At 43.8% G+C, this 72,089-nt stretch overlaps 1 protein-coding gene across 1 annotated transcript; it reads right to left on the reverse strand.

Annotated features, from left to right (window-relative positions):
• Positions 1–5,613: 5,613 nt before the first annotated feature.
• On the reverse strand, positions 5,614–31,930 carry Rrp15 (ribosomal RNA processing 15 homolog). The gene is made up of 5 exons (XM_021166057.2): positions 31,773–31,930; positions 22,200–22,459; positions 20,193–20,290; positions 18,736–18,934; positions 5,614–6,068 (listed from the first exon to the last, which is right to left on the reverse strand). The coding sequence occupies exons 1-5, from the start codon at positions 31,915–31,917 to the stop codon at positions 5,928–5,930; spliced, it is 843 nt and encodes a 280-aa protein (XP_021021716.1). The 5' UTR covers positions 31,918–31,930; the 3' UTR covers positions 5,614–5,927.
• Between the last annotated feature and the right edge of the window lie 40,159 nt (positions 31,931–72,089).

Consider the following 72,089-nt stretch of genomic DNA (forward strand, 5'->3'; position numbering starts at 1 on the left):
GTCCATTCCATGGTGGGGTGTGCATTTCTGCCTGAGACTGGTCTGGGCCCACAAAGGCAGAGAGGCAACTGTCTAGTAGCCTGATCAACAGCTGCAAGGCCACCCACGCACACAGGGGACTCAGCTCTCAGCTGTCTCTCTACTATGAGCCTCAGTTAGTCCTGACCCCATACAAATTTGGTGTTCCCACTTTGATGTTTATGAACTGATTGCATTAAAAATGCAGCATGATGATTCCAGGGTTAGAGAAACTGTTATTTATACAAAATGTGGTTAACACCTCATCATTGAAACCGGCTGGGCTAATAACACCCACGGTGTTGTTTTCTGTCTCCCTCAACTCTGTAGCATTTTCTCTGGCTCTGTGTTTGCTAGGGTGCACTGGGACAGGATGGAACCCTGGGAAGCTGGAAGCACTTCCTGGGGCGCTCCTAAGGAGTGACCCTGCCTGAGATGGGACTCTGCAACAGGGGAGCTCGTGACTTAAATGGTACCCAATGTCAGTCAGAGCTCAGGAGATGCCCTGTGTTGCACCGGGAACCTAGTCCTGCAGTGCATGGTGACGAAACTTAGGTACAATGTGTTCATCTGAAAAACTTACGCTAAAACCCAAAAACTATTTGTTATTAACAGTGACCTAATACTTAAGAACAAGAGCTATCATTTATCCTTTAATTATAAGTGTCTCACACACACACACACACACTCTCACACACACAATTCCAAAATATATCCCCCAAACTGGACAGCTCAATCACTATTAAAATAGTCCTTGCATATACGGGATACGCTACATGGGATAAAGTATGGGACAGACTTGCAAGTTACTGAGTGTTCTGTTGCTGAGATAAACCACCAAGGCCAAGGCCAAGGCCAAGGCCAAGGAAACGCTCAGAGTTTATTTGGGCTCTTTGTTCCAGAGGGAAAGGATTCCACAGCAGCAGAGCATGTCATGGTAGCAAGCAGCAGGCATGGCACAGGCAAGGGGGAAAGAGAAGCGCAGAATGACAGGAAGCTGGGAGCCCCTTCTTGGGTTGCAAGCACTAAGCAGAATGAAGCCCGAGTGCCACACTCCCCCAGCAAGGCTGCACCTCCTAAGCCTCGCCAAACAGCACGGCCGGCTGAGGACCAAGGGGCATGTGAGGAAATTTTTCAGTAAAACTAGCACCGAATAGAATTCCAAAATCCACCACTGTTTTAATCACACTAAATAGATGTGCGGGGAAACTTTATCATCTTCAGAGTCAAGACATGCTGGGTAGCTCCACGTAGCTTTGAAAAACTTTTAATGAAAAGTAAAATTCAAAATGTATTTCTCTTATTTCTACCCGTGCTAAAATGGCCAACAGCCATCTCCCTGTGTCAGTGTCCACCAGAGTGCAGGGTGCAGATGGGAGGGCACTGGCATAGGAGAGGCAGAAGGTATCATGCTCGCTCAGTCTGCCTGTCTGCTTGCCCTCAGTGGAAACCAAAGAACTTTCGATGTGTGCTCCTGCTGTGGAGACTAGGTGAGAGACGGTACCTCGTGTAACAACACACAAGAGGTTCACCCCGCACCTACATCAAGAGCCATATCAGTGCTGACTACCCAAACAATGCTCAGTAGACTACAGGAAAATTCCGAGGCCCCCCCTGAGCTAGAATACACTACTGGCTTACAGGTTAGTTAAGAACACCTAGAACCTATTCTCTATGTATGGAATTCTGACTGGCCTCATCAGAACCTGCCCTGTTCAGATACCAGTGTCCATTCAAGGGGCCTCGTGGCTCACTGCCAGCATCCTCCCCTTCCTAAATCAGCTCACAGGTCCCCTCGATGGGTATGTCTAACAGAGCTCTAGAAAGACCCTCCCCCAAATGATCGCTCAGCCCAGCTCTGCTACAGCCCTCAAACTGCAGACTCCTGTTTGCTTTGGGGAAGCCATTTGTAGGTGTGGAATAGCTCTGTCCTGTTTCCAGAATCAGTCCTTTCTCCCAGCTCACCTCATACAGTCCTGTGCTCATCACATGTGTAGGGCGCAGAGCCTCTGCATCCCCCACACCCAAGGGGAGGTGTAGGTGAGGACCGTCACCTCCATCGCAACGGATGGGCAGGGAAAGCCTCTCTCCACTGGAAGAAAACAAAGCTGATGCACAGCACGGAGAAATCATACCGCAGCTTTGCGCGGGCTTCTTACTCTGAAGCCCTGTAACGTAAAACCCAAATTCCACTACAGAAGCTTTGCTTATAAGTTGTTGGGGATGATGCACATACGGATGCGTCCACTTCAAGCCTTCTTCCCTCAGGAACGATGTTTTCAGACAGGGCCTCTGGCTAGGTCTTAACGATCACTGGTTAAGCTGTGTTACCTGGCCAGCCTTTCTCCTGTCTCCACCTCCCAAAACAGGGATTACCAAGGTCTGCCACCACACCCGGCCTTCACGTGACATCTGGCAAACCGAACTCCGATCCTCCATGTGAGCACGTTAGGATTTACTGTGGACATCTGACCTTAGTAAGGAAAAGGAGATTCAACTTCACCATCAGTTTTAAACGACCCCTTATTATGCTGTCAACAAAAGTAACGCTGGCGCAGCACCTACACTGGGTGTCCAGTCAATGCTGGCAGAGTGTGTGAAGTAACCTTCAAATTCTACTAGATGCATGCAGCGATCCATCTCAGGAGCTAAAGCTTCCGCCCAAGTGAAAACCTGGGGGCCGGAGCAACAGCTCAGCCATTCAGGGTGCCTGCAGCTCTTGTAGAGGACCTGGGTTTGGCTGCCACTAACCACACGATGGATCACAACCAACAGGGGCCCAACACCTTCTAGCCTCTGAGGGCATGTGGTATACAGACATACATGCAGGCAAGATGCCCACAGACATAAAGTAAGTATAAATTGTTTTTTTTTTTTTTAAAGATCTATTACCAGTTACCTGACAGCATGTTTCCTAAGAAACAGCAATGTGGCCTTGTGGGGTGTGGTGGGGTGTGGTGCACCTGGAATCCCAGCTACTGAATCCATCCTTCTCCTTGTCTGCTGCATCTTCTCAGTCCTCTCCATTTCTCCATGTCTGCTGTTCCCATTCGCACCACAGCCTCAAGCTACACAGCTATAACATTTTACTTTGCCTTTGCTAAGCATCTATAAATGGTTTTATATTCACGTGGCCTGCAGAGCCCTGCAGGAAGCAGGCTTAGTTTGGTTGGTGGCCACTAGGTATTCTTCTGTACACAAGACATTTATCAAAAAGCCTTTACAGCCCTGAAAATCTAACACCCCTTTCTTCACTCATGTTTTTTTTTTTATTTTTAAACAAATCTATTTTTTAAAGGAGTAAATTTTTAATGCTTTACTTTGATTTTAAGTGCACTGGTGTTTTGCCTGCATGTGTAAGAGCGTCAGAACCCCTGTGATTGGAATCAGACAGATGTGAGCTGCCACGTGGGTGCTGGGAACTGAACCAAGCCCTCTGGAAGAGCAACCGGTGCACTCTTAACCACTGAGCTAACATTCCAGCCCCACTCGTCGGTCTGCTTTTCAGTAACTCTGAATGACTAAGCCTTGGCTTCCTTGTATCCAAGGGGTTTTGAAAGTATATTTGAAATCTGTTAAATAGCTTTCATGCAAGAAAGAATCAATACTAATATCCTAAAGATGAGGCAGGACTCCAGTCCATGCTATAAAGACATGACCTATTCTTTCGCTCTGAATGACATTGCTTCAGGCTGTCAAACAGTGACCAACAAGAGACTGTACTTCAAACTGTCACCCAGAAAAGGGGAAAGACGCACCATCACACTGGTGGCTATTAGTCTCCATAATTGTTTCTAGATAAATAAAATTAACTTCTTTACCCTGGAAGGTAGTTCAGTTGGTAAAGTGTTTAGCATGCCAGGAAGAGCACTTGAATTCAATGCCCACAACCATGTAAAAGTAAGGCATACCGATGTTCAACTGCAATCCAGCTAGGCAGGCCAGCCACATCTGCAATCTCTGGGTTTAGTGTGAAGCTCTGTCCAGACAGACAGACAGACAGGCTGAAAAGCAACTGAGGAAGATATCTCTATTTACCTCTGGCACACACACACACACACGTCTCACAGCTACCTGTAACTCTGGCCCTGAGATCTGACTCCTTTAGCCTTCAAGAACAATACATTCATGCCCACATATTTAAGAGAGAAATACACATACAAACAAAAATAAACAAATGTTTAAAAACAACAGCCGTGGGGCTGGAAGGGTGGCTCAACAGCTAAGAGCACTGGCTGTTCTTCCAGAGCTCAGATTCCATTCCTAGCACCCACATGGAGGCTCACCGATTCTCTATCGGGCAACTGACGCCCTCTTCTGTCCTCCACAGGTAGTGAATGGCCACGGTGCATACACAGAGGTAGGCAAAACCCTAGGCTATTTACTACACCCGTCTCCAGCACACTCAGTGGCTGGCTATGGCGGTGCACACCTGTTTGCAAAGCTGAAGCTAGATGATGGAGATTTCCAAGACTACCCTGGCATCTCACAAGTCTGACTCAAGAATTAGACAGACGTGCTCCTCAGAGTCCCCTTCGCACATACCGGTCTGTTTCAGTATTTTACAACCAAGGCACAGAGACTCTAAAACCTATATGACATGTTCACATGACAAAATTATGTCATGATCTCTCTTACAAGTGGCACTGTGGTCCAGGGGCAACTCGATTCTATGATGGAATAAAATCCCTCCTGAAAGAAGAAATCTGTGAACATTCTCTTCCTTGTGTAGGCTTTGAAAACTGGGCTCAACTTCTTGAAGTTAACTGAAGGGCTAGAAAAGTCAGTTCTCCAGGACAACCTGTTCATCACAGGCAGCTGTGTACACCCTTTCCTTATCCACACAGGCTTCAGAAACTGCAAAGGCGGGGTCTGACCCAAACACTAGCAGAAGACAATGAAGAGGCAAGCTTTGCAGGCAGTACAATTCCCCCTAGCTAGCTGTGTGCTGCATTAGCCTCTGTTAAGCAATGTCCCATTACTTAGCATTCCTGGATCACTACCGAGAAAGCTTGTTCAGTTATTTAGATTAAAATGACAAAACCACTAGCCACACAATTTAATATGACATTTACGTTCCCGAGTGAGATGAAGACACACAGACACACATGCACCTTACAGCTTTCCTATAATAAGCGTTCAGCACTATGCTACATCCTTCACTCTGACAGCAAACTCCAGCCAGGGGCCCTGTAGCCATGGAACACTTGTAGCCCTTGATTTGGCCTGAAAACACAAACTTCCTGCTCCAACCCAGGGGGCAGGGTTGGGCCTCAATGTAGAGCAGATCCCAGTGTGTGCCATGGGTGGTCACAGGGCTCCCTTCATGGAAAGATGGAGAGAGACGGGTCCTTCTCAAGAGAAGGTGTCACGCTCAATACCTACTTCCCTTACAAACTTGGTAACTGGAGCCAAGTTTCACAGAAATAGTGGAGGATATCACACAGCTTCATTTCTAGAACTAAAATAAAAAAGATAACAATTTGAAATTTTATGTACCTTTTTCTTAAAGGCTTAGTCACACAAACCAACGGCACCAATCACCCACCCTCCGTGACAGACAGATAGATATATGGATCTGTAGGGAAGCAGAGATCTCATATCAAATTCACTTTAATTATAAATGGGACCACACTTTAGAAACCCTGATGTATGATGGGCATGGGTCCACAGCAAAGGATCCTAGAAAAATGCACAGTTTACTGCTCAAGAAAAAAAAAATTTCTCTGTACAAATATTTTAGAAAAACAGATTTCTGTAAGAATTAAAAATACAGCTTTAATACAGTCTGCACCTGAGGAACCCTAGAGCACAGGTTCTCAGGAAGTCCTAGCATTTGGCAGATGGCCGTCCGCAGGCTCCCAACCGTCGGGCCACTTGCAGCGGAGCTGGATGCTCCCGTCTGCCACTCAATGGCTGGCCGCCTCTGCCCTGCCACCAGCAGGCTCCTCGCCCTCGCTCTCCTTGTCCCAGTCCTTCATGCTGGCTCCCATCATGAAATCATCTCGAAGAATCTTCCACCCTGGGCTCTCTTCTGATTTCACTTCAGTCTAAGAAAAATCACAGAACCAAAACATTCACAAATCAATTTAACCAAAAAGAAAATTTAAAAATTATATACTTCAAAACAAACTTTTCAATATGTACTTTGAAATGAGATAAAAACCAAAATAATATAAAATTGATTTTATATTCTGTGCTCATGTATATACAAATACAGAGTAAAGAAAAAATTTCAATTCTACCAATGAAACATGAAAGCAAAATAATTTTGAGTTGGGGAAAATACAGATTTGGCATCAGTTTTAAAAATATTTGGACAGCATTAATTAACCTTTGGTGGTACCTTATTAGAAAATCCTTGGCAGTGACTTTAATGGAGCCTAAAGTTTAACCCCAAGCACACTAAAGCAAGAAGCTAACTGGTACTGTGCAGCTGCTTGAGATAGTAACTCATCCTGTAGCAACGCGAACATACAAGGTCTCACTGCCTGACTCACTGCCTGACACAGTCACGGAATCGGGAACTAATAAAACCCAGAAGTTAGAAGTAACTGAAGCAAGCAACAAACTCAGTAGACAATTCATTCCACCACGCAGCCACCGGGTAAGACCTGGAGCTAAGGACACATGCCTTCCTTTGTGGAACAATAGCACCACCGTGTGGCAGTTGTGTGTACTGCAACACTGGCGTGACCAAAACCAAGTCCTGTTCTCACAACTGCAGGCAGTCTGCGAATCTATCCCATCTGGGGGCTGTGTCTATGTAGCAAGCATTTTTTTTAAAAGACACCAAAATGTCCGCAAGGTTTCACAAGCTAATTACAGAACTGTGCTACAGCTTGTCTATTTTTTTTAGGAAACTATTTATGTATTAAGAGGAAAAATGGATCGCTTCTGTCTTTGTGGGATAAAAAACTAAATCACAACTTGTACCCAGAACAGCTGGGAGCCAGGGAAGCAGATAACTGCATAGACTGGGAACTGACTTAGTAGTTAACTGACTTAGTATGTTGCCCAAGCTGGACTTCAATGCACAGCAATTCTGCCTTAGCCTCCTGAGTACTGGGATTATAAAAATGAGCCATCATGACCTGGTTTCAATTCAGTTCTTTTTGGTTTGGGTTTTAAATTTATCAACAATACAATTTAGAATTATAAAATGCAGTGAAACAAGACTGCTCAGTCTTTGAGAATCAGGAACAATAAATAGATTGGTACTCCAGATAGTCTGAGGGCTTTTGAAATTATGACAGTTTAAGCATACTTCATAGTCTGTAATTTGAATAGCTAAAATTCTTGTTTAAATAAAATACAGCACGTTTGGCCTATTGGACTAGGCAAGGAACTCTCAGACTGGAATTCAGGTTCACTTTGGTTTTAAAGCACCCATTAGACATCAAGGATGGCCAAGCTGGTGTGAAGCTGAGGAGAAGGGAGGCAGGTGAGAAGGTAAAACTGAGACACACAGGAAAAGAGTCAGACAACAGAAGACCGTGTGAGGCAGAACCCGTCCAGGGGGCTCCTTAACTGCAGTGCAGAAGAGACAGCCAAGGGAGAAGAAAGTCTACAGGCTCGGAGAGAAGGAAAGTTCCAGAACAACGTCATGCCAGGCCTATGGAATGCCATACAGCAGTGACTTCACAGGGCACAAGCAGGCAGACGATCCCATCACCAAGCCACACCTTCCTGCCAGCACTGACAAAACCAGGAAGAGTGAATGGGGACACGGTACAAGAACCAGGACACTCAGGTGCTAGCTAATATGGGAGCAACTTCGGATGGCACAGAAATGCATTTAAATAGCAGAATGGTCACAGGGACACCCTGAGGGCGATGGATCCCCTCAGAGAACGGAGGCTTCTATAAAGAATACCTCAGTAGGAATATAGGAAAGTGTAGAGACCCTGGCTTATACGCTGCTCAGTGGCAAAGAGCACCAAACCCTAGCTTTGTACTAAAATAAGTGAGTCTGGGGTGAAATGTGACTTCCAAGACTACATGAGTGCAAAGAGACCTTACAAGGCAGGACAGCAAAACAAGAGACAAACAAAACCAGAAAAGCACAGCTACACTGTCATTTACAGTCCCAGATTCCCTCTAAGTTTATCTCGAGAGCATCTGTCAAGGAGCCCTGCTGTCCTCTTACTTACATTTTATCATGATGACCCTGCCTGCCTGTTGTGGCTGTCTTTGCTGTATTACCGCGTCGGTGTGGCTGGCGAGACCCTCTGCAGCACCACATTATGACTCTCTGAGTGCCTGCCAGGTGGGAATATCACTCCATATGACGAAAGGGAACGAGGGCTCAGGACATGAAGCCTTTGTTCAAGTATTCATGAGCAAATCAGCCAAAGTCCACATCTCTTACACACTGCTCTACTACAGTTATCTCTCATCAACAACCCAGCAGAACTAACGCTAAAATACACAGGAAATGCCTGAATGTGTTTAAGATTTGGGGAGAGGGGGATGGTGTACACTGTCTCCTGTATTCCATGCCGGCTTCAAACTTAACTGTGAAACAAGACTGGGCCTGACCTTCTGATCTATCTTCCCGCTTCCGCCACTGCCTGTGGGTTACAGGCACGATCTGCAGCAGCACACAGGGTTTACAGCGTGCTGAGGCTAAGCCCCAGGCCTGTGCTGCTCAAGTACTCTGCAGGCTAAGCTCCATCCCTCAGACCTAACCTCCACGGAAGTCCTAACCTAAGCAGACTACACTGCTCTTCTGCAAGACGTCTACTGGACTGCTTCATAAGCAATGTTACCACCCAGCATCCCACCTCCTGTCCAGACCGTGTCAGGCCGTGATGTGAGGCTGTACTGATTAGATGGCCTACAGCAACTTGTCTCTAACCCTTCATGCTTACACTAACTGAAAAGGAAAACAGAGTAGGGTCTGTCAAATGGCTCAGTACTAACCATGCAAAGAGAAGGACCTGAGTCCCAGTGCCTATGGAAAAGAACTGGGGACAGCAGCGTTCGCATATGGTCTTACCGCTGTGAGGGAGACAAGAGGACCCCGCTGTCTGCTAGAGAGGAAAGCATTCCTCATCCATCTCTAGCCTACACACACACTCGTCTGTGCACAAGAGCAGCAAATAACACTACATGATGCAAGGTGCCCAGTGGCCTGCTCTTAGACAGGCTGAATATCTTGTCCCAGAATATGAAGTCCTTCGATAAAATCTAGGGCTGTGCCTAAAGGCACAGAGACCAGGTCACAGGTATTCCTACTGCCTCAAAATGTGAAGGTAATTAACTACAAACATTAAATGACTAAAGAGTACTGCATCTGCGACATCTGTTCACAGGGATGGAAGTGACTGGACAACTATGCGTCCAGAGGGTAGTGCCTCAAAGGGAGAGACACCGATTCCCATCCTTAGGAACTTCAGCACATCCCCAAATGCTAGCTCGTCATCTGGACTGAGAGGAAGCAGATAGGCTCCGGAGCCACTCCTGTCTCATGAAGGTATAAGTAACCATGCTGAAGTACAAAGGCAGTGAACAAAACTTGCCCCTTCTCCAGTCCACATCGCATCCCACACCCTGCCTGCTAGGAAGGAGGCACGGAGCTCCATCAAAGCAAAGTGATGATGACCCCACTGACCAGGGAAACTTACATCACTACACTACACGGCACCTGCTGACCACATGCACACCTCGTGTGCTAGAGCAGAGCATCTAAGGACCACATCTCAGAGGTAACTGTGCCAGACAAGACTGACACACAGCTCATCAGCATCTTAGTTCATACTTTCTGGCTTACAATAACTGAAAAGACACCATAATTTTTTTTTAAAAATGGATAAATGAAAATCATGCATTCATTATTAATTCTTCAAAACCACCTTGTTTCTTTAAGAAGTCAGTGATGGGCTTTTGTTTTGTTTTGTTTTCAGTTGTTTTACTGGTCTAGAATAAATGATAAGATAAAACAAAATGCAATATGTTAACCTTGACTGGATTTTGGTATTCAAACATATAAAAAAAATCTGAATTTTATGGTACATGAATTACATCTCAAACCACTCTTTTTGAAAGAGATTTTTCGGTGTACACTTAGCTACAGCCTTCAGTTAACAAACAGAATTTAAATGGGGAGAAAGATAGGCAGACAAAGCATTTGCAAAACAAAGAAGGGTTAACAACTTACAGACCCACTGAGAGAGGCAGGCGTCCCTCACACCATTATTAGGTTAATTTTCCTATTTATGAGTTTCCATAAAGAACTGTGTGAAATGTTAGTCTATAAGTTGCACTTGCTTTCTAGAAAATCTTAATTTCTTGCAGAAGCAACTAAAAAGCCAATCCTGACAGGTAAATTTACAAAGAACTTTCTATAGGAGTTTTATTATCTTCTACATCAAAAGCAGGGGATGAGAGAGCTAGGAAAAATTCAGGGTGCAGCCACCCCCATACCTGTTTCCAGCTTGTCTCTGGATAACAAGGTTCAAGTCTCAATTCTGTTTTATCAGATTGAGAGGAGCCCAGGAAGTTCTCTGTTCTGTCTGACTCCCATGACTTCAAGCCCTCAGGTCTGTACAGGCAGCAGGCACAGAGAGCTGCATGCTGCATTTGAATGAATGAGATGCCGCTGACCACTATCAAGGCTAGCTGGATAACTGACTTGATTGGTTCTGTCTTTTCAATTCTAATACGGAATCTTATTACTTCTACAACAGCAGCTGTGAGCAAGGACCTTACACACTACCCAGCACAGTGACTTTCCAGACCCAACACTCTTATTGAGGTCTTGTGTCAACTTGTACCCACCAGATTTCCCAACTCAGTATGTTAGCTCTTCTAACGAGATCTGGGCACATTCATAAAGTGAGACAATGATTTACACAGTATAGCACTCTATACCCAACATCCACTTCTTGCTGGGTAGTGGTGCACTATGCCTTTAATCCCAGCATTTGGGAGGCAGAGGCAGATGGATCTATGTGATTTGAGGCTAGTCTAGTCTACAGAGCTAGTTCCAGGACAGTCAGGGCTACAGAGAAACTGCCTCAAAAAGCAAAAAGGCCAACCAACCGCTTTGTTTTTTAGAAAGCCTCTCTCAGCAGTAGTGAGGTAACAGTGAGACGTGGTGAGCAGACCTTGAGACTCTGCTTCTGCAAGAGTATGTGTCAGAAGACTCAACATATAAAAAGAGTAAGAATGTTCCAAATCTAATTTTCAATGAATTATTTTAGAAGCCTTTTGAATTTACAATCTCCAGAAAAGGATTATAACAGTTCTTAACGACGGCTGCAGGTGTTGAGTTCACTCTGTCTATTATTTCTAGGAATACAATAAGCATGAAGGGCTATAACCTCACTCTGACAAATCCGGTAACAACAGCTGTGACACTACCCAGCAGTCTCTGGAACAGCACATTCCTGTGCATTTTGTGACTTTGCTCACAACTTTCAGGATCCAGCTTATTCCTGCACACACAGAACAGATTCTAGAATCTGTAGCCTCCATCAAAATACATACATACATACATACATGTATACACACACACACACACACACACATATATGCCCATACATATATACATATATATACATATATATGTGTGTGTATATATATATATATATATATATATATATATTTCATTCTCAACTGTTTGCTGCTCAAAATGATGACTTTTCAGCTAGAATCGAAAAAATACTTTTCAGATTTTAAACTATGTGCTACAGACATAGGTACAAGACTTGGGACCACAGGGCATTTCAGAAGCAAGGGCTCCCAACTTCACAGGGAGGGCATCACTAATTCCAAGTTACAGACAGAAGCTTCAGGACAGCTCCATGGCAGGCGGTTCTTACAGCACCCATATTCCCAACCCAAATACCACTTATTCTGATTACAATGCTGTTCATGCCAGACAGTACCCTACCCCGTAACTACACGGTGTTAGGTGACTACAGTGAGGAACTGCCCTTAAACTCTTCCCATTCGTAGTAGAGTGGAGGACCCTGTTCCTTGGTTTCAAGCTTAGAGTCTTGCTTTGTCTAAACTCTACTACTAAAGTATTTGCAGTAAACAAATATTAAGCTGTTGTTTACAAAGCTGGCACTCCACACATTCCACTTGCAGATCTTCCCAGTCCGCACTGTCTAAGGACCGCACCTTTCTCTGCCCTCCCCAGGCTCCTTCCAGAGCAACTAGAAATGCCCTACAATTCTGAGGCCACCTGAAACCGACCCGTGTGACCTCCCTTCCGGGCTTTCTTCTGGGGCACAGGTCTAAGCACTAGACAGGACAATTTAAACGTACCTAAAAAGGCCTGGCCTGGCGGCAAGACACCCAGGAAGCCTGTTTCCTCACACTGCACTGAATGCCTGGCTGTGCTACAGGGCTGCCATTTAAGGGCCACAGTAAGCAATCCCCAGGGCCACCATCTCTGCTCAAAGTTCAAAGACTTCACACCACAAAATCATAAAAAATAAACAGCCCTGTCTCAAAAAAAAAAAAAAAAAAAAAGGAAAAGAAATTACTTTTTCTATATAAATGTACACTGAAATTTGTTGCAGTGATTCTAGAAATTTCTGTCCTGTGCTAAAACTCACCCCCCCCCCTGCAAAATTATCACTGTGGCTTAATTGCAGCAAATCTGGAACTGACATAGTGCAATTTCTAATAAATGAAAATCTTGCAGAAAGTCTGTAATTAAGGGTAGAAGTCACATACAGCAACAATTTCCTAACAGCAACCGTCAGTCTCCTTTGATACTCAGATTTAAAACACAGCACATGCACTCCTGCCTGCCTTTGGGGAAAGAGCTGAATTTCACAAAACTAGCTAGAGTTTAACTGGCTTTTGGAGAAAAGAAGAAATAATTACAATTTTTAAGAATAAACTTTTTTTTTTTTTACAATTTTTAAATAAAATAAACTAGCTCATTTTCACAGTCTTAAATCTGGAGTGAAAGAATCCACCATCTCGTCCTTACACGTTAAACCGTGTAAGTGGTAAGCACAGACACTCACTGCTCCCCCTCGGGCACCACACACATGTGCCTATGTGAGGCACCACTGACCTGGTCCTGGTGAAAGCCTAGGCCTAGAGAGAAGCAGATCTCTAGATCAAGAAATCTCAATTTACTCATTAGAAACACATCCTAAGACACTTCATCCTGCCTGACTCGATAAGCAGCTGTCTTGTACCAAAAGACTTACCAAAGATTCAGTGGCCTCACTGAGACTCCCAGAATCCATCAGCTCCTGCCACAAGCAGCCTTACTTACTGTGGTTTCCCTTCCCCCACCCTAGAACCTGCTTGCTCTAGGGTGGCGTTTCCTGCTCATTCGTCCTGCCACGCCCTCTGCTGGACCCTGTCGCTTTGCTGCTTGGAGGCACACACGTGTTCGTCCTGCTACTGGACCCCAAGTTACTTGGCGGGAAATCGGGTTCCCTCCCCCTTCCTTTATAACTGAGTGTCTGAAAAAAGTAAAATTGAGCTTTGATCAGAATGTTGTCTTAGCTACATTTCTTTCTCTCGCCGCCTAGCCCCTCTTCTCTTCCAGGTTTCCAAAATGCCTTTCCAGGCTAAAACCTAGGCTGTGATCTGCTGGCCGGACACAACATTTGGCGCCCAAAGTGGGGCTGAGAAACGGCAAAGGATTTTTGGAAGAGACACTGCTGGTTTGGAGTTCCATGGAATAATTAAAGGATAAAGAAAATTCATACCGGAGAAGGTATGGGCTAAGCTGAGACAGCGTTAAACCCGAGCGCTGGTTCACTTAGGTTCAGCAGTGAAGCTTAAGAGGAGCTAGGCACAGGCGGTAGGCCGTGGCTCACAAAAGCTACATTGTTAGGCGTGAGAAAAGAAAGGGTTTATTAAAAAGAAATTAATAATCAGGCGGATTGCCACAGTTATAAAAACTGCATCATGAGGGAGGAAATTGTCCCAAAAAGCAGAGAGAAATTTCAGGAGTGCCATATTTCGTTCTCTCTGGGCCTTATAGCAAGAGTACTCTGTCCCCTTTTTGTGTCTTGTTTAATGTCTGGTGCACCAATCTGTTCTCGTGTTCAATTCATGTATGTTCGTGTCCAGTCTGTATGAATGAATGTTCTATGTTTGATAATAAAGATGGTATAAAAAACTTTATCTGCAAAGCCTAGAGCTGCCACGTGTTTCAGCCAAAAACCAGACACGTGGCAGGAGAGACCCTGCTGGAAAAACTATTCATTTTAAGAAAAAGCAGCGAGTGCACAGCCTCTTAGTTTCAGAGTAAAAAGTCTGATAAATGGTTCATGATTAATGTGTTTGACAATGGTAAAGTGCTTTTTTATTCTATGATTGTAGCTACAAAAATTAATATTCTCTGATTGGTCTAAAATTAACTGCTTCATTTGGTTCTTTTTTATTGATAATGTGCTCTGCATGTTTTCACATTCAGCTCATAAGTTGTTGGTTAAGATTAATAATTGTTACATTGCTACAGATGGTTAATGTTAAATTTGATAACTCAAGTTTAGAGTCCTTCCGACTCGTGGCCTAAGGCAGCCCTAGAGGCTGGGTCTCTAAAGATATTTCTAGTTTAGATAATGATTAATGTGGTTCCTATCCTAAATAGTAAAATTTAAGATAAGATTTAAAGCAATGCCTCTTTATTAAAGCGTTAAAGCTTGCTTTAATAGGTATTCATAGGTATTAATTGACATCCAAACTTTGTAATATGATAATAATGCTTCTAATATTGATTTAAAGATAATAAATTGTTTTAAACTTAAGTTTTGCTTTCCCAAAGTTGTAGGTATTATCCTAAGCTCCACCCACAGTGGAAGACAATCTCCTTCTGCTACCTTCCAATCAAGATATAGAACTCTCAGCTCCTACTCTAGCACTATGTCTGCCTGGACACTGCCATGTTTCCCACCATGGTAATGGATTGAACCTCCAACTGTAAGCCAGCCCCAATTAAATGTTGTCCTTTATAAGAGTTGTGCCACAGTCATGGTATCTGTTCAAAGCAATGAGACCCTAGGACACCACACACACACACACACACAGGTTCCTATAACTAGAAAACACTTCCCTCCCCGCCCCAGTCTGACTTGTTCTGTTGACTAACTTATTACTGATTACAACCGGGAGCACATACTGCCTCCCAAAGTACAACTGCCAGTAGTGAGTCTCCCTACTGTAAATCCATTGTTTACACTCCTCATCATATCAGAGTAAAAGGTAAGATATTCCAACTTTCCATCTCCCTCCACAATCTGGTTCTTTCCTGGTTAGCAACACCTACCCCATCTAACACACAAGCCTGACCTCAGGGCACCTATAATCCAAGGCCTAAGAAAGAAGCCACGGGGATGATTCCAGAGAATTATGGGAAAATAGTTTAGGCAAATCCAGATTCAACGAGAGACCTAGTCTCAAAAAGTAGTAAGGCAGGTGTGTAGGCAGACACCCAAAGCCGACACCACCACCCTCCCCAAAACACGGGCAACATTCTCAACATGAAATGGAACGCACATAACAGAATGAGCAACTGAGTCTACACAGGACAAGTGAGCACCCTGAGCTGAGGCTGCTGCTGTGTCTCCTGAGATGAGCGCATGAAGTGCCTGCCTTCACTCTGACCTTTCAAGACCCCTGCTCCAAGAACTGCGCTGGACCTAGTGACTCGGCTGTAAAGCTATGCTGTACTTAGTGGCTCGGCTGTAAAGCGCTGCTTAGCATCTTTATGAATCCTTTAGCAGTCTTGTAATAACTGTTTCCTAAAATGACCTTTGGAACAGTTGAACTGCTTCTCCTGAGAAAGCTAAGATACAACTTCTAACTACTTTCCTAATAATAACAATGACTGTATAATAAACTAAGAAATAACCCTATGTGCATGAATGCTGACATGTCCACACAACCCAGCAGTTTATATGAAGTGATCTCTAGCAAAGCACCGAGGACATTCTTTTCACTGAAATAGAAGGTCCCACTAAAATCTGTAGCCACAAATAACTCTGAAAGCCAAAGCTCACAGTATTTGACTTACACACACTCCAAAGTGACAGTATCAAACACAAAAGACGTCCAAGCAGAAATCAGCTCTACCTATAGCCGACGGCTTTGGTTGTTCTGAGAAAGGGACCTGCTGTAATAACGTAGAATAATCGGCAGGGTGAACAAACAGGCAATGGAGGGCGAGGCAGGGATCTACTCAACAGCCACCTCAGAGAAGAGAGAAGATTAATAGTTCTGCACTGTATCCGAACCATTCATTTGAAGACCGCTAATAGAATAAAAGCATGGACCAAAACAAACAGCAAAACTGAACCTATGAAATAAGACAATGTAAAGCCAAAATAAATATACAAATTATTAGTTATAATAATAATTAGTTGTTCAAAAGGAGAATGTGTATCATGCCTGTGAGATAAAATCAGCTCTGTCAGACACACACACACACACACACACACACACACACACACACGCTTGCATACACACTCATCTGCCCTCTCCCTCTCTCACCCAGCCCTTGTGAGATGAAAGCACATGTGAAAGGACAAGGGCAGTGAAGCCATTACTGCAAAGATCACAGAAGTGCTTCGAATCTCTCTTTTCCCTGAGACAGGGCCTCAATACACAGCCCTGGTTGGCCTAGAACTCCTGAAGTGCGCCAGGCTGGCCTTCTGGATGCTGGGATTAAAGAGATGCACCTCTACCCCTTTCGAAGCTGGTGCCTATTATCTGAATTACTCAACAAACAAGTATCACCAAAGCGGCTTCAGTGTAGAGTGTCCACCAGTGCTCCTCCAGGACCCGAATCCACGTTATAGGTTACATCCCATCACAGCCATTTCTGCAGTTACATCATCCCATCAGCCATGTCTGCAGTTACATCATCCCATCAGTCATGTCTGCAGTTACATCATCCCATCAGTCATGTCTGCAGTTACATCATCCAATCAGTCATGTCTACAGTTACATCATCCCATCACAGCCATGTCTGCAGTTATATCATCCCATCAGCCATGTCTGCAGTTACATCATCCCATCACAGTCATGTCTGCAGTTACATCATCCCATCAGTCATGTCTGCAGTTACATCATCCCATCAGTCATGTCTGCAGTTACATCATCCCATCACAGTCATGTCTGCAGTTACATCATCCCATCACAGCCATGTCTGCAGTTACATCATCCCATCACAGTCATGTCTGCAGTTACATCATCCCATCAGTCATGTCTACAGTTACATCATCCCATCACAGCCATGTCTGCAGTTACATCATCCCATCAGTCATGCCTGCAGTTACATCATCCCATCAGCCATGTCTGCAGTTACATCATCCCATCACAGCCATGTCTGCAGTTACATCATCCCATCAGTCATGTCTGCAGTTACATCATCCCATCACAGTGATGTCTGCAGTTACATCATCCCATCAGTCATGTCTGCAGTTACATCATCCCATCAGTCATGTCTGCAGTTACATCATCCCATCACAGCCATGTCTGCAGTTACATCATCCCATCAGTCATGTCTACAGTTACATCATCCCATCAGCCATGTCTGCAGTTACATCATCCCATCACAGCCATGTCTGCAGTTACATCATCCCATCAGTCATGTCTGCAGGTACATCATCCCATCAGCCATGTCTGCAGTTACATCATCCCATCAGTCATGTCTGCAGGTACATCATCCCATCAGCCATGTCTGCAGTTACATCATCCCATCAGTCATGTCTACAGTTACATCATCCCATCAGTCATGCCTGCAGTTACATCATCCTATCAGCCATGTCTGCAGTTACATCATCCCATCACAGCCATGTCTGCAGTTACATCATCCCATCACAGCCATGTCTGCAGTTACATCATCCCATCACAGCCATGTCTGCAGTTACATCATCCCATCACAGTCATGTCTGCAGTTACATCATCCCATCAGTCATATCTGCAGTTACATCATCCCATCACAGCCATGTCTGCAGTTACATCATCCCATCAGTCATGCCTGCAGTTACATCATCCCATCACAGCCATGTCTGCAGTTACATCATCCCATCACAGCCACATCTACAGTTACATCATCCCATCAGCCATGTCTGCAGTTACATCATCCCATCACAGCCATGTCTGCAGTTACATCATCCCATCAGTCTTGTCTGCAGGTACATCATCCCATCAGCCATGTCTGCAGTTACATCATGCCATCAGTCATGTCTACAGTTACATCATCCCATCAGTCATGCCTGCAGTTACATCATCCCATCAGCCATGTCTGCAGTTACATCATCCCATCACAGCCAGTCTGCAGTTACATCATCCCATCACAGCCATGTCTGCAGTTACATCATCCCATCAGTCATGTCTGCAGTTACATCATCCCATCAGTCATGCCTGCAGTTATATCATCCCATCACAGCCATGTCTGCAGTTACAGCACATCCAAATGTCAATGTAGACTGTATCTTCACCGGACTTCCACTTTTCACACTGCAGAATGATAGGATCCCAGGTGGGAACAACCCAAACTGCACTTGCGCACACTTCTGTGACTGCAATGACCCCTGAGTTCTGTCACCAGGGTTATGATATCAACAACTGCTAACTCCCATCATGAAGCTAGGACACAGTGGGAAGTCAGGACTACTGAGACCTACGGAATTCTGCCTACACAGGCTGCTGTTCTCCATCTCAGAGTTTTAACAACAGAAGAGTCCGATGCAGCAACTCCCCACCATGCCGGGGATTCCCTACCTGTCTGGCTTTGGGGCTCTTCCTAGCAGTACTGTTCCCACTTGCACCATCCATTCCTCGTAGAACACTGATGAAATCCTTCTTGGAAACAGTTGACATCAGCTTAGCTCGCTTGCGGACGGAGCCTCCTGCTTCCTTGACCTTTTCCCCCACATTCCTTTGGTGTTTCTGAACAGCATTGAAGAGCTGCACCACACCCCTGGAGAGTAAAACATCAGGACAACGTGAGACACTCAAGTGCAGCAGGACAAGATCTCCACCACCGTCCAGGAAAGAAAGCGGCAAGTGTTCTCAGGAGGCCAGAATGCTAATCTATTCTTGAAAGCAAGCACTGAGCTGAACTAAGTCTTACTGGGTCCCCTTAGTCAGCAGTGCAGGGCCTTAACAGGCACTCTCTTTGTTAATCAAACCAGGTAATAAGCTCATTTTACTTTTACCTTAAAGCATGTGGAATCCATGAGTGAATGGTCTTAATATACCAATACTTTGGTATATTAAGAATTTTCATGTTGTTATTTTTAAAATAATAATGGTTATAGAGTACTGAAAACTGTTGTTTCTTTTTTTTTTCCCCAACCAAAATGACCATGGTGTCTCAATTTCCAGGGATTCTCACAGGCTGGAAATAGCATCACCCTCTTTTAACAGATGAGGTGAGACAGAGACACTCAATGGTGTGTGAAGATTCTCACATCTCACGGTAGCTCCCACACTGGCCAGAGAATGACTAGGGGCATCTGTTAACCACTCCACTAGATGTAAACATTTAATGTTTGCTTTGTTTTCTTTTTCCAGACTTGGTTTCCCCATGTAGCCATGGCTATCCTGGAACCCCTTCTGTAGACTAGGCTGACCTTGAACTCATAGATCTCCCTGCATCTGCCTCCTGAGAGCTGGGATCAAAGGCGTGTGCCACCACTGCCTATCCTACTACTATGTTTTTAAGTAGTGCCTTCCCCACTCCCCCAATTCCCATAGTTGTCACTACACACAGAATTTAATCTTTCTAAGAGACTCATCTACACAGATGAGGAGCAACCACAGCACACACCATATCCTATTCAGCTCTCAATATGGAAGGTGACAACTGTTTGGTGCCCACTTTGAGGAGTGGGGATAAGAGGGAAAAGGCTAAGGTGAAGCTGGCATGTGTGTAACATCATCCTGTAAGTACAATGCCAGAGAGCAAACCCAGCACCGCACACTTAGAAAGCATTAGAAAAAACTGCAGTCAGAGGTCTGACTGCACCATCCAACGAACCTAAGAGTGACCCAAGCAGATTCAGACCAAATGCACTCAGTACGCTGCAGTTCTGCTTCCAAAGTGTTTGGTCAAACTCCGGTCCATCAGAGGTTGCAGGTTGCAGGCTTGGCTCTGAGAAGGTGGAGCTTAGGAGCCCCCTGTCTGAGCACAGGAGTCCCTAGCTTACAGGCTTCTGAAGCGCGCACTGTCTTACCTTGTCGCAATCCTCTGAAGGTTCCTCTCTGCCTCTTTGTCTTTGACAACATCTGGCTTCACTCTGCACAGCATCTCCCACTCCCGCTTCTTATCAAGCTGTGTGGTGAACATGGTTATTATGAATATGGTTACTGACTGTGGTATTAGGTGATTTTGAAAGTGCAGCAAACTCTGTTGGATCTGTGAAAGGACGGAGGAAATAAAGCACCCTGCCTCTGGGTATCAGAGGCTGATTCCGGGCTCAGCTCAGAGAGCCCGCGGTGAGCACTCTGTGTGCCTTCTGAGAGGCAGGCTCTAAGAGGCTGTCATCCTCTGGCATCAGCTCTGGAGAGCTGCCAGTATGCGCAGCCAGGCAGTGCACAGCAAAGTGAGCAGCCACCGCACTGACCAGCACAGCAACACCAGTGGGATGTGCAACAGCACTGTCTACCCCGGCAGGGGCAAGCTATGCCTTCCATTCCTGGCCAGCAGACTCATCAACCTTCAGGACAGAGTCTGTACCAGCTCTGGAGAGAACAATATCATAGGCACATATGCAAGTATTATCTATTTCTCTTTATATAAAATCATTTAAACCGGGCTGGAGAGATGGCTCAGCAGTTAAGAACACTTCCAGAGGTTCAGAGTTCAATTCCCAGCAACCACATGGTGGCTCACAACCATCTGTAATGTGATCCGATGCCCTCTTCTGGTGTGTCTGAAGAGAGCCACAGTGTACTCACATAAAATAAATAAATCTTTATATATATATATATATATATATATATATATATCACTTAAACCTATTTCTCCCCTCATGGCACATCTAACAACCAATGTTCTTGTCACACACAGCCTTTTTAGTCACAAATTCAAGTACTCAAGTGAACTGATTTCCTACCGCGGTGCAAACACTGAAGGGGAGCTGGAGGAAGAAAGGCTCAGACAAGACATGGGCCAGTGTAAAACGCTCTCTGAGCATCATCCTGATCTCACAGAATGGCTGTGAGGTCTGTTTCCCAAGCTGATACACACTGGCCAGATGAGCTTCTCAAGGCCACTAAGCATCACACTGAGGATGGTGGAAAATGCCACCTCTTCTCTCCCCTCCTCCACAGTATGCTGGGAACATGGCTAATGCTCCTGACTGGACAGCACAACCTCACCTGGCTCCTTTAGAAAAAGCATTCTTCCTCAAATCAGTACATTTTACAGTCAGCAGATGGTTCTGAGCGCTCTGTGCACAGCTCGGCTCCAACACTCGGAGCTGACCTGCAGGCCTGGCCCTGGCTTTCAATGCTGTCCTGCTTTCCCTCCCTAGAATCTGGAGACTAGGTATAGTCTAGTATCTAGATTTAAAAGGTTGTGGTAGCCTTTGCCAGTTAATAAACACATATTCACATTTCAGCTGAAAAGCTTTCTGTACAGTTTAGAGACGAAAATCTTAACAAAAAGAATCCTGAGTGAGCACAGCTGTGTTTCAGGGCAAGGCCCTCAAGCCCAGCTTTCAAGCAGAGCAAGCAAAGACGTGATGTAGGCACTGCCAGACATGAAGAGCAATATAACCTAATCCATTTGTACCTGGAAACTGCTCCTTGGAAGTTACTACTTCTATACTGTCAGTACAAATATGGAAGGCTACTTTTCTCTCATTAGAAAATACTTATTTTTATAAGGAACTATTTTTGACATAGTGATGCTTGTAGTACAGGGGCCCTGAAAACCTTACCACAGTTTCTTTTCTATGTGACAGTCAACTCATATGCAAGTTTCGGTCTGGAATCAAGGTTAAAGTAGAGTAACCTCTATCAGGAACAACTATGCAGAGCAAGAATTCAGTTGTAAACACAAAGTGCCCACTCCTGAGCTGCACCCGGCAGTATCACGGCCTTATGCAGGAGCGCAGGTTTGCTCAGTGGACCCTTAAGACTGCGCTCCTGACTTAACCCTGCTTACCCACTCCTCACAAGCCCTTAAAGCGGACTGCTGCTAATAAGACACAGCACAGGCAGGCGGACGGACACACCTGCTTCCTTTTCTCCAGCCTCTCCTGCTTTAGCTTCTCCTTCTCCTTCTCGAGCTCTTTGTTTTTGGTGAGGATGGTGGCTTTGCTTTTAGGAGTCTTTTTGTTAAGGATTTTTGCCATGGCATCTGCCCAGCCTGAATTGGTCCCAGCACTTGACTCTGCAGCGTCTTCATTGTCTTCCTCACAGGATTCAACATTGTCCTCACTGTCTGCTTCTGCAGCTCCATCATCTGAGTGGTCCATCTCTGATTCACAGCTTCCTACAGAGCACAAGAGCAAAAGTAAGTTACACTTTAGTGCCCCAGGCAGAGCACTGCCAGAGCCCCCCAGGTCCCAGGCTGCAACACTGACGAGGGGCACCAGGATCTCTGTGTCACTAACAGCAACGGACACCAGCCCACAGCACTGACAGGGAGTAGACAAATCCAACAGCCGCTCCACGTCACTTCTGTGAGGCTGGTGAGAGCAGTGAGGGTCCGTGCTGAGTGCTCCCAAAACTCAGTTCTAAGATCATTGACAAGACTAAGCAAGATTATTCTAAGTATCCAAGTATTAATGTGTTAAAAAATTATTTTAGTATCAGTGTGCCAATTCTCTAAGAGATTTGCCCCAATATTAAAATGCTAAACCTGTGTCCAGAAAAATACTAAAACCAGCCTAACTTTTTAAAAGGTGAATATAGCACTAAAATATTTATTTGGTCATTTCTTTCTTTCTCTCTTTCTCTCTCTCTTTCTCTCTCTCTTTCTTTCTTTCTTTCTTTCTTTCTTTCTTTCTTTCTTTCTTTCTTTCTTTCTTTCTTTCTTTCTTTTAGCAAAACAAAAACCGAACGATACACTCAAGATGCTGGACTGTAGTCCTGAGTCACAATGGCTGCCCCCGGCTCCAAGCTGACTGACCAAGCTCCTGGGTATACAGCAGAGTCCCACCTGCAGAAGCAGCAAAGCCAGCAGCCAGCACGGCTACAGGACTCAGAGCCCTCCGTGGAGCTCCTGTCAATTCCCTGTGGAAACTACTTCAGAGGGGAAGTCACCCGACAGCTTCGTTGGCTTGGACTGTTTTCCAGTAAGAAGAGCTAACAAAGGCAGCTAAGAGGTCTTCAGAGGAAAACTGCCTCAGCAGTTAGTTAAGTTTAAGAAACAAATGTCCTTTCTTCAATCGACTCCTGTGTAGGTGTATCCCAAAGTTAGTTAAAAAAACAAACAAAAACAAAAAACCCTATTACCTCAAACTTTTCTTATTAAACTACCAAAATACCAACATTAGTGATCAACTGCTGGGAATCATTCAGTGACTCCCTTGCACCGAGAGACAACACTGGAGGAGGAGGAGGAAGAGGAGGAAGAGGAAGAGGAGGAGGAAGGGGAGGAAGAGGAGGAAGAGGAGGAGAATCAGGCATGAATTTCCCATCGCTCCCTACTTCTACAACACTGACACCTCCTCACCGGTGGCCGACTGTGGAATTCCCCGACTTTCAGCCATCCATCAGACAAACTGTCGCTTAGACCCACAGACTCATTATAATACGAACTCTTCAGTTACTACTTATAAATACTACAAGCTGGGCATCCCTAATTCATAATTGAAATTCCAGACACTACAACATGAACATTTAAGTGCCCTGTTGATCAGCTGTGGGTAACTGAATTTCATTTTGGACGTGTTCTTAAATTCCCAGATGAGGGGTGAGGATAATCAACCACCAAGTCTACACAGGGCCATGGAATCAACGCCGCGGTAACGGTAGCCAGTAAAGGCCACACAACTTCTCCCCAGAAGCATCTCTGAGGACCCTGCATGTTAACACTTAAATAGCGCAGTTAGCTGAAAACATATTAATGTACCGCTAGCCCTCTGAGTCAGCAGCACTATGGATGCTAATAACCAACAGTTCTAAAACAAAACCTACTCTTTATAAGCGCTAAGCACATGGAAGAGACACGGTCACTAAAAGTGTAAGTACCAGCACGGCCTGGAGCGCCAGAGGCAGCCGAGGCTTTACCAACGCCTAGGAAAACATCAAAACGGCAACACTGACATCCAGTTTGTCCTGACGTGCCTTGCCAAAGGCTGCAGGCGCGCGCATGCACACGCGCATGCACGCGCGCGAGCGCGCACGCGCACACACACACACACACACACCCCTGCAGCTCACCGCTCAGACCTGTCTATTTTACTGTTACGGGTTTCTTACCAGGAGTAATGCAACATACACATTATACAATCAATCTGTAAAAAAGTTTATAGCATTATTTTATATAACCTCAACTCACAATACCGATGAAAAGAATTCCAGAAGAATTTGGAAAAGTGATTTTTTTTTCTGCAGTTGGAGATAGGCATTTATTGAGGGCAAGGGAACTCATACATGAAGCAGATACACAAATAAAAAGACAGGGAACACAGGAAGCCAAAAAAAAAAAAAAAAAAAACCTCCTCTATATTTCATTTCACTTCATTTTAAGAAGCTCAGGCTCAGGGGATTGAGTCTAGCATTTGCTGCCAACAGAAATGACATTCTGTATAAATAAATTTTTTAAATGCCAATGTAATAAGATCTGCCAGCACATACACACAGAGAAACAGAATTTTCTTGTAGTTTCTGAAGATCGTCACCATGAGAACCAGAAAAAATGGGCTCTTCAGCTTTAGATGTATCCTGCCTGACACAAGACTTTGTTAATTTTTCACTAACCTACCTTTAGCAGCAAAAAGGAAACACAGGTGTCTAACACATGATCAGAAATCACTAGACATGTAAAAAAAATTCTCTTGGCATCCTATATTACTTTATACATAATTTCTGCATTTTATTTAAAAAATCTGAAGACCAAGGAAGAACTTCCCAAGATGTTACTGCAACAGTGACAAACATCCACATCGGCAATGCTTCTCGTCAGTTACCCACACGCCACAGCCGCTATCACAAGCATCTATTATGTCCAGCATGACTGAGGGACCCAATCCTTCAATCTTCACCACCTTACTTCTGACTGGCCTGAGGAGGACATGGACACTTCTCCCCTGCTGCCTCTCCCAGGCTTTCCGCAGCACACCTCAAACACTTGCCTACCCATCCTTCCTCGGCCCAGATATGGTCAGTGGGCTGACAGGAAAGTAAACTGTTTCACCAGGACAGAGACACACTCTTAGAAACGTGCACACTCCCCAGCATTTCTGAGCACCCATGAGTGGAGAAAAAGAAAACAAATGAAGCTTTGTCTCCCTGCAAACCTGAGTTGAGCAGATAAAAGAGATGTTCAATAAATGTTGTGAATGCTCTGAGAGAAGACTGAGGAAGCGGTGACAGGGAAGAGGGAAGTCTAGGGAAGGGTTCCACATCAACTGCTGAGCACTCACAAGGGGCTATTTCAGAAGTTAACGATGAAGAAGCCTAGAGTGGTGGACGCATGCTTATCTGCTGGGTTACTCAGTCCCACATGCAGCACTGTGGTTAATCAAAGAAGGAAAGGCTAGCTCTAGGACTTGTAAACTGATGTGAGGAAGTGTGAGGAGTGGACAGCCGTCTTCATACACTGACCAAGACAATTCAGGGTTTTTCACTGTCTAGAAGTGACATCAAGACCCATCTTCCTGTGTCACAGTCGCAGGACACTTTCTCTGAGGATTATGGATTACAGCAACTTTCCCCCAAGAGTACAAGCTTATGAATCTGGTTAGCACCATGCCTGAACCTCCTCCTTCTGATTCAACTATCGGAGTAGGAAGCTCAATTAGTCCCACCTTCCTTCCTCACAGCATCTGACTTCAGCAGCCATTGTTTTCACGTTTTGACTGAAGTTCAAGGGAAGTGATTTACTTTGTAGGGGTGATGGGGAGGGGGATGTTAATTGCTTTTGTCACTAATCTACAAATTGAAGGACCAAGGGTACAAGGATACATTTTATCTGAGCCAACAAGTTATCTGCTTAACCTGCACAGTTCAAGGACAACTCTTTCGGGATATCATCCTCTCTCCCCCTTACACCAACTGACACATTTTGCTTAAGACAAAGACTAACTATAGTTGGGTCAAGTGGTATAAAGCTGAGGCAGGAGGACTACCAGGTCAAGGGCCTGCCTGGGCTACCCAGGGAGTTCAAGGTTAGCCTGTACAACCTAGTAAAATCATGTCTCAACAAAAAGTATGGGCTGCGGATGGCTCAGACACTTGCACAAGACCCAGGTATGGCCCCTAACCCCCACATCAAGAGGCTCACAACTGCCAATAACTCCAGCTCCAGGGGATGCAACACCATCATCGCCTGGCCTTCCTGGGCAGTACATATCTATACACACATACAATCAAGTACACGCACATATTCACAGAGAATAAAATAAATACATCCACAGTGAAAAAAGAGGTGGCTCAGTAAGTAATGTGCTTGCTGCTCTAGTCTGAGCCCATGAGGAATCCTCAGAGCCCATGTGAGGTGGAGTCCAGGAGTGAACATTAATAGCACCTATAGCTACAGGGTTTCCATGGAGGGGAGGCTGGCTGGACTCTCTGAAAACTTGCAGGCCATCTGAAAACTTGCAGGCCAGCTAGCACGGTATATGCAGTGGCATATGACAAGAAAACCACCCCCCAACCCTGACACACACACACACACACACACACACACACATCTCAGACAAGCTAGAAAGCAAAGACCTATACCCAAGGTTGCCTTCTGATCTCCACGTGCATGATACAGCACAGGCATGTCCCACATATATAAACACACACAAAATATAGACAGAGAGAGCTGAGGTACATCTGTACTGTGAAGTAAAGCAAGTCCAAGGCCTTGGATTTGGTTCCTCCTCACATTCCCCCAAAAGGCACAGACTGAACCATTTTTATAACCTGTATGTCTCTCTGGTTCATAAGCATGGTCCATTTTGTTACAACCATAATTTACATAGTACTGAAAAGTATGTCTGCTTACCAAAGCTCAACCGGAGTCTCTCTACCATCATTCAAGCTTACCCTGCATACAACTGCAGGTATTTTTAACCTGAGTGTCTAGTTTTCTAATAAACGATGTAAAACAATTACATTAAGAGGTTTCACAGGCAAGGACTTTCCGAAGGAGACTCCACTGGCTCAGGATGTGACAGGAAGAACTGACAACTGGGACAACACAAGTCAGAAAGCTTCTGTTGGACAAAGGAGAGAACAAACACAGGGAAGCCGTGTGTGTATACATCAGGAGAAAATCTGTACCAGCCACACATCCGATACAGGAGTAACAGCCAAAATCCTTTCTCAAAACCCTAAACACCACACAATGAAGGGACAAATAATCCCACCAATAATAAATGAGTAAATAGCCGGGCGTGGTGGCGCACACCTTTAATCCCAGCACTTGGGGGGGCAGAGGCAGGCGAATTTCTGAGTTCGAGGCCAGCCTGGTCTACAGAGTGAGTTCCAGGACAGCCAGGGCTACACAGAGAAACCCTGTCTTGAGAAAAACAAAATAAAAATAAAATAAAATAAAATAAATGAGTAAAGAGACTATGTAGACACTTTTCAAATGAAGAAGTACAAATAGCCAAAAATACATTTAAAAAAAAAATGCTTACTATCTTTAGCCATGAAGAAAGACAAATCAAAACTATAGTAATATTCCATCTCCAGAGTATCACTAGAATATCATCAAACCAAAAGACACCACACATGCTGACACTGGCGGGTCAGAGGTGGGAGAGGAGGGCGGGAACAGGGGATGGCCTGCAGTTGGAGGCCACTGTCAGACACACAGCAAGCCTGGGCTCATGTGATCTCATCTTGTAAAAAACCTACTATCAGGAAAAATATACATTGGTAGCACCTATAAAAAATTAGCTTGAGGGTTCTTCAAAAAGTTAAAAAATTTGCCCTTAACATTTTGAAATCCATGAACCATAAAAAGATAGTACATGATAAAGTTACACAGATCATTAGTTTCCTACTGCTGCATATATTACATCCTAAATAAAAACAGATACCTTAATAACAAAATTCAGAAATGGAACCATGATTCAGTACCCCAAAGAATCAAAGGCAGAGACGCCTACACACCCAAGTTTACCACAGTGCTACTCAGGCCAGACCTGGCATCAGCCTAGGAGTCCATCAGTGAAGGAATAGAGATCTTTCCAGCGTACCTGATGAAGAAAAGTCTACTAGCATTACATGCATCCAGCTCCATGCTAAATTCTGATACTGCTGCTATCAAAGTCTAATTCCTCAGTCTCAGAGATCTGGGAGTTTGTGCAATATTTCATAAAACCACGACTTTCATCCTTGTACAAGAGGTCAAAAGAAGTCAAACCCAGAACATGAAAAGTGCATCCACCTCAAGGCGAGAGCCAAACTCGTGCTTCCTGTGAGGCAACTGTCATCCTACTTAAGGACATTGCTTGACGTCTCAGTGAGGCCTCCCCTTCATCACTGTGGTGCCCAGTTGACCATCAACCACGTCTCTGGTGCAGTTTCCTGAGAGATGGGCCAGCACAACAAGCCGGTAAGAGGCACACCACTCAGTTCTATAATCCATGGTCACCTGTCCAGAGAGACTCTGAATTCACCAGAGGAAAACAATCATCTCCTAGGTTATCAAATTCTGAGGAACACCCAAGAATGTGCATTAACCAAAGCCCTGTCCTACCAAATTTACAACATGGAAGCCCCTTCCCTGTTATCACTGCCACAGACGGTGTGAGTGCTGGAAAGCAGGACGCGGAGCACTGAGCTCAGTGGAGGGGCTCTTACCTGGCATCTATGCGATTTCTCACACACAGAGAAGACACAGAAAAGTTCACTTTGTGGTTTGTTTGTTTGTTTGTTTGTTGGGGGTGAGTAAGCACATCTGGGGCTCTTCAGAGGACCTGAGTTCAGTTCCCAGCACTGTGTCAGGAAACTCATAACCATCTGTAAGCCCCACTCCAGGGGATATAATGCCTCTGGCACAAACCCACATGCACAGACACATGCATATAAATAAAAATATTAAAAAAAAATAGAGCCAGCTAAATGGCTCAACATGTCAACGCCCTTGCAACAAGCCTAGTGAGGACCTGAGTTCAATCCTCCTCAGCACATAAGAGAGCTCCTACTCCTCCTACAGGCTGCCCTTTGACCTCCACGTGTGCAGGTGCTGATGTCCCCAAAATAAATAAACAGTGCAATTTAAAACTTCTAAAGAGTCTAATACTAGAGACACAACAACTCCATTGAATGTGGTTCTAGATTAAGAAAAGCTTTAAAAAAACAGCAACACAAGAGTTGGCTTAGTAAATGTAGCTGGAAGAGCCCGTGTCTGTAGCCAAAAGAACAGCTCCAAGCTGAGCCCTAGTCACTTAGGGACCAACAAGACCCGATCCTGAAAAGTAGGTGGTGATCATCACAGAAGCTGCAGACAGGCTGTTAGTGGTTCACAAGAGGATACATTTGACCTTCATAACTGTGGGTTCTCTATTTGCAAGCTCACATATGTGGTGTCATTAGTTTTGAACAATATAAATACTTCCTGCACATGCCCTCACCCAGACACACTCCATCCTCTTGTTACTGTAACTCTAAGTCATTGCCTAGAGGGTGACTGTAACATAATAGAGTGCAAACATTCATTGGATAATCGTGTTTCTATATTATTCAAAAGCCTCCTTAACACATGATCTAAAGCTGAAGAAAACTTTAGACACCTAATCAGTGTTTGTGCTGAAAAGAACATTTTCCCTCGAAGTTATCTAATATTGAGAAAAGAAATCCAATATCCACCCAAATCCGAAAGCAGTGTTGATGTCTTACTTAAATGTAATAGTGTTTTCTTTTCTTAGACAGTAATGCTTACAATTATTCAATTCAAAACTGTACCATAGGAGATAAAATGGCTGAGCAGGGAATGGCACCTGCTGCCAAACTCCTGTAAGTCCTCAGACCTCCACATGTGGGCACACACCAAATAAACAAATGCAGCAAAAACAACACAATGACCAGAGCCTCTAATTCTTGCTCAACAGGTTGTTTTTTAACCCCTCTGGTGAGGGCTGAGGCCTTCAAAAGCTTAGTCAGCTGCTTCTTGATCTTGAAGTCCAATTGCACTCATTTGTTAACTTATGGACCCCTGAGTGACAGTTGTTGATCTAGGAACTGAGGTTCAAGTGTCTGCACACTTAGGGAACTTTCAAACAGCACAAACGCTTCACAAGATTTAAAACGTGGTGCTTTTAAAATGAGCAGAGTGGGGCTGGAGAACACGTGCACACACTGTTCTTCCACAGGAACAGTTTCTTCCTCAGCAGCCACACTGGGCTGCTAACTGCACCCTGTAAACTCAGCTCCAGGGGACCCGAGACCTCCACATCTACTGGCTCCTGTGCGTGCATTCACTCTCCTCTCATGCGCAGTGCACATACATACAACTTAATAATAATAATAATAAAGTGTCTAAAGAAAGCAAAGCATCAAGCCACAAGTGAGAGTGACAGAAAAGGCTGCATTAGAAAAATAAGGGAAAATCTCTTTGACAAGTACTGGACCAGAGACTGAAGTCAATGAAAATGTAGGTGACATACAGGTGTTTCAGGAATACTGCAGGCAAAAGGCAGAGACCTCCAGAATGAGCAGCCAACATGAACAGAAAACGGCAGAGCAGCAAGTGACCAGACCTATCATGCAAGTTAAAAATTCTGAATGTTACTCATGAACTAGTGGCTTCCCGTAGTAACCGAAGCCACATTCGCAGTTAACTGAAAGCATCAGCCACACAGAAGCAGTAAAGGAGTGTGGGAGGCAAATGTCTGAGCTTCCTAAGAAGCTCCTGCCAAGAAGTATGTTTAAAAGTAGCAGCCAACCTCAGCCACACAATGGAGAGACCTCCGGAGACTCACCTACCTTTCATTCTGAAACTGTATCAAAGTTACTACAGTATCTCTCCTTTACCATTTCTTTAACTGTCTCCTTTCTAACTCCCAAAGGCTCACAATCCCCAATCCCCCCCCCCCCCCCCCGCACAGTAACAGTATTTCTTCTCTCTTGTGGCCTCTTGCTGCTGGCTCCCTGAGCCTATCCCACCCATTATTTCTATCGCGACCCTTCCTTTCACTTTGCTAGGGGTTCCAAATAGAAGCTCACGACATTGCTCTTAGCCGTTTCTATTATCTGCTAAATGTTTACAAACTGACTGGCTGTAAGTAAAAAGAGCCAAATCCTCCCAAAGATGCGAGCATTTGGCAAGGTTCTCAATACCAGCGTTGGTTCTTCTGTGCCCAAACACTTAGCCTATGTTTTGACCTGAGACAACTAACCGTGTTTTTACTCCACTTCTAAGCGGGTACTGGACCTGCAAAAGACCTGGGTTATCGCCTGCCCATCTTTTGCTCTGCTCTTAATTTGTGTACTGTCTGTCATTATCTCTTCCTTTACTGTTAAGTTTCTGATTGGCACCGGCAGTTTCGCCCATCATTAACCATGACAGCGAGGCGCCTCGGAACAGCAGGGCTCCTCACCCAACCTCACTCGCCCCACACACTCAACGGCAAGGAAACGCAGCCCTGGCCTTGGGAAGGAAGCTCAGCCGCCGCAGCTCCGCCAGGCCACATTACCTTCTCCATCAGAAGAGTCTTTGACCTTATCTTCTAACTTCGACGCTGCAGCCTTGGCTACCATCTTCATCTTTTTCTTCTTCTTCGGGGAACGCTTCAGCTTCTCCCCTGGGCTCACACGTGAGTCCTGAACGGCCGCAGCCATCTTGGCTCGCCGGAAGTGCCACCTGATAATTCAGTCGGGTTGCAACACACGGAACTTCCTCCTCTAGTTCCGGAACACAGTTGTCCCGCCTGAAGTTCCGCTGTGGTAGCCTCGGGTATGGACCGGAGAGACGACACGACAGTTTTCTCCGGCAGAGTCGGTTCCTGGCCTCATCCCGGCCCCTTCTGGGCGGCTGCTGCTGACTGCTCTCCTTGCCCTCACCCAGAAGCTGGGTTCCGAGTTAGAAACCGCACTCCCACCCACTGAATAGAGACTCTCCGAGAAGGAATGGATAACAAGGGAACAGCTACGGAATCAGAAAGCAAGCTCAACTCTTACATCTGTTTGTTCTTGTGCTGGTTTGGCTTTTGTTCTGTTGTTGTTGTTCCCCTAAGGACCAAGCACGGTGTTTTTGAATGGACGTTTCTGGGTTTTGATAGATCCGAGAGGCTGCCTGGGTAAGGGGCGGTGGAAAGAGCCACGCCCTAAATCCTCCCTAGCACCTGCCCTAAACTACAAAGCAGCCTTGCAGTTTATCCCAAAGTGTGTGTTGGGGGGGTGAGGGTAGGGGCGACAATAGGATTACCCTCCTAAATTAAACCTTTAAATCCTACCTAGTTCCTTCACTAATCTGCTAAACTCAGACTCCACCCTTCCTTCGAAGGACTACAAATGTAAGGAATCCCCTTGGTTTTGCGACTTGCTCTTGGATTCCCCACCCCAAAGCTCACCAGTGTTATTAAAGGATCTGGTCTCCTGAAATACGTCCCAGCAGCCGTCTATAGCGAACCAATAGGTTTTCATTCTTTATATATTGGTTTTTAGTACTCCAAATTTGTCTTAAAAGAAAAAGAAAAGCCGGGCGTGGTGGTGCACACCTTTAATCCCAGCACTGGGGAGGCAGAGGCAGGCAGATTTCTGAGTTGAAGGCCAGCCTGGTCTACAGAGTGAGTTCCAGGACAGCCAGGGCAACACAGAGAAACCCTGTCTCGAAAAAAATAAAAAAATAAAAATATAAGAAAAGAAAGAAAGAAAAGCAACAGAAACTGTGAATCCTCATGTTGATTGATTTCAATTGGTGTATATGCAGGAGATGCATATATACATCCTAAAAACAAGAAAACATTTTATTTAATGGCACAGGAAATACAGCTTTGTAAGTATGGTTTAAGAGACGATCAGATGCCAGCGTAAGTCTCTGAAAAGAACAATTCCAGTCCACATAAACGAGTTTCCCAGGTATTGCTGTTTCCTGGGTCTTCTCACCTCTATAGCAGTACAGTGTTTTAATTAGAACGCTGTGCTGGCTAGCCCTGAGGCTACTTCGCTGTGGTCACATATTTAGCACTGTAACAGGGCCCCAGACCTTAGTATAACTGACTCCATGATGGAAGCACCATTCAAGCTGTAAGAAATGTAGACAGTACCACCTGTCAAAACTAAAACAAAGACCTAATCCATCAAAGTCCATACAGTTCTGAGAAAGTCTCAAAATGTACTAACCTTCCTTTTAGCTTCTACAGTTCCATTTCTGGCTAATTGCTCTTAATAACTGAAGTATATCGACTCAGAGCATGGGGTTGTGCTTAAAGGCTCGCCCTCAGAAAGGTTCAGTAGTACGGTGAGATCCTAAAATCCCAGTCCAGTTGCTGGGCAGCTAATAAAGACTTTTGGGGAGGTGGGGGGAGGCAGGGGTTTGAGACAGGGTCTCTCTGTGTAGCCCTCGCTGTCCTGGAACTCACTCTGTAGACCAGGCTGGCCTCAAACTCAGAAATCCGCCTGCCTCTGCCTCCTGAGTGCTAGGATTAAAGGCGTGTGCCACCACGCCCGGCTAATAAAGACTTTTTATTGGCTTAAGCTATGTCCTCTCCTTCTCTAGTGGATACCCCACAGCAGCACATTTTGTTTTTGTTTTTTTAAATATTTATTTTCATTTTTATACAATATATTTCAATCATATGGTCTCACTTCCCCCCCCTCCCTACTAACCCAACTTCACATTCTTCCTCCCTCCCCCAACACCCTCCCCAGAAAAACCAGGGAAAACATCAACAAAAATTTCAAAACAGACAAGCTATTTTTTTTTAGATTTATTTTCTATTTTTGTCAACCTAGATGTGTTTATGTGCCCCACATGTGGTAATGCCTGTGGTGGGCAGAAAAGAGGGTAGGATTGATCCCCTGAACTGGAATCCACTTGTGAGCCCTCAATCACAGGTGCTAGGAACCCAGCCAGGGTCCTCTGCAAGAGTAGTAAATATTCTTAATCACTAGGCCATCTCTCCAGCTCACATTCTCTTCTCTTAATTTTTTTGTACTTATCCTTTGTCAAATTCATATGTGTGTTCAGCATATCTTGATAATAGCTACTGCCAAATCTCACACACCCCATACCCTACATCATGTGCCCCTTCCATTTCAGGTCCCATTTCCTTTTTCTTTTTTGGTAACCTACTGAGTCTAGTTGATGCTGCCTCTTTGTGGACCACCTACCATCAGCCACACCCTTGAAGAAAAAAAAATGCATTACCCCCCCCCCCCATCAATTCCTGAGCTACCAGAAGGTCCTCACTTAGGGGTGGGACTTCATTAATCCCTGTTCTGTCCAGGAAACCATTTCGTTTTTATTTTAGACTTGCGGCAACATCTTACAAAGTTTCCCAGGCTGGCCTCGATTGATCTCTGTAGTCCAGGCACATCTCAAATTTTACAGTGCTCCTGTCTTGGCCTCTACAGTACTTAGGATACCAGGCCTGTCCCATCAGACCCAGCTTTTCCATCAATATAATAGCTTATATGTAAGAATTGTTATGGACTTGGTTACCATTTACAATACTGCTTGTGAGAGGAAAAAACAAATAGTTGGTTACACAGTAATTTTTTTTCTTCATTAAAAGAATATAAATTGGAACCCAGGGTTTGAATCTGTAAATCTGATGATGAGAAATGGATACAGCTAAGTGAGTAGTGTCTGTATTCCTTCCTTTGATTTTCATAATAAACCAGCGGGCTTCTTGCCGTTTTACAGATGAGGAAACCGAGGCTGAGCAAAAGTTAATTGTTGAGAAATCACACAGGCAGTGAATGGTAGAATGGACTGAGACTAGAGCCCCAGTGTTGACTCATCCATTGACGCGCAAGCCTGCCTACACTGTCTCACTTTTACAAATCATGTAAGAAAATAAGCAATGAATATTTCAGGCAGGCACTGGAATTCACAACTTAGAAGACAAACGTCTTCTCTTATGATGATCCACGTAATAAAAAAGACTCAAGAAGAAGATCCACTGTCACTCTTATTGGCAGGCCCCGTGCCCAGAAGGAGACTAGGAGCGCAAGACCAGCTCGATGACATTTTCGGTTTTTTCCCATTCCAATTCGTGTCCATTGACTCTTATTTCACTACTATTTCTTAGATGCTTGTTTTCTATGAGAGGAGGGTGTGATTAGGGTGGGAGGGAAGAGGGGAAGAGGTGGGGGAGGGGAAACTGTCATCAGAATGTACTGTATCAAAAAGAAAACCAACAACCCGAGCCGGGCGTGGTGGCGCACGCCTTTAATCCCAGCACTCGGGAGGCAGAGGCAGGCGGATTTCTGAGTTCGAGGCCAGCCTGGTCTACAAAGTGAGTTCCAGGACAGCCAGGGCTACACAGAGAAACCCCCTGTCTCGAAAAACCAAAAAAAAAAAAAAAGAAAACCAACAACCTATTTTCAATAGAAATAAAAGGGGGAGAGAAATCCGCTGTGTACCAGAAACAGCTGACATCATATCATCTGAAGACTGGCATAGGCAAATCTATGAAGCAGTGATGAACTCATGAGCTCTGAGCACTCCTCCCCCTCGACTGCAGACTCTCCATCTGGACCCTAAGTCAAAATGCACTCTTTATTCTAGGTCATAGTGTTTTAGAACAGCAACAGAAAGGTAAGTAAGCTGCCGGAGATCCATTAAACAGTGACTAGAACTCCACTTTCGTATGTCAGCTGATTTTGTTTTTTAAAGAAAACTGTTTCTAAAGTCCAGCAATTTCAAAATCCTGTTTGTCAGTCTTCTCTGAGTCCTATACATTCATTTTCTTTTCTCTCTGAAACTGGCCTCACACTTTCTACATAGTCAACGACAGGACTTGAACTTGAAGCCTCATGGACTCCTGATTTCCCTGTCTCTACCCCACAAGAGATGAGATTACAAGCCTGTGCTACTATGCCTGGCTTAGTAAGCAGTAAGGGGAGTCCAATCGTGGTTTTCATACATGTGAGGCAGACACTACCAACAGAGCCACATCCCTGGCTAAGCTACAAGTTTGTAAACCTGTTGAAATTCTTTAAAATGATAGTTTCCAACTCATTAGTCTTTTTCTGGTGTCTTTTTGTTTTTTAAGATTTCTTTTTGGTTGTGTGCATGTATGTGTACACATGAGTGCAGTGCCCACAGAGGCCAGAAGGCAGTGATGGGCCCTGTAGCTGGAGTTAGGCAGCTCTGAGATGCCCTGCTTAAGCACTGGGAACTGAGGTCAGATCCTTTGCAGGAGCAGTGCTCACTTTTAACCTTCGAAGCATCTCCCAGCCTCTTCATTACTCTCTTCTAGTATGACACTCCTGCTTGTGATACAATTAAGACCTAGTCAAGACTCCCTTTTGATTTCTAAACAGCCTGGGCCCTCGGTGCTGTCAGCCTGCTTAAAGTGTCCCAATCACAGACAGGAAAGGGACAGACTATCTCTGGCTGATATTAAACAAAGAGCAAGTGGAAACTGGCAAGGGGAGCAGGCTTTCTTTCATGTAAACAAATTGTTCTTGGACTCCTGCTCTCAAAGCCTGCATTCGTGATCTGGGCGCTACCATGCATCAAGGAGACACATCATACCTCACATACCTCCCCCATAAATACCCTCCCTGCTAGGGGAGTTAATAGTCTCCTAGCCAACATTCATCAGCAATGACAAGATTTTCCCAGCACTTCTGAAGTCAAGCTAACAAGAGCAAAGCAGGTTAATGAATCCTGCTAGACTCTCTAGTTTCCACTTCAGCTAGAGGGAAGGACATCTCCAGGCCTGTATAAAGAACTGTGACTTCCTTTCCTTAGTGACAGGTGAACCCAACTTGTGTGACCCCAGTAGACCAGAGGTGCGGCCAAAAGAAGCCCCCACCCCACCCCAGAGCTCAGCTGTTTTCTATAATTCTTGTGAAATTGAGGGGACACATCTTCTAAAATGGGCTGATTTGTCCAGTGATGAGAGCTCAGAGAAACTCTCCTAAGCCTGCCATCCATTTCTTCGTTCAGCCAGAGAGTACTTGCTTGAGCCCTGAATCAGCGAGGCACTGTTTTAGACACTGGGGATTCCTGGTGAGAGCAGCCTCTTTGTATTTGTGATGCTCACAACTACACAAATGAGGCAATGACAGCCAAGCACAAAAACACAATAGGAAGAGAACTCCCAACTCTCCCTGGAGCTCTCAGCCCAGCACAGCCCCCTGTTGTGGACCCAGCTTAGTCAATGCTGGCCCATCTGTTTGTCCATGTGGACCTCAGTCCCACCCTTCCCTGCTCTTGTTACCCAGTTCTGCTCCTATAAGAAAGCTCATCTCCTTATAAAGGCACCAGGACCAATCATAGGGTCTCTACTCCGATCTTAGTCTTCTCCCAAAGACACAGCCTCTACAGCACATCTCTTATATTTCTGTTCTCCAAGTCTCACAATGGAGATTCAATTTCAGTCAGAATTTTAGAAGGAACCAAACTACATCTGGACCATAGCGACCATCCCAAGGGTCACGGTAGCTACTAAGGTTGACTTCTGATTTAGAGGCTGTTCTAAACAGCTATTTGGCCAAGAAGGTTCCTTTTAATATAAAGAATATTAAATTAAGTGAATCTCCTGGGATGGAAGCTCATATTTAGAAAACCCATTGGTAATACTCCTGTTACCCTTGGAACATCTATTGACGATTTGTGCACCACTCACAGAAAAAACAACAAGAGTGAATTGATATATTTTTCTTTTTGTAGAAGGATTCAGTAATGGCCCAATTACATTCTCTACGAGAGGGTCTCTCTAATTAGTGGTTGCAGCTTGCGGGGAATCTCTGACCTTTTGTTCCTGCTTCTGCTAATGGAAAAGGCCTTGTGCCATGTGAGGGTGGGCATAATGAGGTTGGGCTGAAAGCCACTAAATAATGTCATAAATATATCCTGACAGTTGTTGATTTTCCCTTTCAGTAACCATAAGATGATTCTGTTGACTTCAGCAGATGCTCTGAGTGGGGCAGGTTCCATAGAACGTTCTCCTGTAAACACGATTTATCCCTGGGTCTTTCTTTTCTATGAGAGACAAGTGGAGTGATGGGTGGCTGCTTAGGCTTCACTCTAACAAACTGTACACAGAGAGAAAGTCCACTGTGGGAGGAAATGCAAATAGTGCCCTTCAGATCACAGGAAGTTCAAGGTAAATCTTAATAAAAAACAATTCAGAGACAGAAATTACCCTTTATTAGTAGTAAGCAGAGGAGGTTTCAGAATCTGGGGTTCGAGTATAACCTGAAGAACTCAGTAGTTGTCGACAATCAGGAGCCAAGTTCAAGGCCAGGGAAGAATCAGCAGACGTGGCCCAAATGAAACATTGATTATATCTGAAATTAGCAACCTCCTTCCAGGCTTTTACTTCTGCCTCAGTTCAAACTTTTATAACCCCTCCAGCGGACTTCATAGTCTCCAGCAGCCTGATAACCTCAGTTGTCTCCCTGTGTGCACACACGGATATAGTGATCTTAAAAAAAAAAAAAATGTGTGCAAAGTACAGTAATCCCTTATACATCACTCTTCAAATCCTTACATGACTTCCAAGACCCTGCAAGTTTTACCCAGAAGTGCAGGAGCAAGAGAAATTTCAGACTGTCACACTATCAGGAGAAAGTGCTTGTTGTACTCAATACGCATGCTGTGGCACCGGACAGATGCCACAGTGAAGAACGGTCTCTGTCTTCCACCCAAATACTACTGAGACTGAGGCACGCTGGAGCCCGCCCCTTGCGGATCTTTGGCCTTTTCTCGGGTTGCTCTCTCATGATGCACACTTCAGTCATGCCTGCATTTCATTTCACAGGTTGCTACCTTCTCTTTCCTGATTGTCCTCTGCAAGGTACCTTTTCAGAAAGATACATTCTTGCCCCAGTTCTCCCCATTTGTCATCAAAATGTCACCATCCTTGGGGAAACCTTTCCTAATGTCCACCTGATTTCTTATATACCTATAGGCACTTCTAAGATTGTTTAAAATCCTGGGTAGGAGTAAGACTGGACTTTTGCATCTTCGCTGTGGGCAACTGGTCAGTGGGAGAATCCCACCTCTAGCATATAGTGCAAAAAGTGCCAATATCTAAATGATGTTTTCTTTCTGGATGCAGTTTTCACTTTACTTGCTTGGTTTTTAGCTCCAGGAGTTTTGTCATAATTATTAATTTCATTTTTACATTTCTCAGCTTGGTCGTTTATTGATTTTCCTTACTTCACAGTGTTTGTCCCCCTGTATTTTTTAAAGCATGCTTAGGTTCCTTTAAGGGCCTGTTTTGAATACTTAGTTCACACCTCTCCATTTTCCAGAGCCAATTGCAGGTAACTCCTTTGTTCACTTGGCCATGTAATGTTTCCTGATCCACCTTGGTCCCATGGTTAGGTATTTGAGGAGGTAGATGTAGTCAAGTTTTTCACAGCTTAGTTGTGCTTTTTTGTTGAGGATTGGTTGTAATGTTTTGAATTAATCTGGCCCCCCAAATCAAGAATATGCGTGTTCAAACACTGAAGGTCCTTGTCCCCACTTGGTTTTTGCTCTGTCAATAAAGAGCCAACTGTCCATGGTTGGTCAAGTAGACTGAGGCGGGCGGGACCTTTTGATTTGCAAGGACTAGGAACTGGAAGGAAGGAGAGGAGAATCGCCATAATTCGAAGGGAGACAGATCATATTTAGAGCTGCAGAAGGAAAATCGTCTGAAATGTAGGTGAGAAGGAATCTGGCCCCCTGAAGGGCTGCCCAGAAGTGTCTTGGGCAGCAAAGACTAGGGAGCCACCCAGAAGGAGCCAGGGTAACAAAGATAAAATATAGAATTAGAGGGTGTTAAGCCCGGATTACAGGAGGGAAATGTGTGCTACCCATGGGGGAGGATTAGAACTGCCCAGCCTTTAAGCTAGTCAAGGCATTTAAAATTAGCTGATGCGCATGTGCACTCATGTGCGCATGTCTTTCTTTTGCAGAGTCAGAGGTCTCTGGCGGGGAGCTAAAGCCCTGTAGCTAAACTTGCTGCTACAGTGCTTAGTTTTTAGTAACTCCATACAAATTAGAGAGACCTGGAAAGAGGGAACTTCCACTGAGGAATCGTTTCTCAAATTCTCCCATGCACATGCCTGTAGTTTTTTTTGTTTGTTTTGTTTTGTTTTTGTTTTTGTTTTCTTGATTAATGATTGATGTAGAAGAACATAAAGCCACACCATGCTTACCAACTGTGGCCAGTGTCACCCCTGAGCAGGTGATCCTGGATCCCATAAGAAAGCAAGCTGAGCAAGGGCAAGGCATGCAGATTGAGCCAGTCAGCACTGCTCCTCCGCTGCCTTTGTCTCACTTCCTATCGTGAGTTCCTGCCTAGATTTCCTGTCTTGGCATTTCTTGATGGACTTTTAAGTGTAAGATGAAGCAAACCCTTTCCTTACCAAACTGGTTTTATTAGTGTTCTATCACAGCAACAAAAAGCAAACTAGAACAGAAGTTAGTAGCACAGAGGGAGATCTTGCAGATGGAGCTGACCATGTGGCTTATGCCCTGGACTCTTGCAGAAGGAGGGTGGAAGATTTTGTGAACTCTGGGCTGGAAAAGCCATTAACACTCAGAGTTTAATAGGCTGCCATGGAGGTTTGAAGGATAGGGATGCCAGGAGAGGTGTAGGCCTGGAGTGATGGTTAGTTTTAGTGTGAACTTGCTACAAATTAGAACACATGAAAAGGGAGCCTCAACTGAAAAAGTGTTCTGATTGCCTCAATTGATTTGGGAAAAACCCACCTTATGTGTGTACGTCACCTTCTGGTAGTAGTTCATAGGGCGTGGCAGGAGGAAGATCGTTTGTCTTTAGCTTGCTTGGCCTTCTCATTGGCCTGATCAGGCTTCCCTTTTGCTGCTGCGTTGATTTCTCCTGCTGCAGATGTAGCTGTTGCTCTTACCGCTTATACTGTTGCTGCTGATACTGATGATGGTGATGGTGATGATGGTGATGGTGGTGATGGTGGTGGTGGTGATGATGGTGGTGGTGATGGTGGTGGTGGTGGTGGTTACCATGGTGATGATCATGATGACGATGTTCATGGTGATGAAGGTAGTATCTCTGCTGATAGGGATGATTCCCTCACTGATATGGGAACCAGCATTTTCAGGATTTCAATGTCAGACTGGGACTGTGGAAGCACACAACCTTATTGACTGGTTAGCTATTCTGTTTGGGTTCCTCTGGTGTGACCCAGCCATTGTGAGACTGTTCTGACCACACAGGCAGTCAGCTCCAAGGACAAAGCAACCTCAGGTTTTCAGTTTCTCAGGTATGAGACAACTTTGTTACTCTTTTAATGTAAGTTGATTTAATAGATCCTTTTAATATGTTCATGTTTATCCAGTTGGCTCTGTTCCTATAGATGTGTGGTTCTCAATCTTCCTAATGCTGCAACTGTTTAACTCTCTTTAAGTCTCATGTTGTGCTGACTCCCAACAATAAAAATTTTTTACTACTTCATAACTGTAATTTTGCTGCCATTATGAATCATAATGTAAGTATCTCATATGCGGGAAATCTGATATGTGACCCCTGTGAAAGGTTCCTTTGGTCCCTAAAGGGGTCATGACCCACAAGTTGAGAACTGCTGCTCTAGAGACCCTTGACTAATACGTTGGTTATGTCTGGGAAAGGTTTGGAATACCTGTGATGCCTAGGCACAGCAGACATCTAGCTAGTGTCTGCTACCGAGCACTATCTTCATGGTGGAGAGAAGGAAACACAGATAAGCCAGACGTGTTCCCACCTCAGAGGGCATACCGTTAAAAGTGATCCACCAACGGAATGAATACAAGCAGGGTAAGGATGGAACTCATTTGCTCTTTGCCGATTATGTACAGTCGGATATGTGCAGGTGTGACAGGTGACTGAAAGCTAAGCATTTTGCAAGGCAGCGGTGATACAAACATGAGTGGGAACCCATCCCGCAAGGAACGTAGAATCCTGTGCAACAAGCTAATGTTATTGGCCTTTATGTTCCTAGAAATGACCCACAAACGCCCTCATGCCATCACTCTTCTCCTGAGATCCTGTGAGCCCATGGTGACAGACTCGACTTTGAAGAAGGTAGTTGAGAGATCTGAGCATTTTCGCTGCTACAACCCGCATGTCTGTGTCTGTGGAGTAGCCAGTTACAATTGCTGAACTGAGGAAGTAGCCTTCCGTGGGGACAGACAATGCTTATTAATGATAATTCAGGACCCCTAGCCATATTCATTTTAGTGTTTCATGATTCATCTGCAGTGGTAAAACCACATCCTTACATGGCTTCGTTTCTTCCCTTCTCTCTGGTCTGATGTGTGCTAGGCAGCGGATCTATGTGGTGTGGTAAGGCAGAAACTGAAGAGAGCAGGAAGGGAAGCAACATAGAAGAGCAAGAGGAGCATTCACATCTCTCCAGCTCCTTCGCTATTAGCTTAGGATCTATCCTAACACGGTATAACCCCATCTCAATTCGAATACATTTCCCAAAATCTTTTTTCCAAATAACGTTACATGTACAAGGGCTAGAAGGTAAGACTTCAGTTCATCTTTTGGGGGACACACGCAACTCTCAACAACCTTTCCATCCTGGGATTAAATTCCTGTGACTGTGTCTTCTACCTTTGTTCTTTACCCAGCTTGCCGTCTATCCCTTTGTCAACTAATGTTCATACCCCAGCTTCTATCTACTCCAGCTGCCTCTCCCACAGTGAACTCCACCCCATCCGAGCTGGTCTATAGCAGGCTGGCTTTGTGACTGGGGCTGCTGGTCCTTTCTGCTGCTCAGGAGGTGGGATGAAGTTATGAGCATCCAGCAGAGAGCCACACTAGTCTAAAGCTCCTGGGTCTTTCCCAAGCACTCACTAATTGCAGTGGTGCCTCTGCCGTCTAGTAGCTACAGGCAGCGTGCCTCTGAGTGAAGGCTATGCCACTCATGAAAACCCCACAGCCATCCATTCCTTCCCTTCTTGTCTTGCTTTCCTTAATCTCCATCCCACTTCTGCTCAGCCAGGAGAGAGGGCAGAGATAAGCACTTGTGAACAAGCAGATACCGTTGCCCTTTACTCATTACCACAGCTCCATGTGCTGAGCACCCTTCTCTCTTGGGAACGCTGTTGAGGACTCTAAGATTATGAAAAAAGGAAGAATGATGTCCTTATTCATCATTAACTGCTCTTTAGAATACAGAGACCAGCCAGGCAGTGGGGGTGCATGCTTTTAATCCCAGCACTCGGGAAGCAGAGGCAGGCAGATGTCTGAGTTTGAGGCCAGCCTGGTCTGCAAAGTGAGTTCCAGGACAGCCAGGGCTATACAGAGAAACGCTGTCTTAACAAAATCAAAATGAAACAGAACCCCAAAACAACCAAAACACAAGAAGCTTCATTTAGAATACAGAGATCACAGTCTTTAGTATTAACGCCTGGTGACAAAAAGAGGAAAGATCAGGGGACTCTAGGGCTTTTGTATTTTGTTCCCACTATATTATTAAGGGAGGTGACCTGTAGAATATAAACAACAGGTCTTGTCAACACAAGAAACACAATTCTCTCCTCCAAGGGGACAGCTTACTCTATAGCCAAATGGGAGTAAACATGGTCCAGGAACACAAATTTAGGTTACCTCAATGTCCATGTTCAAACATGGCAGCAATTTTATGAACTAAGAAAGTCACCAGTCAACACAATTTTCAAATACATGGGTAGAAATCTCAGGTCCCAGGTCACAACAAATCAGGGGAATCTCTGCTGAATGTCCTGGATGCTATCTGATAACACTCTTAGCTTTGGTAAAACATAGTGGTCTGTTCGTAGTTCCCCAAAGATTTATCTAATAGGCATAAGGATGCTAGGTCACACGCAGAGGTGGCATGGCGGTTAGTTCATATTGACAGCCTGACACAGTCCAGGATTGCCTGGGAAAGTGTCTCATTGAGAGGTTGTCTTGATCTGCTAATTGATGTTGGAGGACCCGGTCCACTGTGGGCGGCACCATTCCCTGTGCTTTGGCCCTGGTCTTTATGAGAAAGGAGAAAGTGAGCTTAGTAGTAGGCCTGTCTAGATTTATTCATTTTCTCCGAATACCACGATTCCCCTGCAGTGAATTCCTCATCACCTGGAATTGTGAACCAAATAAACCATCTACCTCAAAGTTGCCTATGTCAATGTATTTTATCACATTGATAGGAAACAAAATTATGGCAGTGGACGGTAAATGGCTATTAAATGAGGATAAAATTGGTCCTTAATACGGCTCTCTACTTGAGATACTCTGACCTCTCCACACCACTGAAGTTCTAGTCAGTCAATCAGTCTTGTCAGGCACAGCTCTTTTTCTAGTATGTCCATTCCCAAGGTCAAATCTACACATTCCGCATACTTTCAAATCATAGCATGATTTATGTAATACACTAGCGATCATTGTGTGAATGATTTTTTTTGAATGTCTGGATTTTGAAGAAAACTTCTATACTGATATGAGAATCATACAACTAAAACAGATGAAAAATGATTCCTCTTACACTGTTTATAAATGGGTGAGAGCAGCTAAAAAGCTTCTGGCTGATAACTAAGTGTTATCATATTGCAATGACATTTTTGATATGTTTGGTGATCTTGCCTTTTTGACCCTGCATCTTGCTGTGTCATTTCTGGCTCCCTTGGAAGTTAGAATGATCCTCTTGTGTCTCCTTCCCCAAAGCTAGGATAGCGGGTGTGCACTTCCATGCCTAGCTTAAAATATTTTAATTTTGATAGACAAGCAAATGAGCAATAGGTAAACAGGGTCTTACTCTGTAGCCCTGGCTAGCCTGGAAGTCCCTATATTGGTAAGGCTGGCCTTGAATTCACAGAGATTTGGTCCCCTCTGTCTTCTGGGTGTTGGAATGAAAACTGTGAGCCACCATATCCAGCAAAATATTTTTAAAAGAGAACAATATACAAGAATACTTTCACTTGGAATGGATTTTTAGGCACTGAGAATGCCCTTCTTCTGTGCCTTTGCTGAAGATCTATGGGGGGTGGATGGAGCGGGAACCCACATTCCATGTGGTACAGGTCCCTAGCAGACATTTTTGTCTTCGTGGTGAGAACAAGACCTAGAAGCTGATCAGGTTGGGAGTGGACTCCAGGGCAGCAGATTCAAAAATGTTCTTCTAGAAGCCAGAAAGGCAGAAGAGAGAGATTTCTTTTTTATCTCTTTTAAATTAGCACCTCTTCCTAGATGGCATAACAGAGAACATGACAGGAGCAGAAGGGATGTGCCTGGACACGTTGTGGTCTGGGTAGCTGGGCTGAGCAGCTCATCTGTCCCCATGCCTCACCCCAGTGTCTGTCCAGAGTCCTTTAAAATGTCTCGAGTAGACACTCAATGGCATCGTTCCAGCTGCTGTCCCCTGTCCTTTCTCTTGTCTGTCCCTTGCACTCTCACCTATAAATCTATAACAAACATCTATCCAAAACGTATGCCCTGTGCCCCATCAATTTCATTTCATTTTTTTTCTTTTTGAATTCCTAAGACAAGAACCCAAAGTCATCAGCTCCAAGTAGCTCTGATACCCTTGGAGTTTCTTGAGTCCCTAGCCCCACAAGTCAAGCTCTCTAAGAGCCAGCAAAGGCTCCATCACTTTCCCAATGCCCGACATTGCCGTATTACTCCCAGTCTCTTCATCTGTGTTGTCTTTCCTGCAGACTTCTTGTCAGTCAATCTGTAACACACAAGCACACATGTGTTCTCACTACGAAGTTTACATGGGCTCGGTGTTGAGTTGAAAGGAAAGGCCAGTTCTAAATGGCAGCTTTCCTATTTACTGCTCCTTCAGGCTACACAGTGAAAAACAGCTCTATCTGAAATTTGAAAAGGTGTGGTTTATTCCCCCTGCTGTGTAAGCTGTTGGGGTACTCCCTGCAGAAGTCCCTTGCTTCTCTCATTAGGGGGCTGTAGTCTCCCCACCTCCTTCTACTCTCCATTCTTCCTGAGTGCCTGCCTTTTTGTTGCAAATAGAGCCCTAAATCTTACTTTAGAAATAGATAGCACACTGTGTGAGTGCATGTGGAGGAGGGATGATCAATAATGTTAGTTACAAAATCGGATGATGAGTGTTTTCACTCCGTTAGTCCTTTCCTTTATTTATGTCCCTTTCTGAGGGATCTGAAGCCAATATTCAAAAGACCAAGTTTAGATGAAGAGAGGCACAAGAGGATATAAGACACTGTCACATTGTTTCACAAGAGGATATAAGACACTGTCACATTGTTTCACAAGAGGATATAAGACACTGTCACATTCTTTCACAAGAGGATATAAGACACTGTCACATTCTTTCACAAGAGGATATAAGACACTGTCACATTCTTTCACAAGAGGATATAAGACACTGTCACATTCTTTCACAAGAGGATATAAGACACTGTCACATTGTTTCACAAGAGGATATAAGACACTGTCACATTGTTTCACAAGAGGATATAAGACACTGTCACATTCTTTCACAAGAGGATATAAGACACTGTCACATTCTTTCACAAGAGGATATAAGACACTGTCACATTCTTTCACAAGAGGATATAAGACACTGTCACATTCTTTCACAAGAGGATATAAGACACTGTCATATTCTTTCACAAGAGGATATAAGACACTGTCACATTGTTTCACAAGAGGATATAAGACACTGTCACATTGTTTCACAAGAGGATATAAGACACTGTCACATTCTTTCACAAGAGGCTATAAGACACTGTCACATTCTTTCACAAGAGGATATAAGACACTGTCACATTGTTTCACAAGAGGATATAAGGCATCGTCATAGTGAAAGACCAACAACGTGAGGACTCCCCCAAGTTCTGACTCAGGAGAGGCGACACCCCAAAATCACCCACAAGAAACGGTCTTGCTGCAAATTGCAAGAGGATTTTTATTCAAGAGCGCTCTCGGGCCCATGGTCATACACCACGTAGGGGTAGAGGACCGTGGCGCCCCGAGTAGCTGAGTAAGGGGGTATTTAAAGGAAGAAACCACAACTCAAGGAGGTGGGGAGGGCGTTGTTGGAAAATACCAAAAATACCAGTTAAGAGTCACAAGGAAGTGTTAAGTCACAAATGTCACAAGGAATACCTGGTAATTGTGAGGGTTGTTTCTCAAGACAGTTTCTAAGAGCCCCTAACGATAGCACATTTGCATTGCAGGTTCCAGCAATGGTCAGGGTGGGTCAGGGTGACTTTCTTTGAATGAACACTCTTTGAACCCAGGAAGCGGGTGGGTGGAGGAAGGAATGTCGCTATCTGTTTTATGACCAGCACCTGGAGCACTAAGCCACAAAGACCACACTCCCAAGCCTGAGCCTAAAAGCCTCGAATTTTGTTTTTACTTTGCTATACTTCTTCAATAGTTTCACACTAGGGAACATTCTTTCGTATGTTGTTTCTCTAAACAGCTCCTGTTTAGAGACTGCTTGTTTAGTGCTTGTATTCGTCAGGGTTCTCTAGAGTCACAGAACTTATGGAATGTCTCTATATATTAAGGGAATGTATTGTAACAGCTTATAGTCTGTAGACCAACTAATCCAACAATGGGCATCTTTAAAAGGAAAGTCCAAGAATCTAGTAGTTGCTCAGTCCCAAAAGGATAGTTGTTTAAGCTGGTCTTCTGTAGAAGTAGGTTCCAATATAGATGTACTGTCAAGTTGAAGCAGGCAAAGAGTTAGCCTTCCTTCTTCCAATATCCTTTTGTAGTCTTCCTGCAGAAGGTGTGGCCCAGATTAAGGCATGTACCACCATGCCTGCATCTGGAACTTGCTTTGTCCCAGGTTGACCTTGAACTCAGAGATCTCCTTGCCTTTGTTTCCTGGGATCAAAGGCGTGTACTACCTTTCCTGCGTCTAAGCTTTTCATGGCCACTATGCCTCAAGATCTCCATGTCAAGATCCAGGTCAGAAACCTATGTCTTCCAGGCTCAAGATCTGGATCACAGGTGTACCCTCCATTTTTGGACTGTAGTTCATTCCAGATATAGTCAAGTTGACAACCAGGAAGAGCCACCACAGTGCTTATTTCTTTATTGGTTGATTATTTACTGATTGAATGCTATTTATTGCTTATTTGTTTATTGGTTATTTATTGATTGGCTGCTCATTTATTTATTGCTTATTTATCTATTTGGTGTGTATGGTCTGTGCACAGTTGTGTGCAGCTGTGTGTGTCCATGCATGGAGGCTAGGGAAAGTTTCCAGTTGTCCTGTCTATCACTGTCTCGGTCTTACCTTAAACCAGGGTCTCTCATTGAACCCAGAACTAGGCTGACAGTCAGCAAGGCTCAGCAAGCCTGCGTACTCCATTCCCGCAGTCCTGGAGTTATAGACGCTTGTGCACACAACTGACTCTTTATATGGTCACCGAGGATTTGAACTCAGATCTTCATGGCTGCACAGGCCAGCACGCAACCCACTGAGCCACCCATCCCTGTAGCCCCTTCCAGCATCTTAAGATCAGGGGTTAAGTGTTAAGATTGCTAATGTGTGGTTACTAATTTAATGTCTCTCCAAAGCCAATGCTTGGCCCCCTTGCAGCAAAACACCGGTAGAAGCGTCAGCCTATGGGGCGTCTCTTAGTGCTTGAGCTGTAGTTAGTCACACCCAGAGCTGAACTCATGGTGTCACAGGTTCCGAGGGGAAGGAAGAGAGAAGGGGGCACAGGCAGGAGAACAGGTGCTCTCCTTCCCATAGCTATCTAGATTTTGCTGGCACCATTTCAACCTCATTGCCGTTTGAACACAAAGGACATGTTCTGTCTCATATGTGTACATGCCAGTAGGCATGTGATGATGTTGGTGGTGGAAGAGTGTCTCTAAGGAAGATAATCAATGTTTAGCTTAACGTCTGAAAACAGTGAGTGGTGCTTAGTGACCCACTTAACAGTGAGCCTCTGATATCACTTCTGCCTCGTGCCTACCCAGGTACCACTCCTTTAATCTCCCGCAGACCTGGAGGACCTCTTTCTTCTCTGGTCACCTAGCCCTTCTCTGCGGAATCCTGTCTAATTGAATGTTAAGATCAAAGTTTAAGTTTATAAGAAAGAAAAACAAGCGCAGATAAATAGTTATTATCTGACATCCTTATGAAAATTCATGACCTGCCGCTTTATCAGGAGGCCTTAGAAGAATTCTAATTGTGAAGTATGCGGAGCTATTAAATAGCCGGTGTGCCTCCGTCTCTTGATAAGAAGTGAGTTAAATAATTGTCCTGTTTAACTTCTGCTTGTTAACCTATAAGGTCAACTAGTTTGAACATACGTTTAATGAAATCCTAGAGCCAGAATTTATGATATTGCCACTGAATGTTAAATTGGACAATTTACATAAGCAGAGCATTAACCTTCCGAGCACTGAATACCGTTTTAGCGCTCAGCCGCTGGGGACAATAAGGGACATGTTCTATATATTTGTGATTAGCCTGCCTGGAAACTCTCAGGATGACCAATTGGCCTACCAAGTTTAGCAGTATAATTAAATGAATGGACTCAGCCTAAGTAAATTATCAGTGCTGTGTACAGTATATCATTACAGTCTGGAGGAAAAAAAAGATATGAATAATTTAATAATACATTACTAATTTATCAATGCTAAGTGACTTCGAGGAGGCCCATTGTAGTTCATTGTTTTAAATTTGATACTTGATTTACTGTGCATGTGAGGGACAGACTTCTTCTCTTCCTCCAAATACACAGAAGCAGTAGGCTTTGTTATTTTTGTTTTTCCAAGAGAAAGAAGTGATGTTTTCTGCTTCGGTGATATTACAAAATGCTCACTACTGTGTACCGGTGGGTCACTAGTAGTTTGTCATCGTCAGAAGTGTGGAGTCCCCACTACCAGGCAGCCTCAGTGAGGGGAGGACTCTGACCCCTGAGTTGTTCAGAAGCCCAGCTGGCGACTCTGCAGCAATTATCATTATGGTTTGGAGGGGTCAAGCACCTGGAACAGCAATTTACAGGGCACCTGGGAACGCTCTGCTGACAGGGATCATCGGTCCTCTCTGGGCTGCCTGTCTAGGTAAACTCTGTTCTGTAAACTCGGCCTCATGTTGAAGTCTGTGGTGCTCCAGGGCTTATGGGTGTATTTGGTGAAACAGTGTGTTGTTTTGAAGCCAGATGGGCCCTCTGGGCCTTGGATTTGTAGAGTAATCCAGAACAGATTGCGCCTAGCCAGGCCAAGCGCTTCCTTTTAGCGCCTTTTCCATGTTTTCTAAAGCTCTGGGACTGTTTTTACTCCTCTCTTTCAGTTTCATTGTAACACTCCTGTCTCCTTTTGTTTTTTAGCCTTTTAATGGCTGCTTACGTTGAAAGCCTATTTCATGGTCTCTCTGTGTGTTCCTGATCCTGGAGCGAACTGTCTCCTCTAATGGCTAACCAGCTACTTCCGGGATCCACAGCAGGAAAGTGGTACTCAGTCCGCTGATGTGAACTAAGGTCCTCAGAGAGAAAGTGTTCTTTCTGCAAGTGGTGACATTCATATTGACTTCAGGGCTTGTGTAAGGGCTGGGATACTGCAGACTGGGAGCCTAATTATAGTTTATTTTGAACATCTTTACCTCCCTTAAGGAGTTATTTATTGCCCGACCCCTTGTATGATACACATATGTTAAAATATCATAGTTAAAATATTATTTTATGTATTAAATTAGTAATAATAGTCACCACCAACTACGAGCATTATTTTATTAACTTATTTACTTAACTGTTTGGTGTTTTGTTTTTTTCTTTCTTTTTTGAGACAGCCTCTCATGTAGTCCTGGATGGTTTCAAATTCCTTATGTAACCAAGGATGGCTTTGAACTTCCGATCTATCTTTATCTCTCAGTTGCTGTTCCATCTTTCTCTATTTGTCACTTGCTAAGCTATGGACATGTGCCAGAACACCAAGGCCAACTACTAACTAACAGTATGAAAACTTCCCCCAAATAATTGAATAAATAGCTAAATTAACCTCAGATAAAACTTGTTTGTTTTTTTTTTTAATTATTGAGTTACTGACACTGGATTATTAAATGATAATCATCAATGGGTTACAGTAATTTAGGATGACTTTATAAGTGGATAGGTCCCAAAAGTTAGTGTTACGACATACACATTATTGAGAAAGAAGCATTTTGCTATCCAGATGAGAATTTTCAGGGAAGATCATAAGATGTTTATGTATTTATTTAGTGTATGAGTATTTTGCCTGTAGGTGTGTATGGACACCATGTGCGTGCCCAGTACCTGAGGAGGTCAGTAGAGGGCACTTGATCCCCTGAAACTGGAGTTACCTTGGTTATGGTCCACCATGTGGGTGTTGGGAACCAAGTTCAGGTCTCATTGAAGAGCAAACAGGGCTCTTAACTGCTGAGCCATCTGTCAACCTTTAGGATCTTAAAATAATATTGTAAGGGTGTTAATTTCTAATTGTTTTCTTTCTCAGTCTCTAACTGTCTTGTTATACTTTAAGATGTCTCCTCTCATTTTTAACATAGTTGGGGCAAAGTGAAGGAAACATAAGATTGAACTGTTTGTTTCCATGAGGCACATTTTGGCTGTAGGGAGTTGGAATCCTTAGTCTGGAATTTCCCACCAAGGACTCGTCTAGTGAATTGCCTTCTGGGGTATTTGGCTCCTACTGGATTAACCCAGGTCTCTTGAGAGTCTTTGACTCCAAATGTTCCAACAGGTGATGGAATACCTAACACTGCATAAAGAGCATTGAATTTGGAGTTGGAGTAATTGGGTATTTTGTATCTTGCATGGCCGATGCTGAAGTTGCTGTTAAAATGCTGGGTCTGTTTAACCCTCAGAAACAACTGGAGCAATGGCCACACCTTGAAGAAAAGAACACCGGGGAAATCTTCATAATTGTTGTCATTTTTAAAAGATTTGTTTATTTATTTTATGTGAGTACACAGTCGCTGTCTTCAGACACACCAGAAGAAAGCGTTGGATCCCATTATACATGGTTGTGAGCCACCATGTGGCAGCTGGGAATTGAACTCAGGACCTCTGGAAGAACAGTCAGTACTCCTAACCACTGAGCCATCTCTCTAGCCCCGATTGTTGTCATTTTTAACTGTACCAAATAGTTTTTTGACCATGAGCACATGCCTAACCAAAAAGGAAATGGTTGTTTATTTCAGCTCAGAGTTTCAGAGAGGTCAGTTCATCACAGACAGTGGGAGAGATGGAGACCAGAATCAACAAAGGATAATCCATCCCAGGGACCCCATAGTGACCCACTTCCTCCAGTTTGGTTCTGGGTACTGAGCATCTAGAATTGCCCATCTCCATCTGGGGACTGAGGGACTCGGGATTAGGGCTAGGGACGACGTATTCACATAATACAGGGGCCTGGTCTACAAATAATAAGTCTATGGGTGGCATTGCATATTCAAGCTATAACAATAAATACCATCTAGAGTAAAAACAATGTACTGAGTCCAGGATAGAATCAAGGGCCAGCAAAAGAAGGGCTATTGTCAGTGCGGTACTTTTGTCTTCAAAATATCTGGTTTGTATTTCCACTCTATTATACAAACTCCCTGCCAGTGTTCTTGCTAGCTACAATGGCTTCTTCTCTTGCTCCAGAGTCTGAAATTTTACGTATGTATATGTGGATAGCAGGACTGGGTGAATGTCTCAGCTTTTCCCTGTCTATCCCTTCAAGGGTTTCAGCTCAAATTGTCAAGTTTTTGTTTCTCATTCAATCTTAGCACCCTCTTCCGCCTCACCTACTTCTCTGCAGCTCCAACAAGTCACACATAGGCAACGTGCTCGTGGGAACAGCAACAGATCATGGTGATGGCACACGTTGCCATCCTAGCATTTGAGAGACAGAGGCAGGAGGATAAAAGTCACAGCCCAGACTGATGACATGAGACCCATCTCAAACAAACAAAACAACAAAAAAGATGGCTTGAACCAGCATCCTCGTGAGCCCTGTGCTTTTGAAGCCTAATAGATGTGGCTTAGGGATTAACTGATACTTTGGGTTGGCCAAGTATACAATTCTTTGTAGTGCGTTGGGTACGCCAGAGCTAATGTTTTAGCTGAATATAGAGGTACACAGCTATCCTTCCAGCTCCTGGGAGGCTGGCACAGGAGAATCTTGGGTTTAAAGCCATTCCCAGCTTTGGTGTAAGATTCTGCTTCAAATTTTTTTTTTAAGATAAAGTAGTATTTATCCCTTTCCTCCTATCTTTTTCTTTTTACTAGCATCCATTAATTGTACAAAAACCAGAAGGGCCCTTTCTGACCTTCTCATACACGCATATAATGTACTTTGCTTACATCCACTGTCACCTTCAGTCACCTCCAGCCCTAGCCAGCTGGTCCTTGACCCTTTCTTCCCACTTTTCTTTCCTTTTCACATATAATTTTAGATTAGGTCAAAGCACTTTATTTAGTTTCAGTTTACATGTGCAAGTGTTTTGCTTGGAAATATGTTTTTCACTAGATGCATGCAGTGCCCACAGAGGTCAGAAGGGGGCGCTAGACCACCTGGAACTGGAGTTAAAGTTGGTGGTGAGCTGCCATGTGGATGTTGGAAACTGAACCCTGGTCCTTTGTAAGAGCAACAAATGCTCTTAACCATTGAGCCATCTCTCCACCTACTCACCTCATTCTTTTAAAAATCACCACTTAACGTAAGAGGAAAAGCATGCTCTCCTCTGTCTGAAACCATCTTAAATATCACTTACGACTATGATTTATATTCTCAATTCTTTTTGTTTCGATGAAATAATGTCGTTCTTCTTTATGTCTAAGCTAAATCCCATTGTGTACAATGTTCCCGTTTCCTGTATCTATTCATCTGAATTTGGTCGTTGTAATACCACTGAAATAATCCTGGGTGTGCAGATGACATAAGACAGCATCTGTCCCCTTGCTTCACAGAACACAATTCTTTTCTTTGCGTGTATATGGGGGGGGGTACTGGGGATACATCTGGGGTAGTTCACATGCTAAGACACTGAATCTCTGAGTTGCACCCCCCAGACTTGTGTTCTTGAGACAGAGTCAGTATGTTGTCTAAGCTTGCCACAGACTCCTGACCCTACTGTCTCCGAGTCCTGAGTGCTGAGATTACAGGTGTGTGCCACCACATCTGGCTATGACATATACCAGAACACACATCTAAGTTAACATTTAGGGATTGATTGATAAATTGATTGATTCTTTATAGAGAAAAATGATGGGCTGGAGAGATGGCTCAGCAGTTAAGAGCATACTGTCTGTTCTTCCAAAGGTCCCAAGTTCAATTTCCAACAACCACATGGTGGCTCACAACCACCTGTAATGGGATCTGATGCCCTGTTCTGGTGTGTCTGAAGACAGCTACAGTGTACTCATATACATAAAATAAATCTTAAAAAAACAAAAACAAAAAACAAAGAATAATGATTAAAACAGACCTTGCTGCCCAGGACCTGCCTGGGAACCACAATCCTTCCTAAGTCATTAGTTTGGAGTCACTATAGTTTCCCCCCATGTAACCCCATTACTTTCCAGAGACTGTAGGAACATGATTTTTAAAACATTCTTTTTTGAAAGGGATGCAAAGGATCTTGCAGCTTCTTCTTCGCACCCGGTATAGTCACAGCTGGAGATCTTTTTCAACAGGCATGTCATGTCTCAGTCCCTCAGCTTCCTTGTCTCTAGTTTATGGCTTCTTTCCCTGTATTCTCTTCACTTTGGTTGGAATGCATTACTTCAGTGGGCAAGGGTTAGCTTTACTATGGTCCCAATCAACACTTGGCTGGAAATATATACAGACAGTTTTCGTGTTTTGTCTAATAGGGGAAAACTCGAGGAATCTGAAAAATGAAACATTCTTTGAAGTTGGTTGCTAACCCTCCCCCGCTTTGCACGGAACACCCTTCCCTCTGACTAAAAGGAACAGAGATGTCTCTGACAAGTTTTCCACCCAGCCCTCTTCACCGTGATTCTTTTCATTGCTTTGGTAAGTCAATCATGCTAACAGGTACCAGTTATTCTGTGTCTGCCTTGGGCTAAATAGAGCAGGTGACAAAAACCCTTCAGGTTGTCAGGGATTGATGTAAAATGCCCACAGACCTCCCGGCTTATCATCTTCATCGTGTTGACTAATGCTTTTCCCATGTCGCTACATGTTGGTAAATTAAAGGAACCCGCTAGACAGTTCAGTCAACAGTTTACTGAAATGAACCTCATTAGTGAGGAGCAGCTGTCACGGGAGTGTAATTTAACCCTATTGAATTATCACTCAAAAAATGCCTAAGTGCCTGGTTTTTATATACTGGATAGAGGATTTGCTACTAACACTGTCACATCTCCAACTGATGAGAAAGAAAGGAAACAAAAAAGTGCTATGTAGGGACTGTCTGTTCCCGCCTGCCCCCCTCAATCAGAGCACCAATGTCAACTCCTGAAGAGACTATTGCTTCTTACTGCAGATCAAACACATCCTGCGGATCTCAGATTTTATTCTCAGATCTCAGATGTAAAGGGAGGGTGCAGAATGCTTGCTCTCTCTGTTATTTCCTTCATTTGCAATCATAAAAAGGAAAAGGAAAAAAAAACCTTACTGGTGCAAAGCCAATTTGAACAAGCAGTTCTGTTTCTCAAACCTTGCCGGGACTCTTTACTGTGGGATATTTGTGAACAGCCATCTGTCGACTGTACTTTGTTAATAGCAAAACCAGAACATGAGGTTGCTTTCTAGTAGTTGTGTCCTTGCTGTGATTTCTGAAGTATTTGGAGGTGAGCTGTGTCTGGGACGGAGAACTGAAAGCACACTGTTGAGCAGAGGGACTTCCTGTCTCTGATGTCTAGGACATATGTGTAACTGTCTCCCTGAGCAGTAAATAAATATGATATTGTCAAAGTGCGATTTGTGAAGTATTAATGATCTCATTAATCAGCCGATTAAGAAAAAATGGAATATGTGCCCCTGTGGCATGGTGGGGCATCTTTTGGGTATATTCTCAAGAGTGGTATAGCTGGGTCTACAGGTAGATTTATTTCCAATTTTCTGAGGAACCTCCAGATTGATTTCCAGAGTGGTTATACCAGTTTGCAATCCCGCCAGCAGTAGAGGAGTGTTCCTCTTTCTCCACATTCTCTCCAATGTGTGTTGTCACCTGAGGTTTTGATCTTAGCCGTTGTTCTGGTTGTTAGTCACTCGCGGTTGTTTTGATTTGCATCTCACTGATCACTAAGGACTTTGAACATTTCTTTAGGTGCTTCTCCGCCATTTGAGATTCTTCAGTTGTGAATTCTTGGTTTAGTTCTATACCCCACTTTTTGATTGGGTTGATTGGTTTCTTGGTGACTAACTTCTTGAGTTCTTTATATATATTGGATATTAGCCCTCTATCAGATGTGGGGTTAGTGAAGGTTCTTTTTCCCAATCTTCAGGTTGTCGATTTGTCTTATTGACAGTGTCCTCTGCTTTACAGAAGCTTTCCAGTTTTACGAGGTCCCATTTATCAATTCTTGATCTTAGAGCATGAGTCACTGGAATTCTGTTTAGAAAATTTCCCCCTGTGCCAATGAGTTCAAGGCTCTCTCCCACTTTTCTCTTCTATTAGATTCAGTGTATCTGGTTTTATGTTTCGGTCCTTGATCCACTTGGACTTGAGCTTTGTAAAAGGTAGCAAATGTGGGTTTATTTTCATTCTTGTACATAGAGAAAGCCAGTTAGACCAGCACCATTTATTGAAGATGCCTTCTTTTTTCATTGTATATTTTTGGCATCTTTGTCAAAGATCAAGTGACTGTAAGTGTGTGGTTTTATTTCTGGGTCTTCAATTCTATTCCATTGATCAACATGTCTGTCTCTGTACCAATATAATGCAGTTTTTATCACTATTGCTCTGTAGTAAAGCTTGAGGTCAGGGGTGGTGATTCCCCCAGCTGTTCTTTTATTGTTAAGAATTGTTTTTGTTATTCTGGTGTTTTTGCTTTTCTAGATAAATTTGAGAATTGTTCTTTCCATGTCTTTGAAAAATTGTGTTGGAATTTTGATGGAGATTGCATTGAATCTATAGATTTCCTTTGGTAGAATGGCCATTCTTACTATGTTAATTCTGCCATTCCTTGAGCATGTGAGATATTCATGGTAGCCAAAAGCTGGAAACAACCCAGATGTCCCACAACAGAAGAATGGATACAGAAAATGTGTTTCATTTACACTCATTACTATTCAGCTATTAAGAATGAGGACATCCTGAGTTTTGCAGGCAAATGGATGGAACTAAAAAATATGATCCTGAGTGAGGTAACTCAGACCCAAAAGAACATGCATGGTATGTACTCACTAATAAGTGGATATTAGAAAAAAAAAAGTACAGAATACCCAGGACACAGTCCACAGAACTCAAAAAGGTCAACAAGCTGAAGTGCCCAAGTGGGGATGTCTCAGTCCCACTTGGGAAAGAGAAGAAAGCAATCACAAGTGGGGATGGAGGGAGGGACCTGAGAGGGAAAATGGATATGGGGTGTGTTGGGGGACAAGGGGAACCTGATCTGGTATTGGGTGAGGGAAAAGGACTGAAGCCCTGAGGACCAGCAGAAAGAATTGAAACAGGCAACCTTGGGAAATAGGAGGTTGGCGGCGACTCTCCAGAATGCACCAGAGGCCTGGGAGGCGAGAGACTCTCAGGATTCAAAAGGAAGAATCTTAGATGAAATGCCCAATAGTAGGGAGAGGGAAATTATAGAGTCCACCTCCAGCAGGAAGACAGGACATCAAGTGAGGGATGGGGATACCATCCCACAGTCACATCTCTGACCCATAATTGTTCCTGTCTGAAAAACTGCAGGGATGGAAATGGAAAGGAGCCTGAGGTAAAGAAGGTCCAGTGACAGGCCCAAAGTGGGATCCAGCTCAAGGGGAGGTCCCAAGGCCTGACACTATTACTGAGGCTATGGAGTGCTCACAAAAAGGAACCTATCATGACTGCCCTCCAAAAGACCCAACAAGCAGCTGAAAGAGTCAGATGCAGATATTTGTACCCAACCAATGGACAGAAGCAGCTGACCCCTGCTGTTGTATTAGGGAAGGCTGAAAGAAGCTGAGGAGAAGGGTGATCTTGTAGGAGGATCAGCAGTCTCAATTAATCTGGACCCGCAAGATCTCTCAAACACTGGACTACCAAACAGACAGCATACACCAGCTGATATGAGGCCCCCAACACACATACAGTAGAGGACTTCCAGGTCTGTGTTAATTCAGAGACGATGCACCTAACCCTCAAGAGACTGGAGGCCCTAGGGAGTTTAGAGGTCAGGTAGGGTGGGGAATAGGGACCTCTAAGTGGAGACAGGGGAGTGGGGAGGATGTGTGGGATGTGGAACAGTCAGAGGGTGAGTGGGAGAGGGAAAATAAAATATGGAATGTAAAAATAAAAATAAATCATGATTTTATAAAAGCAAAAGAAAAATGGAGTGATATTTTTATTAACCTAAGAAAATCAACCAAAAGATATAGCTAAACCTTAAAAGTTATTTAAAAGTTATTTATCAGCTCCATGGTTAAGAGCACTGGCTGCTCTGGCAGAGGACCTGGGTTCTGTTTCCAGCACCTGTATCAAGTGGTATACAACTGCCTGTAACTCTAGCTTTCTTCTGGGTTCTATAGGCAACCACATTCAATGTACACATATCCATCTGACACACACACACACACACACACACAATTAAAAAGAAAATAAATTTTAGAAAAATTATTCTCAGGAGCAGGAGAAATAGCTCAATGAGAGAGAGAGAGCTTGCTGCTCTCACTGAGGCCCTGGGTTCAGCTTGCAGCACCCACATGGCCATTTACAAACATCTGCAGTTCAGTTTCAGGAGATCTGGCGCCCTCTTCTGCTCTCGGTAAGCATTACATCACACTGTGCACATGCAGACGGACTATTACTACACGTGAAATAAATACACCCCAAAATGATAATAAAACAAATGAATTATTCTGGCATAGATGAATTTCTGGTGATCTACCCTAATCATAAGAGCCAAGATTTCTCACGTGCGTAATATATATCAACACTGCTATGGCATTATTTTACATGAGTAACTTGTTTCATGTCTTTTAAGGAGTCTAAGACTTGACTTTATTTTGCTCAGAAATTTGCATCTAAGACTGATAAAACTTAATTCAAGATGATCTAGCTGACACACAGTAAGAGCTGTAATCAAACCTACAACTGGTGAGCATGACCCTGCCACCCACTGTGGTAACAACTATGAAGTCACACAGTCAGTACTAGATCAGGGGTTCTGGATGTTTGTGTACATCCCTGCTGCTGGCCACCAGTCTTGTTGTCTGTTCTCCAATACGGTCCTGGCAGATTAATTATGGTCCTGGGTCTGCATGTTACCAAATTGCGATGCATTCAGGTCATGTGATAATGCATTGGCTCCCATAGCATCTGGAGGACCATCTGATGTCTCTGTGACAGCGTATTGCTTGTTGTGCTCTTGTGAGCACGAGGATTGTAAATCGTATGGCTGCTCTCTCAGCACGCTTATGTCCCTCCAGCCTTTCCCCAGTCACCCTCCTCCATGTACCTGTCAGGTTTTACTAAAGATGCACTAAATTCTAAAGGGTGCATAACAGGTGAATAAAAATGGGCAATGGAGCCTCATGATCCTATTCTGGTGTCAGATGTTAGCCAGGCCGACCCGAGAAATGAAAACCAACCAGCCTGGGTGAAGATGCCTGAAAAGCACACCTGGTCGTATTTCTCATTTTTCTGGTGAAGAAAAAGAATCAGAACTAGACAGTGCATGCTCATCTTTATGTTCTCCAATGGGATGAAGCCTACAAGCAACTTCAAGGTCACTCTTGACGCACAACTTTTCTTGATCTGAACATTCATTTAAAGGTTTATTTTCTACATATGTGTCTTGGTATGTACGCAGTGCCCACCCAAGATGGAAGAGGTTGTCAGATCCCCTGTTGCCAGGGCAGCAGGTGGTTGTGAGCTACACAATGTGGGTGCTGGGAACTGGGCTCAGGTCCTGTGGAAGAGCAGCAAGTGCTTTTATCCATTGAGCAATCTAGCCCACAAGTCTATGTTCTAGCCCCTGCCACACTGAGTGCAAAATGGGATTTACAATCCATGTCCAGGGATCGTCTGGCACAACAATGTCTGTGGTGTCTAGAAAACTGTTGCATGTTGTCAATGCTTTGGTTTGACCTGTGGCCATCAACAGCACTGAGTACAGCATAGTAAGGCCTTAGATAAATGATCACAAGCTCTTTAAACGAAGATGCAAGTCACTGAACTTTCCCCAGGAATGGCAAAGTGGGATGCAGAGAATCCACAGAGACTTCATAGCCTTTCCTTCCCCCAGACTCCACTGAGCTAAGTTACACACAGCAGAAAAGTAACTGCAATTACAATTTCTACCTAGCCCTCTTTATCGAGTGTGTATGCTCTTTCCATGAACTTGGTAACAGACACCAGAATGAAGGACATGCTATAGTCTAGCTGTCTTTGGAATTAGCATGTCAGTGCTATTCCTCTGAGTGTCTTCATGAACGTTCGTAACCACTCAATGCAAGTCACGTGTGCACTGCTGTCTGCTCATCCTAACTTACGTACAAAGAGCACATGTCTGCCCCCACTCCACACCCAAGCAGCATCATGTCTAGTCATTCAAACACAGCCACCGTTCTTTTTCCCTTTAACTGTTTCTCATCTTTGATGCATCTCCCTCAACTCCATTGTCCTTCATCCACTCTTGGGATTTTCCAGGTTCCCCTCATTAGAAGTCCGACAGAATGGAAGAACTCTTTACCTGATAAGAATGTTGGGAGAGGCTTAGATTGGAGAGTCTGTGAGTGGAAAGAACAGTTTGAGGCTTAACTGTATATGAGATGCCAACCAAAGGGATAAAGAGAAAGCAATCTCCACTGTGCAGCTCTCTAATAAATCTGTGCTCACAAGAAGTTTTGTATGGAAAATAAAAACTGCTCCCAATAGTTGAAAATTCAGGGATAGGTGAGAGCTCGAAGAAGGTGAAGGGGGCATAAGGAGAACTGAGCACACAGTGGGGACTGAGCATACAGTGGGAACTGAGCATACAGAGGGAACTGAGCATACAGAGGGAACTGAGCATACAGTGGGAACTGAGCATAAAATAAAAACTGAGCTATAGTGGAAACTGAGTGCACTGTGAGAATTGAGCACACAGTGGGGACTAAGCACACAGTGGGGACTGAACACACAGTGGGTACTCATGAATAATTAATTATTATTACAGTGTACATTTGTCACAGAGCTCATCACCTAATCCTTTGAAGTTGTTGAATAGTCTCATTCCTTCTGTTCACCATGGATCCTTAATCCACTTCAGAAGTAAGTAACTCTCTTTAAAGAGAGTTATCCCCAGAGACATTCTCCTAGACAATCAATGGCAGGTCAGGTGGAGAAATTTCTAGAATAGATGTTTATGATTAAAAGTGAGTATGATTCTTATCCATACTGAGACAAACTGAAAAGGGCTGTGTTAAGAGCAGTGGCAGCCAAACAGAAAAAACGCAAGAATAAAGCTCCCACATGACAGCTTAAGAAGAGGAGCATCCACAGATGATAGCTGAGGGAGGGAGCCCCCAGTGATGGGGAGGAGGGACTCCTTTGCTCATTGCAAACAAACCCACCAGAGCAAGGCTGAGCCTTGCTGAAGCCCCTGGAGACCACCTCCTCTCAGCTTGCAGAAGCCTCAGCCTGTGACTTGGTTTCACATTATATTACAAAGTTCTGGAGATGCTAGGCCATCTCACTGGAGCCAGCTGTCAAAATATAGACCAGCTGGCAATCTTAAAGTATCAACGAAATCGCCGCCGCTGAAGAACAGCAGAGTTTCTGTTTTATCTGTTTATGGATCCTTGAATGGTGTTACTGGTGTTTATTTCTTTGTTTGGAGACAGGCTCTCCGCCCTATCGCCTGGGCTGGCATGGAAGCTTCTGCAAAACTCATGCTGACCTGAAATACATGGGTTCTCCTGCCTCTTATGAGTGTTAGGATTATAGGTGTAGGTTACCATGCTCAACCTATTCATCTATATTATGCATAGTCGCTTATTACAAATATATTGTGATCTGTGATTGTTTTTAAAAATAATCCATTTTAAATGGATTTTAGAATAATTTATAATTATGAATATTTGTACTTATAAATATATTCATAAATAAATTATAATTAATCCATTTATAGGAGGAGGATATTTTCAGTAAACTAGACACAAGTAATAATCACATAACATTCCTTAATTGTAAAGTGTTTCAAAAGTATAATTCCCTGTAAAGTGAAATTTTGCTTATTATATTCTATTTTGCATACCAAGTAGCTATTTTTTTTTCTACTGAACTTGCTATCATCTGGATAATCTGTGTGCATAGCTCTTTTTAAATTAAAGTATCACAACTATGAATTATTGTAGCCATTTTCTTCCTTGTCTTCCTCTTCCTGTCTTCCCCTTTCTTCCCTTTTTCCCCTTCTCTTTCAACAGGAACCCAGGTTCCTGCTTGGGCGGAACCCAGGGCTCAGTGCATACTAAGCTCACTCTTTACTGGTGCAATCAGCTCACCCTTCCAGTAACACTTTGTATGATCACAGCTAAGAAGGTGATGCTAAACGATCCAGCCAGCAGAGCCAGGGATGTTGCCAACAGACACATAAGTTCCCAGGACGAAGTGTTAGCCAGAGAAGCATCACTAGAGTAAAGGCTGAGCAGTCTTTCAACATGTGGGACACGGGGAGGATGGGTAAGAAATGGCTGTACTTATAATCTGTAATACAATATTTCAATCCTGAGTCCTGTGTAAACCAGAAACACGTGGGAGGAACATGACATGTTTCTCTGGTCTCTAAGTGAACTAACTCCATGGCTTCCTTAGAGATGCGCGGAATGAGTTTGGTGGCTTGACTCCCGTTCTCTGCAGTTCCAGAGACATTCAAAATAGTTTCTAGGGTGTGACAGTAACGCTTAGAGAAAGGCGCCCCCCTGTTGGTATTATTGGATGCCAGATAACACTCCTTTTGCTATGTAATGTCACCAAAACCTAAGGCAGGCATAGGCAGGAGGTATTACTGGAAATGGTTTACCGAGACTGTTTTCCTGATGTGTCTATGGTAAATCTGCTAGCACACCATGAGCACAATCCCCTCAGTTTTCCCCCAGCTGCTTCCTCCTTGAGTTCCTGTGAGCCGAGACTTTGCAAACTTTCATCTGTGTCTTTTATAGCAGGACTTTCTGGTCAGCTAGATTTCACAAGTTCTTTTAAAGATGCGTTTCAAAGCTTTAGGACTCTGACAGTTCCTGGGTGATTATATCCATGCTTTCTTGTAAACATGATATCCCTCTGTCTTCTGTACTAATGAATCATGGAAAGAGGCTTTTCTGTGGGAAGTCTCTCCAAGGCAAATCCCGAAACTCGGAGTAGCAGGAAAGCATAACAATTGGACTATCTTTGACATAGCAACAGGATAATGTCATTTTCTTTTTCATACGGAGCCAAATTGGATCAAGTTGGACTCGGATATTTTCTGGAAAGAATCTGCTCTGAATGAACGGCATCCCCCCAGGTTGTGTTTATGGAGCAGTTTTGACTTAGTAGCTTGCAGTAACCCCCTCCTTTGTTCTGTCACGCACTGGTTCAAACACTGTCTTGTTTAGATGTCCTTTCCCAGCCTGCTTTAGCATCCTGTTTGCCTTCTACCCCTTTCAGTGCAGCCACTGCCAAACTCACAGACTTTCTGTTCCAGGATACTCTTCCTGTTGCCCTGTCCCGCCCCTCTGATCAATTGTCACACTAGACTTACAGCAGTGTTTGTTCTACTAATCTTTAGATTTATTCTAAGCCTGTTACTCGAGGGACTGGAAAGATGGCCCAGTAGATAAGTTGCTGGCCAACCAAGTGTGAAAACCTGAGTTCTGATCTCCACAAACCATGTAGATCTGGAGAGGCCATGGCCAGTCTGGAACACCACCTCTTCTGAGGTGAGATGGAATGGAGACAGGAGAATTCCCTAGCTAACCTGGGTATCCAGTATCAAATAAGGAGACCTGTCTCAAACAGAAGGTGAGGACAGACACACGAGGATGTCCTCTGACTTCCACATGTGCACTCCAACATGTGTGCATCCATACTCAAGTGCACATGGGCACATGGGCACATGCACACACACACACACACACACACACAATTTAAGTGTACCACAATGCAGACACACAGTAACTCCCCAGACAAAAGTTGATTCAATGAATAATGGCTGACACACATTCAGCTAAATTGTAAGTCTGCATTATCGATTCCAAATTACTGGTTTGCATACACATTTTTATCAATGCCTCCTTAGCTGAGAGCATTAAGCATGATTGTGAGCACATTACAGGTGGAATTTATCTATAATTAACACTATATCTTAGAGTAGATCTAAGTGCCTTAGCCAGTAGGAGGATGTTGGAATAAATATTATTAAGGTTGCTGTCTGTCTGGAGCCCCTTACAGTCCATGAATACCCTACAACATTATATCTTTGGTAGATATAAGATGATCTTCAGCAAAACCTTAATTGTAAATAAAGGAGATCATTGCAGTGGCCCAGCTAATCCATCACACATTCATACCAGTCAGATAGATCAAAAAGTTCTTTGGCAAATATTGAATTTTATAGCATGCTGTCAAAATGTGCATGTTGGAGGTAAAGTTGCTACAAATTAAATCTGAGACAAAGGACCAGACTCGCTTTTAAGCCGATAAGTATTTGTTAAATACGTATGATGTGTTGGATACTATTCTGGGTACGAGGGGTGTAGAGTATAGAATCTGTCCTTAAACTTTAAAAAAGTTCATATTGATTTCATTTTAAACAGGAATAATTTGGAAGGAATGGCAGTTTGCTTCCTTTATACATTGTTAAGTATATTGTGCTTTCAGATACAGTTAACTTGGAGTGTGAGGGATACATGCAATCTTTTGTTGTTGTTGTTGTTACTTTGGAACCACTAGGTTGGATACCTTTGGCAGACGGCTGCACCCACAATGCTACACTGTGGGTTACATGATTCCAGCTGGATGATCCTCCCTTCCTCCTATTCTGGTCTCCGGCTGCACCTACAATGCTACACTGTGGGTTACATGATTCCGGCTGGATGATCCTCCCTTCCTCCTATCCTGGTCTCCGGCTGCACCCTACAATGCTACACTGTGGGTTACATGATTCCAGCTGGATGATCCTCCCTTCCTCCTATTCTGGTCTCCGGCTGCACCCACAATGCTACACTGTGGGTTACATGATTCCAGCTGGATGATCCTCCCTTCCTCCTATTCTGGTCTCCGGCTGCACCCTACAATGCTACACTGTGGGTTACATGATTCCGGCTGGATGATCCTCCCTTCCTCCTATTCTGGTCTCCGGCTGCACCCACAATGCTACACTGTGGGTTACATGATTCCAGCTGGATGATCCTCCGTTCCTCCTATTCTGGTCTCCGATAACAGCAAATACCAGGGAAAACTCATTCTCATTGTCTTCTAATTATGTAACAAGTAGTTTCATGTAGCTACATATTTATGTGATGTATTCAACTTTTAATCTTCTGTTTAAAAACAAATAGGATTTAAGGAGTGAGAGAAAGGAGCAGTAAAGACAGGCAGCCCAACCTGGGGTCGTTAGTGGAGGTCCAGTTGTCTGCACATTATAGGGAATTAGTAGCTTTTTGGAAGGAGCTTTTAATTGCTTAATCTAAGTAATGTGGGCAATGGCATACGTGTTTTATTTCAGGACCCATCTAGTCCACTCAGAAAATGTAATGGACCTAATTTTCATTTAGTATAGGTCTGTGCAGTTCCTAAAACATCTAAATGGCTATTAATTTAATCAGGTAATTTAACTATAGCTCTAGAAAAGGCCACCAGCTAGTTGTCACGCAATGATTAGGGGGATGACATTTCTATCCCATGATGCCAGAGGCAGGCTTTGATACATCATTTTCTCTTTGAAGGTTAAACTCAGATAACCTGCCTTTGGCATTTAATTAGCTACATATTAAACACTCTTTTAATAATAAAATGATTAAAATTTTTATTGCTTCTCAAATGAGCCCCCTTTAGACAGATTTAATGACTTGGTTAGATCACTGTAGTTTGTGAACCAAACCTTTTTCAGGCCCGTGTGTTGTAATGATACGGTTTATAGCTTACAAAATGTGTATTTCATTCAAATGGTGGCCATAATCATTTCGGATAAAACTGATAATGCTTTCTTCTGTATTTTTAAGTCTGACTGTTAAATGTCACTGGAAAGTAACTAGAAACACATTGACTCAAATTTTCCAGAAATGACCACGTTCAAGATTAATAAAGAGATGATGAAGTTTGTTTGGTGTGCTGAATCACATATACTAATTGTTTACTCTTTGAAAAAAAATGTTTCTCATCATTAAAAATATTCTAGAACAATTTCGAGGACTGACTAGAGAGAGGTGAGTGATGAGTGAAACCACAGCTTCAACTCTCATGAAGAGTTTGGTGAAATGGTCACCAAGAGACTGTTGGTCACTCAGCCTTAGCCAGATTCCAGAAGGAGAGAGTGTTAGTAAAATACCGTAAAGTAGGATTGAAGAGACAGAATTATCTCCTTAAGAATAAGGAGTGGATATTGCCTGAACGTCTGTGAGTGATCTTGGAGTTTTTACATTAAAAACAACAAACTTAGTTTTTGTTCAATTTTTAACTTAAATATTTATAGATTTTATAGTTTGCATGGTAAGATACTCCTAGATTGAAGGCCTGGCCCTCTGCTTGAGAGGAGTGGAGCCTTTAAGATTTGGAGCCTAGGATTGGAAATTTAAGTCATTGAAGCACGCACTTGAAAGAGGGGGGGTGGGGGTAGGGGCGGTTGGAAATCTGTTCTCTTCCTTTCTTTTCGATTTCTTGGTATAGGTTGAGTGATCTTTCCTCTTCAAGGCACTGTGGTGGTTTGAGTAGGTTTGGCTCCCCATAGACTCAGGTGCTTGAATGCTTGGCCATAGGGAGTGGCACTATTTGGAGAGGTGGCCTTGTTAGAGTACTGTAGATTAAGATGTAGCACTCTCAGCTCCTCCAGCGCCATGCCTGCCTGAACATTTCCATGTCTCCTGTAACTCTGAAACTGTAAGCCAGCCCCAATGAAATGTTTTCCTTTATAAGCGTTGCCTTGGTCTTGGTGTCTCTTCACCGCAATACAACCCTAACTAAGAAAGGCATCCCTACTGTCCTGTGCTGCTTTGTCATGGGTCCCAAAGCAACACAACCAGCTAATGATGGACTCAAGTATCCAAGGCTGTGTGTCAGGCTCGTAAGTTATCTCATGTGCTTGTTCTAGTCCTGGAGGCAGATTAACATAAAATGCTCAGTTCAAAGAGACTGAATAAAAACGCACACCATACAACTGCTCCCTGCCCAAGCTGTAGAACACGTGAGTCAGCCCGAGGCTGCCTCTCACTTTCCTCCTGAGTGCTTATTACTGCTGCCCAATTCTGGATTTCTCTCGCCCTTATAGCCTTGCTTGTTATAGTATATGGTCTTAGAGACTATCATATAGACTCAGTGTGCATGCTACCTTTGTGTGCCACACATTTTTTTTTAATATATGAAAGTTTTGTGAGCCTTCTTAGTTCCTAGTTACTGATGTCCACAGTTCCATTGTGTGAACATCCCAGTTGCTTGTGCTAACTACTCTTGGTGATATCTAGCCTGTTTCCACTACCTCATTATTACTGACACTGCTGTGACTGTCCTCTTACAGCTCCTTTTTTGAACGTATGTTTTCATTCCTATTGAGGGCATAAGAGTAGACTTATTGGCCGATGATAAGACGTATAGGCTTAAATTCCGGAGAAGTGGTCAATGTGCTCTGCTTTGGTATAACTGTCAGGGAGCCCACCTCGGCTCCTATTAGCTTGGAGGACTGAAAATGAGTACCTGCTTCTCAGTCAGAGATGCGGGAGTGTTTAGAATTTTAATGGTACCTTTCTTCTGCCTTCATACACAGCATTTTATCATTTCAGGTTCCATCAGAAAGTTCCTCCTTCATTCTGTGTCAACAGATACTGGCTTAGTTCCAAGCTTCCATTTGGTTTCAGGTTGCTCCTGGATCAATTACAGTTCCTTCTCCATGAGCTAAAGGCACATCAGCTCTGATGATGGTACCTGGTCACACTCGCAATCTAGCAGCTGAAAAATGACTGGTCAGAATTAAAGCTCCATATGAAAACTGTAAAATAGCTTATTAATTACTTTCATGTGAATTGCTTATAGGATGATATGTTCAGTGTACATGTTAAAATATAGCAAAATAAAATCTCACCTGTTTTTAGTTATAACAAATCATATTTATTCATTTGGGAGAAGGTAATGCATATTCGATAGCAGGGGTGTCTAAGAACAGCTCGTTGGAGTCTGTTCTCTGCTTCACCCATGTGAGTCCTGGGGAATTGAACTTGGGTCACTGGGCTTGTTGACAAGCACTTTTAGCCACAGAGCCATCCTGCTGTTTGTGTCATTGCAGCACTTAGGAAGTTTAAAGCAATGTTCATCCCATTTCCATTCTGTCTGTCACCCAGATGTGTGTTTCCCTGATGGACAAAATGTTACACAAGTATTGCTACATTCAAACAAAATGTTACACAAGTATCACTACATTCATTATTTCCCAGTTATGAACAGAGCAATCCACAACAGGCTTCTGGGAAATGACAGACCCACCTGAGAAGAAATTAGAGGTGAGCCCTATGGGCTGGAAGTAACGAACTCTGGATGTTTGGAAGGCACGGTTTGGAATGCTTGAGACTACATGGAGTGATGAGTATACATGTCCTCCCAGAACAGGTCTCTTAGTTCAGATGAATAATGCAGTCTTGTATTTGTTTATAGATATGCAAAGATGTCCCCAACATGTTTTAAATGAAAAAAAAACCCTACATATTAATGATTATTAATTTAAGGTAGTACAAATTTTTGTTGTGTATTTGCTTATGTTTTTCTAATTTATGAAATTAAAATATGTAGTCTATGAAAGATGTGTTGAACCAGTTACAATACACAAATAGAATTGCTGCTTATAAAATTAACAGACTCATTCACTAGTGATTGTGGCTTTTTGAGTGTCGTCTACCACTTCTGATCTGCTATTTGTCTAATACTTAGTTCTTATGATAAGTATGACTGGGTCAGTCTCATCGGTAAGGGATATGAGTTCAGAGAATTCACAAGACTGACGTGAAGTCCACATAGCTGGTAAACAGAGCAAGGCTTCATGGGCGAGTCTTGTTCTACAAATACAAACTGTCTTTCCAAGTTCAGAACTTCAGAAGCCTGATACATTTTCTACTGCTTCAGCTAACAAACAGAGGATCTCAGTATGAGATTGGGTGTGAGCTGGTCTTTATCACCCCAAAGGCCAAGCTTGTCCTGTTATGCGCCTCTGCTTTCCCCTTTGCTGTTGTTCTATTGGGAAAGCCAAGGCATGGCCAAGCATACAGCCAACATGGAGGGAACTAATGTCATTTGGGGTACTGGGAAACGTGATTGCTCGGGGACCACTAATGTGTGAGAAGTCTCAGTCAATTTGGGCTGCTGTAATAAAAAATACCAGAGGTAGGTAGGTGGTTCCCTCCCTCCGTCTCTCCCTCCCTCCTTCCCTCCCTCCCTCCCTCTCTCCCTTCTTTCCTGACTGTCTTTCTATCTGTCTGTTCTGCATTTGATATCTATGGCTTCTTCTTTCTCTATTCTTCCCAGCCCCTCCCTCACTTCACCTCCCACCCAACTGCACTTTTTTTTCCTTCTCTCATTAGAAAATAAACAGGCTTCAATGGGATAATAGTAAAATATAATAAAACAAAACAAAAAACTAGCATATAAGAATTGAACAAAATGAATAAACAGAAGAAAAAGAGCTCAACAGAAAGCAAAAGAAGCAAAGACCCACTCATTTGTACACTTACAAATCCCACAAACACACTTACCTGAGCATCATAATATATATGCAAAGGACCTTTTGGGTAAAAAGAGAAGAAAAATATATATTGATAAAATAAAAATGCAAAAGATAGCTGGGCGGTGGTGGTGCACGCCTTTAATCCCAGCACTTGGGAGGCAGAGGCAGGTGGATTTCTGAGTTCAAGACCAGCCTGGTCTATAGAGTGAGTTCCAGGACAGCAAGGGCTATACAGAGAAACCTGTCTCCAAATTAAAAAGATAGTAAAATAATTTTTAAAAAGAGCCCTGGTGTGACATCATGGGACAAGGATCCTTCACTGATGTCATGGAGTCCATTTTCTGTTGTCCATCTCTCTACCACTGGACATGCAGCACAACATTATGAGGAGTTGGTTTTCCCAGGAAGACTCCCTTGGAGGAAGCTAAATTTTCATTTACAGGTGATTGCCTATTGGAGATCGTTCCTGGATGAGGGATGAGAGACATGTGTACACAACTCTAGGTCCCCAACTAGCACAGACCCATGCAGACCCTGTGTATGCAACCTTAGTCTTTGTAAGTTCAGATATGCATCAATCATATTGATTTAGAGGGCTCTGTCTTCTTGGTGTTTTCCTTCCCCCTGGCTCTTACCCTCTTTCTTTCCCTCTTCCATGGGGTCGCTGAGTCCTGAGGGGAGGTATTTAATGGAGCCATGTCATGTAGGACTGAGTGTCCCAAGGTCTCGCTCCCTGCATACTGCCTGGCTGTGGGTGTCTGTTCTCATCTTGCATGAGGAAGCTTCTCTGAGGATGCCTGGGCAATGCTTGATGGCATTGATTTGTGAGTACAGTAAAATGTCACTAGGTTGGTTTTACCCTAGGTCCATGGATGTCTAGTTGCAGGTCACCCAGAAAGTGTCAGGAATGGATTCTATCTTGTGAAGTAGGCCTTAAGTCAAATCAGATATTAGTTGGTTACTCCCACAAGCTTTGTGCCGCCATTGTACACTAGCTCATCTTGCAGTCAGGACACCAATGTAGATCAAAGGGTAAGTGGCTACGTTGCTGTACACATTCTCCTTTGGTAGCATGCAGAATACCAAGTGTCGTCCTATACCAAGACACAAGGTGTAGGCTGCATGTAGGCACCAGCTTGGCTTTGCTATATTCGGTGCTTGTGTAAGTGTTGTCTTTAGCAATCAAGCTTTGCTGTCAGTTTGTGGAGAGTAGCCTATAGTCTTGGCAACAGAGTGGATCGTTTGGTGGTTTCCATGGGACCCCTTTGGCCAACAACTCACTCAATCCTGGTTCTGGAAACTTCATTTGGTAACAAAAGATATCCAGTTGGGGCTCTGTCTCCCACAGTCTTTGGTGATCTACTTAGATCACTTTCATATATGTGTATGTTAGGAAACTCCTACTGTATTCGGTTTCCACACTACCCCTCAGATGAACCATGTATTTTAATATTCCTATCCTCATCTTCCTCTTCCCCTCCCTTCTACTTGATCCTCCTGTTCCAGCCCTTCTCCGACATCCATCCATTAGGGTGGCTTTCTAGTACTGGAATAAGAAGATCTGAATATGAAGCCTAGTTCCTGTGTGATCTGGTTATTGGTAAAAGCCTTCTTCCTGGATTATAGTTCACTATCTTCTTTTAGTTTTCTTACTTAGTGGAGAGGAGAGGGAGAAAGGGAGAAGACTGTGAGTGGAGTGGAAAAATGGAGGCAGAGAAGGAGGGAGGAGAAGAGAGAGAGAGGGAGAGAGAGAGAGAGAGAGAGAGAGAGAGAGAGAGAGAGAGAGAGAGAGAGAGAGAGAGAACTCCTGTTCTTGTGTTCTTGTAAGGCCTCTAATCTCACTGACAAAGTCTTCACACTCTCTCTCTCCCAAACTCTGCATCTCCTGAAACAA

Source organism: Mus caroli, unplaced genomic scaffold, assembly GCF_978045245.1.
Source record: "Mus caroli unplaced genomic scaffold, Mus_caroli_1 scaffold_1, whole genome shotgun sequence".
In the NCBI taxonomy this organism is placed as follows: Eukaryota; Metazoa; Chordata; class Mammalia; order Rodentia; family Muridae; genus Mus; species Mus caroli.

Bases quoted from the DNA above. Each gene is read 5' to 3' on its own strand.
- Rrp15 (XM_021166057.2), bottom strand. From the start codon at position 31,917: ATGGCTGCGGCCGTTCAGGACTCACGTGTGAGCCCAGGGGAGAAGCTG. The intron at 20,291-22,199 runs GTGTGTCCGTCC...TTCACCACACAG, and splicing joins GGCTGGAGAAAAGGAAGCAG to CTTGATAAGAAGCGGGAGTG. The intron at 18,935-20,192 runs GTAAGACAGTGC...TTTACTCTCCAG, and splicing joins CTTCAGAGGATTGCGACAAG to GGGTGTGGTGCAGCTCTTCA.